At 35.1% G+C, this 72,089-nt stretch overlaps 1 protein-coding gene and 1 pseudogene across 1 annotated transcript; one reads left to right on the forward strand and one right to left on the reverse strand.

The window, feature by feature from the left end:
- The first annotated feature begins 695 nt into the window (after positions 1-695).
- LOC149536983 (cysteine-rich receptor-like protein kinase 2) lies at positions 696-55,947 on the forward strand (annotated as a pseudogene).
- Positions 21,870-25,136, reverse strand: LOC149536984 (cysteine-rich receptor-like protein kinase 2). Its single transcript, XM_089806659.1, has 7 exons — positions 24,260-25,136; positions 23,987-24,112; positions 23,747-23,874; positions 23,151-23,364; positions 22,825-23,056; positions 22,584-22,734; positions 21,870-22,493 (listed from the first exon to the last, which is right to left on the reverse strand). Exons 1-7 carry the CDS (start codon positions 25,056-25,058, stop codon positions 22,191-22,193), a joined length of 1,953 nt encoding a protein of 650 aa, XP_089662785.1. The 5' UTR covers positions 25,059-25,136; the 3' UTR covers positions 21,870-22,190.
- Positions 55,948-72,089: the final 16,142 nt, after the last annotated feature.

Below are 72,089 nucleotides of genomic sequence, written 5' to 3' on the forward strand. Positions count from 1 at the left end.
TCATTTTAATTACATATTATAGTGACATGAATTGTATGACTGATTTGAAATAAAAGGTTATGTCTAATCCTTGTTCTAATCGTAATTCAAAGTCTTATCATTTACAAGTATACAATGCTGGTAGGTTAAGTTTGAGCTCTAATGAATGCAGAGTAGTCAGGAAAAAAAAACTTAAATTAAAAACTATTTTGTAAAATAGCCTTATATCGTTTACCTTCAACTATTTTTAAAATGACCTAATATGCTATACCTTCTAGATAGTCCATCCATTAGTAAACGTTGTATACTATAATATGGTAGTCCAAATAGAAAAAGCTTCAAAATAATTTGCTCTGTTTGTTAGATAGCTTGTGGAATCAAGACTTTTTCAATTGTTGCGTGTATTGATCCAAAAATATTCTGAAAAAAATAAAAGTTGCCATCATTTGTGGGAGATTGATTTGTTTTATCTTTTGTTTCAATTGATCTCTAAAATACCAAAAAATGAAAGGAACTAATATTTGTGTGTAATAATGGGAATGTACTAGTTTATTGCCTTAGTTGTCTTTCTTTGACTTCGATAAACAATATATTGTAATGCTGGTGCGAATAAATAACTCGCCTGTAATACCGAAGTCTATATAATAAGCTCCTATTTTTTTTGCCATCATAACAATTCAAGAGCTTTGGCACGTGTGAGTATTTCTCCAATATCAATGAGAATATCCAAAGCCTTCTTGCAATTAGAGAATAGTGCAAGGCTAATTATTTTATTCTCCATATTACTAATATCTCCCATTAAAGCAGACATAGAGACCAGGCTTCTAGCCTTTGGATGCAGCACAACCCCCTACAACAATGTTACGGTCTTTGAGAAAATTTTCAACACCATTCTGGCTGTCGTGGTCAAAGACATCATTCCATCTGGGTTTTCAACAATAAGTGCGGTGGAAGGATCAGATTTGGCTGATTCAGTCTATGTTCTTGCCCAGTGCAGAAAAGATAAATCCTCTGCCAATTGTGTTGCCTGCATTAAAGCAGCACTAAATCAAGTTGCAGCAATTTCAATCAAACATATTGCGGCGGCAGGGAAACCTACGATGGCTGTTATGTGCGCTTCAAGAACTCCAACTTTTACAATGAATACACTCATATGGGAAATAAATAGGTCTGCGGTGATGCCACCATGCCAACCACCAATTCGGTGGCACAAATTGGTAAAAGTTTGATAAGCGATCTCTGCACTGCGACTTCGGATACAAAAGATTATTTTGTTGCGCAGAAGAGACAAGGGCCGTCCAATACGACTTTCTATGGACTTTTCGCCTGCATTCCTTCCCTTCAGAAGGATTTCTGTAAAAATTGCCTGAGTATTGCTCAGACAAATATAAATAAGTGTTTTCCTACCTCCGACGGATGGGCTACAGATGCTGGCTGCTACTTGCAATAGGATATCAAACCCTTCTTCCCAAGCAATGCCACTATCAAGATCGCGAATTTCTTACCCATGGGTTAGAGATTATTTATATTCATTGAACAGTTTCCAATTTTGTTGAACCTTCTGACATCTTTCCTTAGAAGCAAGTTTGGATTTCATAAAATCAGTTGAATTGTTCTTGTTTAGAATTTCTGTCAGACATTTAGTATAATTTACAATGATTTTTTAATTCTCCATTTTTTATTTCAAGGAAGAAGAAGGAGACATGTTCGACAGTGGGGATAATAATTGGTGCTGTGGGAGGGGTATTCATACTTGGCCTTTTCACTTGTCTCCTTGTCTTTGGGAAGAAGATAGTGCGGTCAAAGCATGGGAAAGGTAAATATTGTTTTATGCTAAATTTTTTGCGAGTTGATTCGATCTTATTTAATACTAATATCACAAAATAAAAATGTGTAGAAAAATGGATATTGAAGGAGCCACGGAACTCCATGGACCAGAAGATTTTGACAAGGAGGGTTTGGTGAAGCACTCAAGGTAAATTATCACTTATTTTTTTCCCATATTAGATTTGTGTGCTACTATAAAATAATTGGTTGGTTTGGGATTTCCAGGGCACGTTAATAAATGGAAAAGTTGTGGCAGTAACGAAACTGACATTAGGTTGATCTTCCGTGCAATTCTGAAATTCGATAGTGAAGTGAAACTCATTTCTAATGTTCATTCTAGAAATCTTGTGCGATTACTCGGATGCTGTAGACAAGGCCAAGAGAGGCTCTTGATTTAAGAGTGCCCAACAACAGCCTTGAAAAAATCTTATTCAGTTTGCTATTCCCTATATTTCATCTTTTTTATTCTTTTATTCATTACACCAAACATGATGGGTTGCAAGAGTGTAGTGATTTGCCCTGAATGTAGGTAAAAATAAAAGACTTTTGAGTTGGAAGGAAAGGTTTGAGATTATTGTGGGCATTGCTCGTGGTCTGGTGTATCTCCATGAGGAATTCCATGTCTATATCATCCTCTTGGAATATTAATTCCAGATGGTCGTTTCTCCCTAGAGCCAAATGCCCACCTACCACCTGATGACCAGCAGAACAGATAGAAACATAAATGCGGTGGGTGAGTTTTTTCAAATTCAGAAATGAGAGGGAAAATAATTTTGCTGAAGAAAAAAGGAATGTTTTATCATTCATTCGATAGTAGAAGGAGAAGAAGTTGAGGAGCTCAGAAGTTGCAGAGCAGAGAAAGTGATCAGTAGATCTAGTTTGTTGCAAGGACAGAGGAAGTTCATTTCATGCCTATAGTTGCACGTCTTTCTTCTTTGATCAATCTGTATGTTGAATAGATTATTGTTTTCATTCATCCTATTGAAGTAGTGATTGCTCCAGGCATTATTGTATGCAGCCATTAGAGCTACAAGTTTGAAGTTTTATCAGTTTAAAGTTTTAGGGTTATTTTAGGGTTTTTTTGTTGAAGCCGAATGCTCCCAGATTTGTAATAGTTTGAATCAAAGTTGAATAGAAAGCAACCAAGCATACTTGAATCCATTGGTGTCCTTCTTCTATTCATTGCATTTTGGAAAGTTTATTTGAAAGTTTGAACCTTTGAGTCTCTAGTTTTAATGGTGGAAATATTCATGTTATAAGTTTGCACTTGGTATTGTCTTTGGTAGAAGTCATTCTCTGTAGTGGCTACCGAGTACACTCGATGCCTTCTTCTACCGAGTTCACTCAGTAATCACTTTGCCTACCGAGTTCACTCGGTAATCATTCTTCTACCGAGTTCACTTGGTAATCACTTTGGTTACTGAGTTGTGTGTTCTTTCATTTACCGAGCTAACTCGGTAAACTCTCCTGCCGCCTATTCTCTTTGGTTACTGAGAAAAATTTATCACTCGGTAATAGTTGTTCCCGAGAAGATTTTAGGGTTAGGTTGTGATTTTTTTTTTTTTTGTTTTAATGTTTCTCACATGGTATCAGAGCTTTGAGGCCCCACATCCATAGTGAGTTAGGGCATTTGTTTTCTGAGATATTTATCATGGCAGGAGATGTAGGAAATATATGGCAGCAGCCACCACCATTCAATGGACAAAATTATGATACATGGGCAAAGAAAATGAAAACTATTATGGTTGAAAATGATTTGTGGGAGTTTGTGGTCAATGGATTCAATGATGTGATAGACCCAGCTCAATATGTTGCACTCACAAATGCACAGAAGACTCATTTGAAAGAGTCAAGGAGGAAAGATGCAAAGGCATTAAGTCTTATTGAAGTAGTAATGACAGAAACAGTATTCCCAAAGATTGCAGCAGAAAATTATGCAAAGGAAGCTTGGGATATCCTTGAGATGAACTTTAAGGGGACTGATAAAGCTTGTACAGTAAAGCTACAGAATATAAGGACGGAGTTTGAGAACTTCCAAATGAAGGAAAATGAATTAGTTGTTGAGTTCAGTTCAAGGACCTCCAATGTGATTAATTAGCTGAAGTCAAATGGAGAAGACTATCAAGAGTAGAGGATAGTGGAGAAGATATTGAGGATTTTACCTCATAAATATGACAACTTGGTCATGACCATAGAAGAGGCAAAAGACCTCATTGTTTTGACAATGGATGAGTTGATGGGTTCTCTTCAAACCCATGAGCATAGGATCAACAGATCTACTTCTTCATCTTCCCAAGAACAAGCATTTAAGGCTCAGTCAAATCCAAGAGGAAGGGGGAGACGAAGAAATGGCTCAGGCAGAAACTCCAGAGGCAAAGGCCGAGGTAATGGAGCACAAATAAATGCTACAGTAGAAAGCTCAAGAAGAGCAGATGGAGCAAGTAGCTCACAAAATATTTCAAGAGGAGGTAAGAAAAAATAAAACTCATATAAGAGTAATGTAGAATGCCACTACTATCATAAATATGGGCATTATGCAAGTGAATGATGGAAGAAGCAGAATGATCAGTCAGGACAAGCAAATGTGGCTGATGTGAACATGGGAAGTGGACCCAATGCTGCTGCCTTCATCATGTGTAATGTTGGTGAAGAAGGAAGCCCTGAGGTTTGGTACCTCGAAAGTGGATTTAGCATCCAAATGAGTGGTAATGAAACCTTATTTTCATTCATTGACAAGAGTTTAAAATCTGAAATTAAAATGGGTAACGATGGAACCCTACTAGTTGTGGGCAAAGGATCTATTATAGTCCGCACCAAGAAAGAAGAGAAAAGGTAAATACAAAATGTGTATTTCTCCCTTGGTATGAAGCACAATTTGATGAGCATTGGTCAGCTCATTCAAAATGGATACAAAGTGCTGATGGAGAATGACATGTGTGTCATTCAAGAAAAGGATGGGAGTAAGAACCTACTTGCAACAGTTCAAATGATAAAGAATAGAATGTTTCTCTTGAGGATTGAGACATGTTTCTCATCTCAAGTTGGTGCTTCACCTCCTACATAATCAGCTCTAAAGAGTGTGATTGAAGACCTCTCATGACTATGGCACCTCAGGTATGGTCATCTTGGCTATGCTAGTTTAAATTTGTTGTCAAATAAAAGAATGGTAGAAGGTTTGCCACATATAGGAAATTCATATGACAAGTATGAGGCTTGTATTATGGGTAAGCAACATAGGCTTCCCTTTAATTCTAAAAATTTTAAGAGAGCTAGATATCCATTAGAGTTAGTGCATATTGACCTAGTCGGTCCTATGCAAGTTACTTCCATTGGGAGGAGTGCTTATATCATGACATTTATTGATGACTTCAGTCGTAGGACATGGGTGTATTTCTTAAAGAATAAATCTAAAGCATTTGATAAATTTGTAGAATTTAAAGCCCAGGCTGAAAGAGAATGTGGACACTATATCAAAGTCCTAAGATCAGATAGAGGAGGGAAGTATACCTCCAATTATTTTGTAAATTTTTGTAGGAAACATGGTATAATGAAAGAGCTCATAGCCAGCTATACACCATACTAGAATGGAGTGGTTGAAAGAAAGAATAGGACCATTGTTGAAATGGCAAGGAGCATGATGAAAGAGAAAGGTCTCCTAACTAAATTTTGGGGAGAAGTTGTGGCAACAGCAGTTTACCTCATTAATAGGTGTCCTACAAAGGCAGTCTGTGATAGAATTCCAATGGAAGCATGGTCACGAAGAAGATGGATAGTTGAACACCTAAGAGTGTTTGGATGTGTTGCATTTTCACATGTGCCTAAAGAGCAAAGGAAGAAATTTGATGACAAAGGTGTGAAATGCATTTTCACAGGGTACAGCCCAGAATCAAAGGCATACGAATTGTACGACCCATTGAACAACAAGATGATGCTTTCAAGAGATGTGGAATTTCTTGAAAAGCAGTCTTGGTATGGTTCAATTGATGAGTCACCAAGCACTTCAAGTAAAGTGTCATTTATGAATGAAGAGGATGCTGATGAATAGCAAGAAGAAGGAGCAGATAGAAGAAAAGGCAAGCAACCATAGTTATTACCGAGCTCCTCTAGGCATGACCGAGAGTCAGTGCCAAGCAGCAACAGTGAAGATTCTAATCCCACACTCTCCTCCCTGTTAGCAACAAAGACCAAGAGTCTTAGGGAGATAAACCAAGATGAAAGGTATGAAGATTATGATGAGAGTGTTAATTTTGCATTATTTTCTCATAGTGATCCAACATATTTTGAAAAAGCTATTAAAGAGAAGAAATGGTGTAAGGTCATGGATGAGGAAATAGATGATATAGAAAGGAATGAGAAATGGGAGCTAACTGATTTGCCTCCCAAGAAGCAAGTGATTGGAGTGAAATGGTTCTACAAGACCAAATGCAATGCTAAAGGTAATATTGATAGGCATAAGGCAAGGCTGGTAGTCAAGGGCTACAAATAGCAGTATGGAAGAGATTATGATGAGATCTATGCCCCAGTCACAAGAATGGAAACCGTGCATGTTGTCATAGCAATTGCAGCTCAGCACAAGTGGAAGATATTAAAAATGGATGTGAAGTCCGCCTTCCTAAATGGTGTATTGAAAGAAGAAATCTATGTGGAGCAGCCACCTAGTTATGAAGTTGCAGGTGAAGAACACAAAGTATATATATTGAAGAGAGCTCTTTATGGGCTCAAGCAAGCTCCACGGGCATCGTATAGTACGATTGACTCATATTTGATGAGCAATGGCTTTTGCAAAAGAAATGGTGAGCCTACTCTCTACATCAAGGTAGCAAATGGAAATAAATTGATTGATGTCTTGTATGTAGATGATTTGATTTTTACTGGAAATGACAAGGCTCTAATTGGTGAATTCAAAGAGGCCATAAAAAGTGAATTTGAAATGATAGACCTAGGTCTCTTAAAGTACTTTCTATTCATAGAAGTAAAACAAATGCATGATAGCATCTTCATCTCTCAAGAAAAGTATGTAGGGCAGATCTTGGAGAGATTTAAAATACAAAATAGTAAGGTAGCCCCAACAACAACAGTAGTAGGTCTGAAATTGAGCAAGGAAGACTCTAGCAAGAGAGTGGATCTAACACTATACTAGAGTATGGTTGGAAGTCTGATGTATTTGATTGCAACTCGGCCAGATCTAATGCATGCAGTAAGTCTGATTTCTAGATTTATGGAAACACCAAAGGATTCCCATTGGCAAGCGGGAAAAAGGATCCTAAGGTATGTGAAAGGTACCAAGGGATTTGGAATTTTGTATACCGCAGTAAATGATTTTGAGCTGGTTGGTTTTACAGATAGTGATTGGGCTGGAAGTTTAGATGATAGGAAGAGCACTTCCAGGTATATATGTTTCATATGGGTTCAAGTGCAATTTCATGGGCATCCAAGAAGCAACCTATTGTTGCTCAATCTACAATAGAGGCTGAATACATAGCCGCAAATGCAGTAGCATGTCAAGCTATTTGATTAAGGAGGATCTTGATAGATTTAAATGAAAGGCAAGGAGATGGAACCACAATTTATTGTGACAACATTTCATGTATTGCATTGTCTAAAAATCCAATCTTCCATGAGAGAAGCAAACACATAGAGATCAGATATCACTTCATCAAAAAGTTGGTGGAGAATGGGGATATCAAGATTGAATATTGCAAGTCTGAGTAGCAACTAGTAGACATTTTTACCAAGCCATTAGGCATTGGGACTTTTGTACACCTAAGAGAGTGTCTTGGTGTAGTTGATTTGGATCAATAGTGATCCTTGTTTGTTTGGCTCGGGATAAAGGGGGAGTGTTGGAATATTAATTGCAGATGGTCATTTCTCTCTGGAGCCAAATGCCCACCTACCACCTGACGACCAGTAGAATAGATAGAAAAATAAATGCAGTGGGTGAGTTTTTTCAAATTTAGAAATGAGAGGGAAAATAATTTTGCTGAAGACAAAAGGAATGTTTGTTGCAGCAACAGAGGAAGTTCATTTTGTGCCTGTAGTTGCACATGTTTCTTCTTTGATCATTCTGTAAGTTGAATAGTTTATTGTTTTCATTCGTCCTATTGAATCGGTGATTGCTCCAGGCATTATTGTATGTAGCCATTAGAGCTGCAAGTTTGAAGTTTTATCAGTTTAAACTTTTAGGGTTATTTTAGGGTTTTTTGGTTGAAGCCGAATGCTCCCAGATTTGTAATAGTTTGAATTAGAGTTGAATAGAAAGCAAGCAAGAATACTTGAATCCATTGTTGTCCTTCTTCTATTCATTTCATTTTGGAAGGTTTATTTCAAAGTTTGAATCTTTGAGTCTCTGGTTTTAATGGTGGAAATATTCATGTTATAAGTTTGCACTCGGTATTGTCTTTGGTAGAAGTCATTCTCTATAGTGGCTACTAAGTACAATCGATGCCTTCTTCTGCCGATTTCACTTGGTAATCACTTTGCCTACCAAGTTCACTCGATAATCATTCTTCTACCAAGTTCACTCGGTAATCACTTTGGTTACCAAGTTGTGTGTTCTTTCATTTACCGAGCTAACTTGGTAAACTCTCTTGCCACCTATTCTCTTTGGTTACTGAGCAAAATTTATCACTCAGTAATAGTTGTTCCTGAGTAGATTTTAGGGTTAGGTTGTGAGTTTTTTTTTTGTTTTAATATTTCTCACACATCCACCGTGACATTAAGTCAAGTAATATATTGCTTGATGAAAACTTTCAAGCAAAAATAGTAGATTTTGGGCTGGCGAGACTTCTTCCAAATGATAAAATTCACGTCACCACTAGGTTTGCAGGAACACTGTGAGAAAAATAGTAATTTATGTACTTATCTTTTCTAGTCATCAAATTTTCAATACTGATAGTAACACCATTATTTTTGGGGATTTTGTAGAGGATACACAGCTCCTGAATACGCTCACCGTCGGTAATTAATAGAGAAAGCTGACACCTATGGCTTTGGTGTTGTGGTTCTCAAAATTCTTAGTGGTACAAAAAGCATTGACTTGAAGCAACCACCAGATATGCAATATCTTCTTCAATGGGTATTTCATAATTCTGATAACACACTTTGAATCCTTTAATCAATTCTTTCCCCTCCCTAAAAATCTTAATCATTTTTCTTAAAATAATAATGACAGCTTTGGAGCCTATACTAAGATAATGAATGCAAAGATAGAAAAATAAATAGAAATTAAATTAAATTTATTGCCTTTCTCCTTCTTGACCTACATTAGACTAATTATTGAGTTCATATAAAAAGAAATCTATCTACCGAGATACATTGGTACCTAGCTGTTGTACTGGCTAGTTCTATAGGAATTATTTTTAGATACATGGTTCATCAATACATTAAACACAAAATTTTTGAGTGTCAGGCACAACCGATAATGCACCCCATAATTCACATAGCCCATTAACAATTATCATTAATTCAATTTTCATCACTTAATTGGGGAATATAAATGCAACTGACTTCTATTACATGACCACTACCAAGAACATCATATCCTTCACAATTAGACAAAAAAATTCTCACTTCCAATCCCAAAACTTTTATCCAATAAAAACACACACAGACCTTTGGATCACGACAACCAACTCACCACCAATACAACCTACTTTCTCTTACTGCAACCATAACTAACTTCAATAACTATTCAGTAACATCAAACATACATACTTCAAACACATACATAATAAAAATTTCCATGATCAATATCTTCCATGCCATGTGTATGCATTCTCTGGAACTCTCGCTTGCACAAAGATGCTCCACATGCTTCTAATCTATGAATTATAGTGTCACACAACACTAACTCAAACACACTTCAACTTTGGCTTTCTTCTTTTCATGGCTTCTCTATTTCTCATAGTAGTCTCCTGATTTGTTCTTCTCTTTATTCTTGCAGAAGATAACATAAAATGTCATTGCTTGTTGGGCTACGATGCCACAACACTCCTCACCATTTATAAACTTTTTGACCTCTCTAAAATCTCAAGGATCATCTCCCATTAGCTCTAATACCACTTGAAGGAGTTGAATAGAGTGGATCAAAGATAAACACCAACTAAAAGATAAGCATTCACTTCAATATATAAAATACAAAGACTACCACAATGTGCTACAACACTTCATGCTCATTAACATAACTAAAATCTATTACAAGTCTTTAGAATGCTACGACATTCTATCCACTCATGATCCACAATGAGAAACCCAAAATGGGCTCTGCTAATCACAGGCCCAACTTATTCTATTTATAAGAAAATGCATATTAAATGTTGTAGCAAAGAGTTGACAATATAATTAATGCTGGATGGTGAGGCTGGTGTGTTGGTTAGTGTTTGGATGGCTAAGGACTGCTAATGATGGCTACATGTCTGCTGCTTTTGGTTGTTTGTTTGTGGTTGTGGAAAATAGGTAGGTGGGAGAAATTACTCCACCAATAGATAACAAGGTTTTATAGTTGGTGGAAAGTAAGAAGGAGATGGAAGGGTATAGTGAAAAAGAGGTTTTGAGGGTGATAAATCTTGCGCTTGTGTGCATACAAGCTTCTCACAGACAAAGACCATCAATGTTTGAGGTTGTGATAGTACTATTAAATAGGGATGAGATTGATTTTCAAAAACCTCTGCAACCATCATTCATAGATGTGGGGCACAATGAACATGGAGGAAGTTCCAATTCTGGTACACCTGCCTCTTAATCACACACGATAGTTACGAAGTCCCTTAATGCTCGTTAACAGTGGCTATTTCCCTTGTTGATGGACACAAGGATAGCAGCAAGGAAGAATGAATTTTTTACATAGTCCCTATATTATATGATCCCTCATCCCTATTTGTAAATAATATTTTAAAATATTAGATTTTTTTCCCTTTCTATCTTGATATGCAACCACAAAATCTTTGAGATGTGTAACAAATTGAATGATCCTATGATGCTGATAAATTTATTTTGAATATAGAAACTAAAATGAATTGTGCAAATAGAAATTTGTTTAACTAATTCTCTGAAGACTTAGGCTAAACAATAGTAAGCTTCTCAACAAACTTGTATAGGAATTTGATTTATTTATTTTATATAGAAAGTAATATTGAGAAAATGTATTAAATTTAAGTAGTAATTGTAGAAATACTAAGACGGAGATGATGAATAAGTAAGTAGAATTTATTTTGACTATCAAGTTGGAAATAAAATATAGGATAATGAAAAAGACAAGAACTATGAAAGAGAGAATAAAGAAAAGAAGAAGAGAATGGTAATAGAGTGATTAAAGATGAATATCATGCAAAAAAATCAATTGGATAATAAGTATAAAGAAAAAAGAACAAAAATAGCTTGAAAGGATATGAATATCTCTAAGAAGGGAAGGTACAGAAAATCAGCAAGAAAAAAGCTCACCTAGTACAAAACAAAATAAATGTGAAGAAGCATTAGCATATCATTACAAAACTAAATAATGTACGAACACGCCTATAATTTCATGTGCTCAAATTTCATGACTATAATTTACTTTACTGTAATCTGATTCATTTTGTCAATATAGCTCACAATTGTTTGTGTAATTGGTTATTACATTGTCTAAATGTTTCAATGTATATTGTAACCAACCATATGTTTGATAGTTCCTACAACTATTATTATTACCATTTCTCCAATTGCGTGAGATATATTCTTATTTATGTCTCTACATACTTCAAAAAAAAAATAATCAAGTTTTTCCTATCAAATGTCTCATGCCAATCATTTGTCTCCTTCATATTATATTAGAGCATGCAAATTCTATTAGAAGGCTTATGTGTTGAATGTCTAATGACTAATGACGATGAAAAATGAAGTAGCATATAATAAAGAGGGTCCATCTCTAGAAAATATATTCTTGATTGTTTCTCCATCAAATAGAGTTGAAGGTTTCTCTGCAACAATTACATACTATGATGATAGATGCCCAATTAGGAGAGGTTTTTGAGTTAGGTAGTTTGCATTGTCAACTAGGGCAATAGAAGTGCATAAGGTATGAAGAAAATCAGATATTGTGATGGTAGTAGTGGTGGCCACCAAGTCCTACTACATAGATAATTGATTATCATCAATTGTCAAATTTAGGGATGAGACTAAGAGGGGAATCAAATTTGGCATCCCTTGCATGTCACCTCTCACAACTATGCATAAAGTTATTTTTTGTTGATAAAATTTTTTACTTTCACTTACATAAAAAATGTTGATAGTACGTTGCAATGCACCTCAACAAATAGATCTTTACACACAGGATAGTTGATGATGTATGACAAATGTTTAGAAATGTAAATTTTTACTATTGTATTTTTTTATAATTCTTATGGACATTTGAGTTTCTATTTGTTTCACTCCCAAAATTATTTTTACCATCTTCTTCTAATTTGGGTATATATAGTTAAAAGAAGAGTTTTGTATACTTGTCCAAAGGATTCTTTGTTGGGAAGAAGAGGTGTTGACTAGTGTCAAAAATGTTCAAAAAATATATGGTTGGGATGATTTAAGGATCGTAAGAATTTATTTATCTTAATATCTCTTTTCTCTTTTCCTTTATATGAATTCCCTAGCTAGATGAAGATATTGACATAGACATGGAGATGTGAAAATGTGTCAACGTATCACTTTGAGTGTTAGATCGTAAATAATTGTTAAAGAGGTTACCTTGTAGGATGGATAACAATGAGAAGCATAAAGAAATTATATATCCCACTTATGGTTTTGAAGAAGCTTCTCCTTGTAGAAAAAGTGATTTTATCTTACGAATTTAATGTGAAAAAAGAGACGATGGAGGTGATCAAATAAATTACATAAAACGAATATGTGAAAAACCTATTGATTTGAATTTCTTCCTTTGAAAAATGAAAACATAGACTTGAAAACGATGGTAAATTATATGAGTTGTAAATATATAAAGAATGAAATAGAAGTTTGGAAATAATTAAATGGTTAGAATATATTAAAGAGGAGATAAAAATTGGATGATTTATGGAAAAATTTATAAAATTGATTTAAGCTTACTCTCTTTAGGCTTTTATTTTTGCAAAGTAACAAGCAAAACAATTCCAAATGTTGAGAGGCAATTTCCCACTTCAAACTATTTTTCCAGTTGTTGATTTAACAGAACACTAATCCTTTATTCATCAAAAGGTGATTAATATAAAACTAATTTTTAGAATATATTGCTAGAATATAGTACACCTATCTTCACATCATGAATAGTTAGATTTGGATGTTATTCAAGGCACATTTGATGCATGTGTCATCAAGAAATAATTTATCATATTTTATATAAGTGATTATAAGAAGGATGATATTCATTATGTAGAATAATTCTTGAAGAAGATTTTTACAAACTTGAAATAAAGGGGTATAAAAATTTGGTATACATTGTGTTTTATTTAGATTTATGTAACTCCACAATTTAAATCATCAAGATCATTTTATCCACTATGTAGATATCATCATATTGAAAATATGTCACATGTCTAGAGTTTTTTCAAAGTGGACATGTAAAAAATGGTGAAGATGGTGGTGATGAATCATGTATAAAATTTGTGCTACAAAATTATCAAATGAGTAATATAGGAGCTTGTATAAAGATGCAATTAATGCTTTTGAATGCTAGACACATTTCACATCAAATAAGGTTAATGCATCATCAAGAATGAGTCAAATAGTACCACATACATAATTTTTGGTGATAACATTATGCACATGTTTTTAAATTATGCATGTTTAATATATGCAATCTTGCTTAAATTCTACACATTCTTAATTAAAATTTTAAAAATGAAATTCATATTTGCTCCCTTTATATATGTGCACATTCAAGTGTGTTTGTGTTTGTAGATTTACAAGAAAAATGTATGATTGCAAGAGGATAGAAAATAAATGTTTATTCCATTAAGTTATGAGTAAAAAATATTGTAATTGGACACTGAAGACTAGGGACTACTTGTTAGAAAGTAAAATCCACCAAGATAACTAAGAGTGGGGAGTGGGGTGAATCAGTTATCAAATCAATATAACTTTTATCAACCTTATTAAACCTTAAGCATCTCAACAATATAATTAGATATCATAAAAAGAGTATCACATACACAATAACACTAGATTTGTTAACTAGCAAAACCCTTAATCAAATGAAAAACCCTAGTGGGAATGGTACCCACAAAATTATGTACTAATATAAAAGTTCCTTGTAAGAGGATACACTTTGTGAGGAGCCAATAAAATAGATTCAGTAGATATCAGTCCCTATTAGGATACTTTGAATCCTTGTTAGGAGATTCCAACCCTATTAGGAGTTGTGTTAACCAGGAATTAGGAGTTGTAGAAGGAAAATGGGCCCACTCTCCAAATACCTTTAGGGGCAAGACAACTCACTGTCCAACTGGATTTTTTATTATTCCTTTCAAAATAATATCAATGAAATTGATCTTCATAACTCAAAATCTTTCTCTTTCCTCTTATTGTGTCAATACCATAACAAATACCTTCATAGACCAAAATATCAAATCTTTAACTTTGTATCAAACTAATCTCTTTGATCGCTTACTTTCATTTACAAACTTCACATATCACTTGAATGATTCTTACTTGCACACATTTATAGGCTACATTACAAGGAAAATAACCTTTGTTTTATACAATATTCTTAAAATAATTCCTTGAGTTGGCCTTGACATTTTCCCAATCAATTACAATAGGACCTCATTAAGATATTATTACAAGTACAAAATATTCTCAGCTCATAGTAATTACAATTTTTTACACATGAAACCTCAAACCTCAAACACTCACTATCATCATCATTATGTTATCTACTATCATTGTCTAACTATACTCATCCATATTCTATCATGGTTAGGAGATATAATCCGAACACCAGATTGTACTTCTCAAGTACTTTGTTTCCACAATGTCTTTTATAAATTACAAATAACTTTCACATGTCTTTGATTTTTGTCATGTGCACTTGTACACTTCATCAAGACATAATTTATAATATATACTCAACTACACTTGACCTCATCATCAATACACAATTTGTACGACCTCATTCTCTTTCTTCTACTTTGCCAGACTTTATAGAAATAATACTATGTTGACATAAATGAAAAATATAGTCATAAATGTAACTTTTCAATCTCCCAAAGTGTGATATTAATGCTTGGGATACCCCTCCAAAGGAATACCATCAACATTCATGCTAAAAATCTCCCACCTTGGAATTGATGGAAGCATAGATGAAAAACATCTAAGTTTCAGGACTACCAAATCTGACTTTGTTGTTTTTCTCATACTTTCATATCCTTTTCACTAGTCAAGTATAAAACTCTTAGGAACAACTCTTTATCAATGCTTCCTCATTCTTACATGGATGTCATCAATTATTTATACTTCTCCTCAATTGATATTACTCAATGTGATAATCTCCCTTTGCTACATCTCTCCTACATATACATCTCCTATATACTACTAGAAGATGTTTTCCATTTAATTTCTCCCCCATTGACATCAATAAAAAAGGCATCATCATGTCAATCAAGTTCTTGATGTCTTCAACCAACTCAAGTTTCCAAAGGCATTATTTCATACCAGCTACCAAGAGTCCTAGATGACTCTGCTCAACCACATATACTCCCCCATACAAGAAGCATCAACATTACTTCCAAAAAAGTATGACAAGCATGTGTCCTTGAAATTTATGAATTCTTTGGCAAACAAAAAGGTGATCATTAATGGGGCAGCCTTTGAAATGATGGAGGATCTCATTACTAGGGTGGGTACCTTGTGTCTCAAAGCCAAGAGATGGCATAAGTAGCTCAAAGTTTCAGATTGAATAAATCTACATAAGTAGACTTTGTGAGGAGCCAATAAAATAGGTTTAGTAGATATCAGTCCCTATTAGGATACTTTGAATCCTTGTTAGGAGATTCCAACCCTATTAGGAGTTGTGTTAACTAGGAATTAGGAGCTGTAGAAGGAAAATGGGCCCACTCTCCAAATACCTTTAGGGGCAAGACAACTCACTATCCAATTGGATTTTGTATTATTCCTTTCAAAATAATATCAATGAAATTGATCTTCATAACTCAAAATCTTTCTCTTTCCTCTTGTTGTGTCAATACCATAACAAATACCTTCATAGACCAAAATATCAAATCTTTAACTTTGTATCAAACTAATCTCTTTGATCGCTTACTTGCATTTACAAACTTCACATATCACTTGAATAATTCTTACTTGCACACATTTACACAATACATTACAAGGAAAATAACCTTTATTTTATACAATATTCTTAAAATAATTCCTTGAGTTGGCCTTGACATTTTCCCAATCAATTACAATAGGACCTCATTAAGATATTATTACAATTACAAAACACTCTCAGCTCACAGTAATTACAATTTTTTACACATGAAACCTCAAACCTCAAACACTCGTTATCATCATCAATATGTTATCTACTATCATTGTCTAACTAAACTCATCCATATTCTATCATGGTTAGGAGATATAATCTGAACACCAGATTGCACTTCTCAAGTACTTTGTTTGCACAATTTCTTTTATAAATTACAAATAACTTTCACATGTCTTTGATTTTTTTCATGTGCACTTGTCCACTTCATGAACACATAATGTATAATATATCCTCAACTACGCTTGACCTCATCATCAATACACAATTTTTATGACCTCATTCTCTTTCTTCTACTCTGCCAGACTTTATAGAAATAATACTATGTTGACATAAATGAAAAATATAGTCATAAATGTAACCTGTCAATCTCCCAAAGTGTGATATTAATGATTGGGATACCCCTGCAAAGGAATACCATCAGCATTCATGCTAAAAATCTCCCACCTTGGAATTGATGGAAGCATAGATGAAAAACATCTAAGTTTCAGGAATACCAAATCTGACTCTATTGTTTCTCTCATATTTTCATATCCTTTTCATCAGTCAAATCTAAAACTCTTAGGAACAACTCTTTATCAATGCTTCCTCATTCTTACATGGATGGCATCAATTATTTATACTTCTCCTCAATTGATATAACTCAATGTGATAATCTCCCTTTGCTACATCTCTCCTACATATACATCTCCTATATACTACTAGAAGATGTTTTCCGTTTAATGTCTCCCCCATTGACATCAATAACAAAGGCATCATCATGTCAATCAAGTTCTTGATGTCTTCAACCAACTCAAGTTTCCAGAGGCATTATTTCATACCAGCTACCAAGAGTCCTAGATGACTCTGCTCAACCACATATACTCCCCCATACAAGAAGCATCAAGATTACTTCCAAAAACGTATGACAAGCATGTTTCCTTGAAATTTATGAATTCTTTGGCAAATAGAAAGGTGACCATTAATGGGGAAAACTTTGAAATGATGGAGGATCTCATTACTAGGGTGGGTACCTTGTGTCTCAAAGGAAAGAGATGGCATAAGTAGCTCAGAGTTTCAGATTGAATAAATCTGCATAAATTTTTCTACCCTAAGGAGGAATCTGCATACATGCATAGTGACTTCTCTCATGAGAAATTTTCTAAGCCATGGGACATTGTATGTTATGCCATCATGTGCTACATTATGATTGAGGACTAGCTGTAGGTGTTGTATTATTACCACTCCCCCATCTCAAATCACTTTAGAAACCTGGACTTAATCTCTTTCCCACACCTTATTTTTCATTTGATGGAGTATAGTGTTTTTAATGTCTGGAAAGAGAGGGGAGAAGGGAAACCCTTTTATATCCTACATTAGGCCTTCATGTTGAAACTCTATAGATTCCAACTTTCCCTCAAGCCACCTCTTTTGGTTAATCCCCTAGCCAATGTGACTCCCAAATCCTCCACTAACCTGAGCCCTAGGTTGGCCTCAAAGGACACTATAAAAAATTCCATTGCTACCAAAACAAAAATTAGCTTTATTGACTTAGATATTAATACTGGGTGGAGCAACAAAGTTGCTAGGAGATCCAACAAGAGGCTCAAAATGGAGAAATTGAGGACCCCCCCAAAAAGAAGGAAGGTTAGAATCTAGGGAGAATGAAACAAAACCTACTAGTAAGAGGAAGATAAAAGTGATCCACTCTAGCTCTAGGATCAAAGATATCCCTAGCCCATCCCATTTTTTGCATACTATGGAAGGAAACTTATTCCTGGACAAGAACTTGGGTGAGGATATCACCTCCCTAATGAAGCAGGCTAGAATGGGTGGTGGGAAGATGGGGAGTCACCAACATGAAGAGGATAACTTAAAAAAATAGGATGGATAGGCTGGAGAAGTCTATATATGATTTGATTTATAATCAGGAGGCATTGTACCATAAATTTGGGGCCCTTGCTGAGTTTTCTATGAAGGTAATGCATTGGACAGTCACCACTTTGTATTTTATATAGATGAACAAAGAGAAGAAGGAAGTGGGAAAAGAAAGTGAAACCACTGGCTTCCACCTTCGCTTTTTGGCAAATAACTTGATCAAAACCCTATTGGACAAGCTTGTCAAGGAGGAGGAAAAACCAACTACGGAGAACTCAGATGATAAAGAGGAGAGTTGGCCCATGTTCTCTTTTTTCTTTTATTTTTTATTATGATATGGTGTACCAGACACAGATAATGTTTCCTTTCCTATTTAAATTTTTTAATGTAAAATATATGTTATTCAATTATCTTATTTACTTTTTATTTTTCAATAGTGTTCAATATTTTATAATTTTTTAATGTAGTCAAAATTAGAAAAAATTGTAGCTATAAAATATTAGAAACCCTTAGTTAGAAAAATAAATTATTATAAAATATTAGAAATCTATTATTAGTGAATAATAGAAAATATTTTCAAGTCTTTGAAAATATTGCTTAATCAAATGTATGTGAAAATGTACATAGATGTTGCTTTTCAAACTATAGACAATTTATTTGAAATATATAGTTAAATGTTTAAATTTATTTATTATATGTATAAATGTTATGGGTGTGTTCTATGTCTATCCATGTTATGTATTGAAATGGTATATGTGTATAGTTAGATGTTAAAATACAATCTTTTACATGCTTGTACCATTTAGAACATCTAAGGCCCCTTAGTAGGATCTTTTATGACATAAGGAAACTCCTATTATGATATAAAACTTGTTAGGAACCCCTAAAATGACCTTCTATTACATAATAGGACCTATTAAGACATGATAACTCTTAAGATGATCTTACAATATAAGACTCCCTAGACTCCCTATTATGACATAAATCCCCTTAAAACCCTTTTGTACATTTTCAAATCTTTTTAGAAATTAGATGATGCATTTATGGATTATAGGAGATATTTTGACCCTCTAAGAAATTGATGATCTTTTAACATTTTTGACTACATCCTTGGACCCATTTTGATCCTAATGAGCTACATAAATTTACATGTTATGTACACGTGTATAGATAGATGTTTAAATATTTAAATTTCTCTTTGATATGTTTAAATGTTAAACATATAACTATTTTTTTGAATCATTCTTTTCCTATATATGTGTCATACTATACTTATTGAGAGATTCATAGAGATTTTTATTATGGCTCTAACAAACTTAGATCAAACATGTGAATTTAGCTCTAGAGATATTGCTATAGATTCTCATGGTGTGTCCCCCAATTAAATTTCCTAGTAAATTTATGTTGAAAGTGTCTCATGAGGTATTTCTCCATTGATTTTGATGCAAGATAATTGTGAGTTTTGTCAGTGACTACTTTGGAGTTCTTGGAGGAATGCTCATTACTTTCTTTGTAGAATACTTGGAGTGTTATTTGGTCAAAGAAGAGGTGCTTGATGATCCTGGATGTGCTCAGTCATCAAAGGCACTCAACATGCACTGGAAGCTTGGTTGTAGTGTTGACCGAGTAGCTTAGTCAATGAAGCGACTTGATCACCAAAGGATTATAACTCAACATACACTAGGGAGGTCAACTTATAATGCATGGTTCAGTTGTTGTGTTGAGTGAGTAGCTTGGTCAATGAAGGGGTTCAATTATTCTTGGTGTAGTTGCTGATACTGAAAAGTGGTTTTGTGATGCTTAGTCATGTCCTATTTCCTACTTTTCCTTAGTTGTCTGTGTCCGATCTCTAGTGTGGGCTGACCTTGGCATTTAATTTGGATGTATTTAAGTTTTTTTCTAAGCCAACTTGTGGCTTAAATTTGCATTTAATGCAAGGGTTTATTTAATTTTTAATATCCTAGGCCAACATATGGCCTAGTTGGGTATAAGTAAGGGGGTCTTTTGGAGTCTTTACTCATTCATTTAGTGGAGTATGTCATTTATTGAGTGTGAGATGTAGCATGGAAAAGATGGAGTAGCCAAGTGAGTGAAGTTTTCCTAAGTGTGTGGACAGAGCACCAAATGTAAGGCATTTTACACCTGGACCTTGGGTAAAGTTTGAGAAGGGCTAGTAGCCAAGGCCCGTGAAACAAGGAGATTTCTTGCTCGGCTTGCAAACACAAGTTTAGATCTTCCTTGGAGGTTTCTATCAGAGTATGGATCTGGACTAGCTAATGCTTGGGTTGGATTTTCAGGGACCTTGCATAATTGTTATTGTAATTGCTATTGTATTTGGCCATAATTGGGAAGGCCTTACAACCTGACACATTGCATGTAATCAATTATTTTATGAATAAAGATTTGTATTTGATATTATATCTTGTATCTTGTATCTTGTATTGTGTTTCCACTGAGTGGTTATTTGCTGAGGGCTAGGACATCTCCTTCAAGGATTCTCCTTCCTTGCACTATGTTAGATGATATTAGAGAACAATTGTTCCTGAGCATGTAGACAAATCACTAAAGTTGAGGGAGTTTGCACTAGGAACTTGGGTTGGAGCAGTTGATCTACGAAGATCTTGATCTTGTGGTCGATTATTCTTTATGGAGTCCTAGATATATTGGACATGAGGTGGAAGATTGTGGTTCTAACTTACATTTCTAGAAGACTTATAGATGGATTGATGGATGCAAAGATGGAAGGTTGATCTTGTTGGAGCATGATCATAGAGATTTTGTGTGATGTCTATTGTAGATTAGTGTGCCTAGACTTTTGACTTTTTCCTAGTTGTTCATGCGAGGTGAAAGGTTGCGATTTGAATCACAAATAATTTGGGTTTGTCACAAGGTGTGAATGAAAGATTTGTTGTAGAGGGTTTGTGAAGATCTTGGAAGATGGCTTTGAGAATATTGGACCTTGGGATGATTGTGAATCTCCATGATGTGGTGAAGAAGAGGTTTTCAAAGATGTCACCTTGGTTGGAAGCTAGATTAACCGATCTAGTTAAGGAAGGGATGGTTGAATTTTGTAGATTCTTGTGGAGCTGAAGTCTACAAATCTGAAAGACATTTGTCTGGCATGTTGAAGACTTGTTCAAGAGGGAAAATTTCATAGCAAGGTCAAGGTCAAAGAGGTTGGGTTTTGTTGATTAGTTTGTGGAGTCTAATGCACAACCTGTAGAGAAACTTGAGGCTATTGTTGAGGATATTCCTAACCTTATTAATGTTGGGATGGAGCTTTATTTTCATGATCAGCTAGTTGGATCTGACATGCAAATTGCAGAGCAATTGGTCATGGATAATCAGTTGTTATGGATGATGAGTTATATATTCCAAAGCATCATGTTGTGAGCAATGAGATTCTGGTATTGAGAGTTTGGCATATGTTGTTGAGGGGTTACATATTGCTACTGATTTGTATTTGTTCTTGGATCTACATGTCATTGTGGATGTGTAGTTGGATGCACTTGTTGTTGATATGGATGGATGTGATAAGTTGCATTATAATCGGTTAGTGGTGATTCATATGCTTCTAATGTTTGAATGGCTGCAGTAGATTTGGATGATCTGCAGCTTGGTTTTCTTGTCCTTATTGGAGTGGGAGCTTTTGGTGAAGAAAAAATTGGATCAGATCTTTTACTGAACATCAAAGTGTGGGACACATTTTTCTATTTACACAACCAAAAAAAATTCTCCAATATTATTATGAATTATTCATACGTTACATGATCGTATGTTGAGAACACAATGAAGGCAAAAGCTTATATCTTTTATTTAAAAGATAGTGAATGATATCAGAACCCTCAACTATAACATATAATTAATATGCGACCATTTCTTGAACGTCTAAATTCAACTCTCTTCTAATCCTTTTCTTTTCACCTTAAAGATGGGAAGGGGAAACTATTTTATGCCCGTAACTATATAACCGGCTAGAACTAAACAATTCATCATTTCTTGCTACCCTCCATGTGTCCATTGGAAAAGAGAAATATAGGCAGTACTAACGAGCATCGAGGGATTCTGTAATCATAGCATTTGATTGAGATGGAGGGGAACTTTCTCCACGCACTTGGTACCCCACATCTACGAATGCCGGCTGCAGAAGTTTCTGAAGATCAATCTCAGCTCTACTTAACAGTATTGTCACAACCTCAGACATTGATGGCCTATGAGTCACAGATCCTTGTATGCACAGAAGCGCAAGGTTTATCACCCTCACCACCTCTTCTTCATTATACCCTTCCATCTTCTCTTCGCTTTCCACTATCTCTAATACCTTGTTTTGTTCATGTAGGCTCCAAACCTGCGATAAGGATTATTTTCTTTTCAATAACGAAGATCTTCAAGGGAGAGAATGAAGGGATAAAAGGATACAATTAGCATTGTAAATTACCCATTCAAGCAAATATTGCATATCAGGTGGCTGGTTCATGTCAATGCTTTTTCTGCCACTGACTATTTCAAGAACAACCACACCGAAGCTGTAGGTGTCAGCTTTCTCCGTCAATTGCCCATGGCCTGCATATTCAGGAGCTGTGTATCCTCTGCAAAGGGGAAACGAAAGGGGTGTTACGATATTTATGTAAGAAAAAGGGGTATCAGATAAACATTGGAGTGAGGATGGATTTTCTTACAAGGTTCCTGCAACTTTTGTGCTAACATGAGTTTTATCATGTGGAAGAAGTCTTGCAAGCCCAAAATCTGCTATTTTTGCCTGAAAGTTCTCGTCAAGCAATATGTTGCTTGACTTAATATCACGATGGATGATACAAACATGGAATTCCTCATGGAGATAAGCAAGACCACGAGCAGTGCCCACGACGATGTTGAACCTTTCCTTCCAAGTCAAATGTTTTTTATGTTCTCCTGCATACAGGGTAATTTACTAGAGTTAAAAAATCTATCATGTTAATTGAAATGGATGAAAGAAGCAAAAGTGGGAAGTTGAGGAGTAGCAAACCGAATAAGACTCTGTCGAGGCTGCTGTTGGGCATGTACTCATAAACCAAGAGCCTTTCTTGCCCCTGTCTGCAACATCCAAGCAAACGCACAAGATTTTTGTGATGAAAATTAGAAATGAGTTTCACTTCGCTCTCGAATTCAGAAATTGCGCGGGGAGAGCGGCCCAATGTCAGCTTCTTTATTGCCACGACGTTGCCATTTTTCAAGGTACCCTGCAAACATATTCATTTCAAGCTCAGATTATGTTAGAAAAATGTTTATTTGATAGTTCTGTAGATGAGCATTAATTATAAAATCTAGAACTCTCTATCTGTACAGTCCAAAATTCAAGAATGTTCCCCTTCTTATGCTCATCGTGGCTGTATAGAACTTTCCAGAAGTATGAGGAGAAGATTATAAATTGACAGCCTCTATGGTCTATGAATGTAACAAGAAGTACAATTGCTATAAAGATTATATTCTTCACAGCTGTTCTATTTTACTTTCGTCTGTTCTGCTCTTATATTTGCTCTGTTTTATTTGTTTGTACTGCTGTTATCGATATCTCGTCAGATTAACACACAAGCCTAATTCCAAGTGATGAACATATTTTACCTTGAATACTTCACCAAACCCTCCTTCTCCGAGTTTATTTGCTTGATCAAAATTGTTTGTTGCCTTTCTCAGTATCTTGAAGTCGAAATCTCCCGGCCCGCGAAGTTCTGTTGCTCCTTCAGTGTCCACTGTTCCATAAATTTCAATCTTTTATATTAGTCATAGCTAAAATCGAACTGACTTGCAAGACTTTTGCCTCCTTATCCATAATATAGTAGCTCTAGCCTTTAAAGAGTTTACCTTGCTTCTGGCTTGGCCGCATTATTTTCTTCCGGAAGAGGAGGAAACAAGTTAGAAGGCAAAGTATGAATGCCCCTCCCACAACCCCAATTATTATCCACGCTCGAGTACTCACCTTCTTCCTACCTGAAAAACAAATTAATAGACAATAACAAAACCAGTGTAATCAAATTTCTGAAAATATCAATTCATGGTTGCTAATTCTAACACAAGTGTCAAAAACGTCAACAAAACTGCAGCAAACTATTAAATCGAATAGAGTTAAATTCTAACCTCCGGGAAGGAAATTTCCCAAGTCGACAGTGGCATTGGTTGGGAAAAAGGGTTTGGAATCATATCGCAGGTTGCAGGCGGCGTCAACAGCCCGTCCCTCGGAGCGAGGAAGACACTTGTTAATGTTGTCCTTGGCAAGCGCGAGGCACTTTTGGCAGTTGTCCGTTGTGAGGGAGCGAATACAGGAGGCAAGGCCATAGATTGTGGTATTAGACGCCCCTAATTTCCTCGTCTGCGCAGCAAAATAATCTTTTACTCGCGGAGCTGCAGCGCACAGATCGGTCACCAAACTCTGAGCGGTTGATGAAAATGAAGTGGAGGAGCTAGCGTTGGCAACGCCGCACACCTGTTTATTGCCTTCATCGGTGAAACTAGTACTGTAAAAATTGTAGTTCTCGAAACGAATAAAACAGCCATCATAGTTTGCCCGGCCGCCGGTAACTTTGGTACAGTTGGCAACTTGTATTCTCGCAACTTTGATGCAGGCAGCGCAATCAGCAGCAGACTTATCCTTTCTACTCTGCGCCACCGCATATACCGAATCCACCAGATCTGATGCTCTCGCCTCATTTACCGTAGCAAAACCAGATGGAACAACTTTTTCCTCCAAAAATGCGAGAGCCTTCTTCAGATTTTGGGCGAAGAGTGTGACGTTGTTGTTGGGCACGGCGCTGCACCCATAGGCCAAAAGTCTGGTCTCTTGATCGGCTCTTATAATGGGGGCTATTGTTAATATGGCGAACCAAATAATCAGCCACCCTAATCTACCAGCCATGGCTCTGGATCTCTCCATTGGCATTAATGAGGAGGGAGCTTAGAGATTTTTGATGTGTTTTGATAGAAGAAATGAGCTCTATTATATAGATTTTCTGATTTTGGCTAGGCCATCCATTCTCATCAATATCACAACTAAATTATTGCATTCAAGTCAAGAAAATCCATTAAGACCATAGAAGTGAAGGTAAAAATAAGTCAGTCTCACACAAACGATGGTATACGACAGAGCCGGCGGAAATACGATTGGAATCAAAAGGATGGGACATTATTATAGTTTCAAATTTCACTGTAATCCAGTATCAAGACGCCACTGAAAACGCCACTGAAAAAGAGAGGCGATCAAAATTTCCGGATAGGAGTAAATCTATATTTTTTAACTTTTTATCTAAGAGACATTTAGAGAGGGACTTCGGCGTACGCGGAGCGATCACTTGAACTAGTGGTGGAAATAGAGTCAAAGTCTTTCGAGAGTCTTGCGATAGAATATAACATTGAGTTTCATGAAAGCCTGATAAGTGGATGAATTTGTTCCGAAAATTGACGTGGATGTAGACATTGAGTTTCATGAAAGCCTCAGACTTTCGGGAAAGCCCGGCCGTGTATGAATGAAGTTACGGCAAATAAAATATAGCATTCGAATTTTCAAATCAACAACCGAGTGAAGGTAAACCATTTATTGTATTTTAAGTTCTAAAAAGAAGTTCACCAAAGAGATGAAATATTTTATTATTACCTCAAAAAATAAAATTTTATTTTATTTTTTATATCTTGACATAGTCATCCAATTGTCTAGTTGAACGATTGTATTCGAAGCTCATTTTTATTTTTTTTATGTCATGAAATATTTTATTATTACAAAAAAAATTATATGTTCACGTAGTCATCCAATTGCCTAGTGGAACGATTGTATTCAAAGCTCTTTTTTTTTATATGTCATGAAATATTTTATTATTACAATTTTTTTTTAATATCTCGACGTAGTCATCCAATTGCCTAGTTGAACGATTGTATTCAAAGCTCATTTTTTTGATGTCATTATGCGATGTGTTTTAATGACTTAACTATCCTTGGATTTAAAAATATATCTCTTTGCCTTATAAAATATATGATATATCTCTTTGTCTTTCAGGATAAATGCAGGTACCATGCATGATAATGATATTTACATGGGTTAATGAGTTTGACTCAAAAATTACAAAGTTAAATCTTGATAGCAATATCACAACATTTATATGGTCAATGGTCTCTTTTGAACTAATCATTTACGCTAAGAATATTAACTATATAAAAATAATATATCTTTTGCAAAAAGATTTAAAATATATATATTTAATAATCTATTTTCTCTTATTTGATTTGGCAATCTTATATATAAGCAACTAATACTAGGCCATATCAATATTTGTCACTTTAGTTAGTTAATCTACCATTAGTAGTAATGAAGTTTGCAATGATTACAATCGCTAGATGTTTAGTCCTTTTAGTTAGTTTTATCTAGACTATAGTCAAGTTTGTAATGGTTACAATCATTAGATGTGTGTTTGTGTGTGTGTGCGTCGATCTTCCATGTTAACATAGAATTTATCCTTCATGCTTTCAATAAGTAAACTTACCATTTGATTGAGTGATATACATCTTAGGATAAAGAGGATCGTTATAGTATACAACATCCATCCCTAACAAAAGGTTTCATAAATACTTTCATCTCTTAGATTTAATCCTTGCAAGAAGATTCTAGTAGATTAATTGTGTAACTCTCTTTAAGTATGCAATAAATACAACAAGCAATCAATCTATCTTGCAATTAGAAACCTATATATAGTTATTTTTGGATGGTCATTTTTTAATTATTTAAATTTACATTCTTTTTAAGGGACTTGGGATATCTAATATTTTGATTGAGCTACACAGGTGTATAGTTCTAGAGTGATGTATATTAAATCAATTATTTAGTTTCACCTAACCTTCAAACTTCAATTTTGTGAAAATGAGATTTTTAATAAACATTTACCCAATAATGAAATCAATTTTGTCCAATTTGTACTTTTTTATCGATCGTATATTGCTTATCTCATGTTCATCATGAAACCAATTTTGACCAAGAACATGTACCCTTTCATAATAGTAGCACATCACAACTTATTATCTATTTTGAAGCTTTAAGTAATCTAGTACTCCCTTCTCACAAATCTGATAGACAGTGTTATTTCTTCATACACTTCTTTTTTATGCACTATTTGATCAAACAAACCTCAATGCACCATTCATGCACTGCAACTTTCTCATAGTTTGGATATTCATTCACCACAACTTTCTTATAGTTTGGATATTCATGCACCACTTTCACTATCAATTCTCAATCCATCGTCATCGCATGTTTGAACCTTTTTTAGTTAGAAATTAGGAAATTTAACAGTGCATTTACCTTTGCATGTAATGAGGAGATCTAAATTTATGAACTCTAATTTTAATGATAGTTATAATAAAGCGAAGACTTCCATTACTATTTTTAATCAGTCTTTGATTAGTTAGGATATCATACATTTATGAAAACATAGAGGGTTAGTGGTTTGAGAGATTCTTTAAAAGAAAACAATGTAATTCTTTTTGTGCAAGAATAATGAATAAAATTTCAAGTCTTTTATTTTTCATTCTGTTGTAGCAGTGTTCAAGAGTTTTCGTGTTTTCTATAGCAATTGTGTTATTATTATTTAGGAATTGATTAGTGTTGTAGCATGTTTATTTGGTAATTTTATTTATTTAGTTTGTATTGCTAATGACTATCAAATTGGTATTAGAGCCAACATTTGTTGTGGAGTTGAATTAGGTTAGTTGAATGAGGAAGCTGAAGGTGAAATTGGAGAATTATGTTTAAAGAGATGGCAATGATCAACAATTCATCAAAACCTCAAATTCTGATATTTAATAGTAAGAATTATGATATTTTGTTCATAAAGATGAAAACTTTATTTCATTCTCAAGATCTCTAGGATTTACTTGAGAAGGTTTTTGTAGAACCAAACAATCATGCAACATACCAGGCATTGTCACAACAAGAAAAAGATTCATTGAAGTGTAAGTAGAAGAAGGATTGAAAGGAATTATTTTCATTCAACAAACAATGGGTGAGTTTTTATTTTCAAGATTTTCTCAAGTTACCAAATCAAAACAAGCATGGGGTGCCTTAAAAATTGCTTATCAAGGTACAACAAATGTGAAGGTAGCAAGATTAAAAATATTAAGGAGAAAGTTAAAAAACCTTAATATGAATGTATCAGATAATGTAGATGATTTCTTTACTAAAGTGATGAATATTGTTAGCCAATTGAGAACCCAAGGGGAAGATATTACTGATCAAAAGGTGGTTGAAAAGGTTCTTAGAAGTGTATCTAGTAATTTTGATTCAATTGTAGCTTCTATTGAATAATCAAAAGATCCATCCCAATTATTTATCGATGAGCTAATGGGTTTCTTGTTATCTCATGCGTCAAGAGTTAATATAAATAAAAACTCATCTTTTGGGAATTATTTTAGAGATCAAAATTCATTAACAAGAAGAGGAGGACCAAATTTTTGAAGTGGAAGAGGCAGAGCTCAACAAGTGAATATAAATCAATGAGGAAGGAAAAATCATTCTAATTAAAGTTTCAATAACAAAGGATGTGGTAGAAACAAACAGTCATCAAGGTTTGATAAATCTAATATTCAGTGTTATTATTGTAAGAGGTATGGTCATTTGGATAATGAATGTAGGAAAAACTGAGTGGATCTAGATAGTCATAGGGAAACTTATTCAGATGTATCTAAGCAGATCTAGATAGTCATGGGCTAGTTTATTTATTGCATGCAATGTGGCACAAGAAATTTCTATGGATATATTATTTTTAGATAGTGGTTGTAGTAACCACATGACAAGAAATAGAGAATTATTTTCTAATTTAAATGATTTAGTCAAATCTGAAATAAAATTGGAAAATAAGAGCATAGTGCCTATAATTGGAAAAGGTATTACTAATGTATTAGCTAAAAATGGAGAAAAGATGTTTATTCTTGATGTTTATTATGTGTGCGCACTAACACATAATCTTATGAGTATTGGTCAATTAGGTGAAAAGAGGTATAAAGTTATTTTTAAGGATAATACATGCATAGTCTTGGATGGAAATTCTAGAGACAAGTTCATTGCTAAAGTTGAGATGAGCTAGAGTAGGACGTATCCTCTTTAGATCCATTATATTCAAGGACTGACAGAAGCTAACTTCAAGGTAGAAGCCCTAAACCAGACATGGTTGTGGCATTCAAGGTATGGACACCTTCATTTTGATGGCTTGAGTTTATTGCAAAAGAAGAATATGTTAAAAAGTTTGCCTTCTATTACAGTGCATGCTAATGCTTGTGAAAGTTGTATAATGGAAAAATAACATAGACTAAGTTTTCCTATAAGAAGTTCTATAAAAGAAGAGATCTTTTGGATTTGACTCATACTGACATATGTGCTCCTATGCAAACTCTATCTTTGGGAGGAAGCTTATATTTTTCAACATTTATTGGTAATTTCAGCAAAAATATATGGATCTATTTCTTGAAGGAAAATTTTGAGGCTTTTAATAAGTTTAAGGAGTTCAAATCACTGTTGGAAAACAAAAGCATAGTTTTCATCAAGGTACTCATATCCGATAGAGGTGATGAATAAAGTTCTAATGAATTCTTGGATTTTTGCAGATATCATAGGATCAAGAAATACTTTATAACTAGATACATGCCACAATAGAATGGTGTAGTAGAGAGGAAAAATAGAACCATAATGGAAATGGGGAGGAGTATCTCAAAGGAAAAAAAAAAATTATCTAATGAATTTTGGGCTAAAGTTGTTTCTTGTGGGGTATATATCTTGAATATAAGTCCTACAAAGAATGTGAAAGATAGAGTCCCACAAGCAGCATGGAGTGGTATGAAACATTTTGTATCTCATTTTAGAATTTTTGGTGGTGTTGAGTATGTTTTGGTTCTAGTTGAATTATGAAGTAAATTGGATGATAAGAGTAAAAAATGTATTTTCATTCGTTGTAATGAGGACTCAAAAGCTTATAGATTATCTAACCCTATTTCAAAGAATATGATTACAAGTAGGGATGTCATATTTAAGGAGGAAGAAATATGTGATGGAAATATTGATAAGGTAATCACAATTGGAGCACAGTCAATATCTGATGGAGAATAACATGAGGAGCAAGTAGGTCAGCCAAATCAAGTAGGAACAAGCACTCCACAAAGAAATCATAGACAACATCAGCCATCAAATCATGAAAATATGCACACACCAAGAGTAAGTAATACACCTTCTGGAAGAAAAGGTAAAAGGATGAGATGTTTGAAAGAGAAATTTATGATCAAGAGGAAGAGAGGTTGGATTTTGATTCAAATTTTTCATTTTTCTCTTCTTATCCATTGTGTTTTGAAGATGCAATTAAGGAGGAAGATTGGATCAAAGCTATGGATGAAGAAATTGAATCCATTGTAAGAAATGATAGATGGGACCTTGAAGATGTACCTGAAGGTAAGGATTGTATTGGAGTTAAATGGATTTTTAAAACCCAATTTAATGCACAAGATGAAGTTGAAAGGTATAAAGATAAATTGGAACAAAAGCATTTTTCACAACAATATGTTGTAGATTATAATGAAACATTTTGTCTAGTTGCTAGACTTAATACATTTAGAATGGTTTTAGGTAGAGCTGCACAGAATGGTTGGACAGTTTTTCAAATGGATGTGAAATAAATAGTTTTGAATGATTTTCTTGAGGAAGAATTTTATATTCAATAGTCACTAGATTATGAGGTATATGGGGACAAAGCTAAAGTATGCAAATTGAAGAAGGCTCTTTATGGTTTGAGGAAAGCCCCTAGGGCTTGGTATAGTAGAATTGATTCATACATGACAAGTAATGGTTTTTGTAGGAATCTTAATGAGCCCACTTTATACACAAAGATCAACAAAGAATGTTAGATTTTGATTGTATGCTTATATGTTGATGATTTAATTTTCATTGGAAATTTTTTTGTAGACATGTTTAAGAAATCAATAATGGAAGAATTTGAAATGACTAATTTGGGTCTGATGAGATTTTTTTTCTAGGTATTGAAGTTATTCAATCTAATAAAGGGATTTTCATTTGTCAAACTAAGTATGCCAAAGATGTATTGAGAAGATTCAATATGTTGAATTGTAATCCAACACCAACACCTATTTTAATAGGAAAAAAGCTTAGCAAAAATGATTTTGGGTCATATGTTAATTCAACCCTATTCAAGAAACTTGTTGGTAGTTTGTTGTATCTCACAACTGCAAGGCTTGACATTGTGTATGGTGTTAGTTTGATGTCAAGATTCATAGAGTCAGCAAAAGACTCGCATTGGCAACTTGGAAAAAGGATACTCAGATATGTTGTAGGGACAAAAGAATATAGAATTTTGTATTCCAAAATGAATAATTTTACTTTGATTGGTTATTCTAATAGTGATTTGGTAGGTAATATTGATGATAGAAGGAGAACTTATGGAAATATCTTTCATTGTGGCACAGGTGCAATTTCATGGGCATCAAAGAAGTAACTGACAGTAACAATTTCATCAGCTGAAGTGGAATATGTAGTAGTCACATCAGTAGCATACCAAGAAACTTGGATGAGAAGAATTTTAAAGGATCTACTACAAGAACAAGAGGAGTTAATACAAATTTTCTATGATAATAAATTGACTATTGCACTTTCAAAGAATCATGGTTTTAACAAAAGGAGAAAGCACATTGATGTGAGATTTCATTTCATTAGAGAGTTGGTAAACAATGGAGAAGGTCATCTTGATTACTATAGATTTGAAGAGCAGATAGATGATATCTTCACTAAGGCATTATCAAAAGAAACTTTTGTGTATATAAGAGAAAATTTGGGAGTAATTGGAATCAAAGAAATTAAGGAGGAATTATAGATGGTGTAATTTCTTCACACCGCTTTTGCATGCACTATTCGATCAAACAATCCTCCATGCACCGTTCATGTACTACAACTTTCTTATAGTTCAAATCTTCATTCACCACTTTCACTATCAATTCTGCATCCACTGTCATCACATGTTTGGATATGTTTTAGTTAGAAATTAGGAAATTTAATAATGCTTTTACCTTTGCATGTAATGTGAAGATCTAAATTTATGTTCTCTAGTTTTAATGATAGTTATAATAAAGCAAAGACTTCTACAACTAATTTTAGTTAGTCTTGGATTAGTTAGGATACCATGCATTTATGAAAAGATCGAGGGTTAGTGGTTTAAGAGATTATTTAAAAGGAGACAATTTAATTATTTTTGTGCAATACGAATGAACAAAACTCTGAGTCTCTTATTTTAAATTCTTCTATAGCAGTGTAAAGATTTTTTGTGTTTTCTATAGCAATTGTTTTATGGATATTTATGAATTGATTAGAGTTGTAGTAAATGTTTATTTGGTGATTTTCTTTGTTCGGTTTATGTTGATTACTAACTGTTGCCCCACTTTTCACCATGTACCAATTTTGCAAAGTGGAGATTAACTTGTATTGTGTTTAGTTTAGTCAAGTAAGTTGATCCTTTCTTCCTCAAGTGATAAGTACCTCCATCGAGTTTTCATCTTTTCCCTTCTCTCGAATTGTATGGCCGAGTGGGTTTTATTTATCATCATGAGTCTTTGGGGTAGTTTAGGACCTTTCTCGATGGAGATTCTTAAATTGTGTTACTTTAGATGAACTTACTTGCAGCTCATTTTGTTCCAAACATATAGAAAGTTGAACTAGCAAAAAATCTAGTTTCATCTTCTCCTTGGTAGGTTTTTGCACCTTGACGGTGAAACTCCACCAAGATTCACAAATGTGATTTGTGAGTTTAAATGAAGAGAAGCCAATTATGTTATGGATATATCATTCAATTATTGTCATGTTTTCACTGCGGGAACCCTTCGAAACTCACTAAGATGATGAAAAAGGGCAGCAACGAAAAACATAGAAATAGCTTCTCCTCGGTGGGCTTCGAACCAAGAAGTCAATTTTTTGGAAAGGTATTTGTGGAAAGGTAAAGTGGGTCAGTGGGCCCCATATTTCACTTGCGAAGCCAGTTTTATATTTTTTGAAGGCTTAAAGTAAAGTGGTTAGGGTAGAGAAGGTAAAACAAAGGCAAAAGCAGAAAAGTGGAAACCATCTTCTCCTCTGTGGGATTTCTACGCTTGAAGGCAATTTTTTGCATCCAGCGGAAAATCACTCTTGCAAGCATGGTTATTTGACAAATCGATTACAGGAGGCTTAAAAAGATAAGGGAAGCACATTGATCACATTGAGGAAGGTATTCTATTCAAAATTTGGCTGAGCAAATTTTTACTCACAAACTACTCTGTTCTTAATTCTCTGCAGCTTGTTGAAAAATGAGAAAGTAAAACTATAATAAAGGAAAGTAACCGTTGGGCCAACAAAAATAGTGAAAAGAAAAGAAAGAATCCGTTGTTACCTCCACATTTACTAACCTAACAGATTTATCATTTAATTTATTTGTGTTGCGCAGATCTTAAAGATTAACAGGTGGATTGGAGTTTCTATATAGAAATGAACATAATGAATTTTCAAAGTATTGCTTACTTATTTGAACTATTATGCTATTGAGTTGACTATTCATTCCAAAATTCCTATAGTTACGAAGTTCTACACTCTATCCTATTTTGAGTTTTAAGATTTCAAATTTATCTCTACCTCAGTCAAGATGGCAACAAGATTTGCTAGATTTGATGGATTGGGTGGAATCAAGTCTACATGGCAGAATATCATAGACACTTCACTCCATTTCTTTGACATGCAAGATTTTGAAACAAGGTTGAAGACAAAACCAATCCATCCCATAACGAAGAAACTTCAAAGAAGTGGGCTGCTAGAACCAGTAGGATTTCCCGTAGCAGTACAAGCCTTGGAGCTAATTATTGAATGTATCAATCACTATAACCTAGATATGAAGAAAATCTTACTACTTTATCAAAATGTGTTAATCTCAATTGATAGGCAAGCATGAGTCAATTGTCTGCATATTCTAGAAAGAGAGCAGTTCTCTGAATTAACAATTGGAGGAGCTATGTCTGAATTCTCTCTGAAGAAGATGGTGTGGCGAAAAGAGATCATGAGTTCTTGGTTTCGAAAGCCAAGGGGAGCTAAAAGTAAAGTTCCTAAAACCCTTTTTGGCACTGATCTCAAGCCCAAGATTGTGGACATTCTAGTTCTTTTGCATCAATTGAAAGGTGAGGTTGAAGCCCTTAATTGTGTAGAACAATATTTCCTTTTGGTACAATTCATTTTCTTAGATACACAATATGTTGACTAGGCATATGAGGTAAGTGAATGTCTGTCTAGGGCTCTCAATGCAGCTAAGTTCTACAATTTATTTAATATGTCTTCTTTCTTGATATATCTGTTGGCTTCCCTACAATTATGGCCAGACCTTCCTAGAATAGAGAGTTTTCTAGATGATGTAAAGAGTTATTAGTTTTACCCATGCTTGCAATTACAAAATAGTTATGTAGAGTATATCAAATTTAATGAGGCTTTGTAGGGAACTCCAAGGGTGTTCAGAGAGGAGATTCAACCCATAAGAAATGGCAACCATCAATTAATTTGGTAGTTATTTCATCCAATTCTCATCCTTTTCATATTTACGCCTTGTAGTTTTTGATGAATTTCTCTTGAAGCTACCCAGATATTCAGACGACATGATTGTGCTCATTGAGATCATGAGACAAGCAATCCAGGTGAATGTGTTGAGCGATAGTTCAAGGAAAAAGGGATACGAATTTCCCATAAAAGTTGGGGCCTATAGTTGTGAGTCCCTACTAGATGCCAAAAACATGCTCAAGGCATTCAAGAACAAGTTCAAATTAGAAGAATATGAAGTGGTGAGGCCTATGTTTGACACAAATAGGTATGCCAGAGATGTACTTCAAATTGGAAGCATGATCAAGCATGTTACTATTGTGGAAGATTATTGCGCGGATTGTAAAGATAAGTTGGAAAGCTGAGATCTGGATTTTGCTAGATTGACAGTAGATCAAATAAAGACATATGGCATTAACTTAGATGTGGAAGGGCTAGAAGATGATGGGAAAAATATGTATAGTAATACATACTTGACCAAATTGAGAAATACTCCAATCAGTTCTGAGCCATATGTTGATATGGAAGAAGACCTTGATGTTATGATGCCCCAGATTGTCAAAAGAACTAGAAAATGGGTCAAGTGGACAGCAAAAAAGGGCTAGAGTAGAAGCAAAACTACTCAAGCTTCTCCAACCGCTGCTACTCCCACCTCTTCTCAAAGTGGCACACCTAGTGTTTGAACTATGGCTCCTCAAGGACTTGCTCAATCTATAGGAGGAGGTGACCAACCCCCGGAGAAGAACATTTCAATAGCTCCAACTTGCCAAGGCAGTCCTCTACCAATTATTGGAGTCCTAGCTAGCACCGAAGAAAAGCGGACTGAAGAGCCGAAAGATGGTGTTACTGCTCCAGTTTCACCTCCTCATGTCACTGCTCCAATTTCACCTCCTCATGTTACTACTCTAGTTTCACCTCCTCATGTTACTGCTCCAATTTCACCTCCTCATGTCACTACTCTAGTCTCATCTCCTCACATTACTCCAACTCCATCTCCTCATCATAGCCCTGGTCCATCTGCAAGTGCTCCCCTTTTGAAGCTAACCGGTTCCCCCATTCAGATAGTAGAGATCAAGGATGAATAGAGTAGTAGCAGTGAGTCCACTGAATTTGACGAAGCTACAAGGAAAACTCAAGAGGAAGAGAAAGCCCCGAGTTCTTCTAGGCTTCTATTTCAAGATCCTAAAAATCATTTTTTACAACTACAGTGGCACTGACTCCAATGAAGAAGAAGATTTTAATTATAGAGTCACTTGGGGCTACTTCTAAAGTGATTAGTACAGAGTCCTGGCTAGAAGATACCTTAGAAAGGAACAGATAGAGGAAAGAAGAGAGCATCCATGCAAAGGATACTATGTATCAAGCAGTTCGCTTTGGGTCTATAATAGTGAAAGCTAAGAAGTAGAAGATTTTATCAATACTTGGGCAAGATCCAGAAACAAGACACTTAACAATGGAGGTAGCAAAGACAAACAAAGTAGAGAGAATTAAGGACATGACACCCGATGATTTCACTCTACATTTGATTGATCTTGGAGAGGCTAGACATGATAACAAGGTGGGCCTATCGAGATCAAGTAATTAGATGATAGAAGAATAATTGGATAGCCTCAAATTGTCAAAAATCAAGATGAAGGCCAAGATTGAAGAATTGAAAAGATTTATTGGGCAGTTAGTTGTCCCATTGGCAACCATTACTAGTGTGCCTACTACTAAGAACCCCACAGTAGAGGAGGTGCAAGCTTTCATCTCATAGTTTTTGAAAGATAGGCATTTTGGTCAGTTCAGAAGAGAATGGATTGAGAAACTCAATACAGATGGAATTGCTTTGATCCATCAAATTGGAAATGTTATCCTTCGATTGGAAACTGAGAAGGATAATATCATATCTAATCAAAATACTTTGGCGGCAGAGAAGGCAAGATGTGATGCATGTATTTCTCTCCTGAAAATGATCATCCAAATGAAGGCAAAAGAGGTTTTTGAAGCAAAGATTTTGAAAAAAGGGATTAAGCCTCTGTTCGAATGGCTTCAAAGTATGCAATTTATGTTGGAAATGATTCAAGAGGTTGAAGATAGACTCAAGGAAATAGGGGAAAAAGTGAGGAAGACTCAAGATAGAGCATTCAAACTCATGTGAGGATTACACATTGGCCCACAAACCAGTGGGCAAGGGAAATCTCTCATTGGGGTAGAAGTAATGAAAAACAACTTCTCCACATACTTGAGTAATCTATTTGGAATGACTTCAAGCAACAAAAATAGAGTGGTAGAGTTGTAGACACTTGTGGATATGTACACGTGACTACTAGAGAATTGACAAGTCAGCTAAATGTAGTGAAGGAGTTGGCTCGAGAGCACTCTAAGTGGCTCTTAAGATTCACTAATTTACATGTGCCTAAACCACAAAGAGATGATTCCAATTATAGTTGCTGCTAAAGCATATAGAGAAAAAAACTAAAAATAGAAATAAACTCAAGTGATTTAGTTGACACTCCCTTTTCATTTTCTGATGTAAATTTTGCAAATTTTGTAATGCGAAAAACTGCCATCTTGCCATTACTCATCCTGAGAAGATGAAATGATTAAAATTCCTATTGTAACGGTCATCTCTCAATTCTATATGTATGAAGTTGAATGATTAAGGAAAGGTTGGCAAATTTAGGTGTAGGATACTTGATGTTGCAGAGTCAATTGAAGAGTATTTTCTAACCATTATTTCCTGTTCTAGTAAGTTGATAGTTGCTAATTAGTTGATTCTTTCTCATAAACTAAGTTATAGTAGGAAGGAAAGGATTGTTTCATTCCCTTGTTTCGAGGTTGTGAATAAACCCAGTAGGATGTGTTGTGAAATATTGAGAGAAGGACTCATTAGACCTTTTTTTTATTATTCCGTTTACATCTCTATTAATAGTTCTTGTAGATTAGTTGAATGCTGAGTGTATGAATTCATAAGATGTTTGAGTTCTATCATTTGGTTCATAGACTAAAATTTTACCCTACCTAGATTAAGTTATGCTTAGGCTTAATCCAGTTTGCCTCTTTTGCTCTCAAGTTAAGAGCGCACCCTGTGTTAGTTTTAGGATCAAAACATAATTCATTGCATATTATTCCATAAGGGAGCTGTACCTACCAATTCAAAGATAAGCCAATAATCAGAGAATGGCTTTTCAACTTTTGTAACCAGATATTGTTCATGATTTGGGTACTAAAAGTCATATTCTTAAGAAAAAAGGAAGGACAAATCTATTTACCAACACTAACAAAATCAAACTTTTTTAATTTATCTTACTTCTATTCTTTTGAGGTGTCAAATCGCTAGTATACAACTTGAAACATTCTTCTTCGAAATTAATAACCTGATCAAAATACATGTATTATAAGCCATGTAGTTCCTTATTTAGATGACCTATTAATCATAGGTAGCTGTCCAACATCTATTTCTGCAATTAAAGTTTCTTTGCATGACATATTTTTCATGATAGACATGGATCAACTACACTTTTTTCTCAAACTTGAACTTAACCAAAATGAATCAAGCATCAATATTTCTCAATTCAAGTGTTCAAGAGATCTCCTAGCTTAGTTTCACATGAGAGATTGTAATCCATCATGTAAACCTTTCCTATCAGGCACAAATCTTAGGAATATAAATGGGGCAAATGCACCAAGTTGTTGTCCCAAAAAGATGACACACAACTCAAATTTCTAAATTTATAAAAGCATGCACGTGCTTTCGCTTGGGCTTTACAAGCCTAGAAGATTGTGGAGCACAAAGCAAAGAATGTGCACCCTTTTTAAAAAATCTATAAATGAGTTGCAAACCCATAGCCCATTGCATTTTCCCTTATTTCTTTGTACCAGTTTCTTCTTTCCCCTCAACATCATGCACACGGTTTGTGGAATTTGAAGAATTTCCTCATTCTCCTCCTCAAGATGCCTCCTCATTGCCAAAGATCAAGATCAGGATCGTCAAGTATGTTTTCTACTCTTCTTTTTACATTGTTCTATAAGTTTTGGTATTGTTTTGTATGTTTTTTAGTTTTACTTCAAATTTTTTTATTTATTTAAAATGAAATTGTTTTCTTATCAAGAAATGTGAAAACCTCACCCTAATCAAAAAAATCAAAATGAAAACCCTCCACAAGAAGAGCAAGAAATTCCACAACCTCCACCAATTGAAAGATCTCCTCCTGGGACCCAAGACAATATAATGAATGAAATAGAAAAAGTGAAAAATTAATTAGAAACAATAATTTTTAAGTTGAAAGCTTGCAGGAAAATTAATCCTATGAGAGCACAATTGACATACTCAATTGCGTTCATTATGAGCCATGTAGCTTATGTTAGTGGTCAATTGGATATTTGGCATGTTAATAGAGAAGAACAAAGAAGATATTCTGCAACCAAATTATCTTACAAAGATGCAAGAAAGAAGTACATAGTAAAAGGTAGGATATGTGCATTGTTTAAAAAGCCTAGATAACAAGACACTATTTAACATACAAATAAAAGGTTCCCAATTCATTGGTGCATACATGATGATATTAGAAATAACTTTTGGGATAGATGGTGAATGATTTGTGATGCCCCACTGTGTAATAATCATGAGGTTCCAATGTATTTCAAAAAGAAATTGTGTTGTCAATTTATCCTTGGGGATATCCCCAATTATTTTGATATGTTAAATTCTTAGGGTAGAGGTGGGGAGGAGAAGAATGTCGTGACCCTAAGGTAGTTAGGGAAGCTCTTGTCAAGCCACATGATGAGCATGTGATTATTTCTTAAGTTGTGAAGGAACATGTAAAGACCAGTACTCTAGGGACTATCAATTCTTTGAGATAGACCCTCATTCATTACACTAGTCCATTACTTGAGGAGAAGTCTCCTTTGCATTGCAATCACATATGCACATCATGTAGATCCTTATACATGTTTTGCAGTCATATTGGAGATAATATGGATGATGGGCTAGTCAATGATGAGTTTTTGGGTGACACATTTGGCATTGAAAAATATGTAAATTATAATTATAATAAACTAATTTGATCACATTTCATATGTACAGGGAATGACTAATTAATTAGCATATCTTCACATTGTTCAAAATTCAAGGTAAAAGTGTTGATAGACCTAGTATAAATTTCTTGGCCCCATTTTGTGTCGTATTGACAAGTTGAGATGTATGTATCTATATAATTATTTAAATAATACATATACTTGTTAAATGATCATATGAAGAATTGAATTTTTTTTTAATCCATGTGGATTAGTTCTGTACTAGATCATTGACATTCACAAGGGACTCGAGGCCTAGGACTGATACGAGCTTCTTAGAGGTACATTTGTTTCATGTTAATTTAATTCATTTGATTATATTTGTTTCATGTGTCATGTTACATGTAAATTTTATTATATAATTTGTAGTTACTGACATCTAAGACTCCTAATCTTTGCTAGTCCATCAAATGTGGAGTTGCTACCATGAGTACTAGTTCAAAGCCATTGATTGAGGTATGAAAGAGTTTTCATAGTTTTAGTTTTTACTTGTAATAGTCAGTATTGAAATTTCAAATGGTACTTATAAGTATAATCAAGTGATTATATTGAGTGAATTTTTGTAGGGCCTTGTTACTCTTGATTGTCTGGGAGCCTTTAAGGTGGATGTATAGAGTAAATGTTTTATGATGGTAAGTAAATAATTAATTTTATGTGTACATATATTTGATTTTAATGTATAATAATTATTGATTAATATATACTTTATTTGTATCAGCTCTAGTTAGAGACGAGCCTAAACAAGAGGGCGAGTAAGCACGTAAGGAAGACTCCATCATCCCCATCATCTCCCTCCATGCAATGACCAAAGACCTATAGGGATTTTTTTCCTTCCCCTCATGGATAGGAGAAGATAGAGGGATAGACACACATGTATAGGAATTAGTGGACATATATCTTGGATTTTATGTAAGTGGATGTATTTGACATACATTTGATGTATATATGACATTTTATATTTGATGTATGACATATATTTGATGCATGACATTATTAGACTTATGAAATTATTGGTTATCATAATTTATTATATCTTTGTTCATGTACGACATTATTGGTTATTATAATATATTGTATCTTATTTCATGTATGACATTATTGGTTATCATAATGTATGTTTTTTATGTTTTAAGTATTTCATGTACTTCATTTTAATGAAATTTGCATCCAAAATTATGCAAATTGCTCACACCAAAAGCTGGTGGATTCCCAATAAGAAAACTTTTAAGGAAAACTACATTTCCCACCTTGCTAAGTATCTTCAAAGACTCTTTCCAACTTGGTTAAAACACTGAGAAAACTTTTACCCAACTTCACAAAACTACTTGATCACATTTCCCATTCAAGACTTAGGAAGCAATAAGGGAAAAATGAGAAAATTTGAGAAATGGATTCTAATAAATTTCTTGCTTCAATCTAACCACTTAGAAACTTCAAGGAACACCTAATCATGATGTTTCTACCACTGGTTTACTCTCCTAACATGTATTTTGCAAAATTTCTCTTAATAGGTCTGATTGCCCTTATAGCCCTTTATGTGGTTTTGGGAAAGAAAATTTGTGTTTCTTTGTTGAAATTGGAAAACAAAATAGTTATTTGGATACCCTTTTTGAAGTTACAAAAACCCTCCAAAGCTTCAACTCCCCAACATACTCTTGAACCTATGCAAGCTTCACAAGCCTAATTAGCCAAATCAAGTATGGAACACTGGGAATGTGAACCTTGAAGAAGAAATGACAAAATGGAGGATGATAATATAGTGGCAAGATCAAATACAATGTTGACAACCAATTGGATAATGAGTATCAAGAAATAGATATATGAGAGACAAGAAAAAATAAAAATACCATTGAGAGTTAGGCACTTGAATTACAAGAACATGAGGGAAAATTCAAGAAGGAAAACATAGAAATTTAGTATCTAATTTGCAACCATTAGTTGATTCATCAGACCCATTTGTTGGATACAATTGTTCAAATTGTGTGTTGTCTTTGATGTCACATAAATGTCATATCAGTCATTAGACAATTCTTACCGAGCTTTCAAGGTAATCAAAGAAATTTAGTTCTTACCGAGCTCACTCGATCATCAAAGGGAATTTGGTAAAAGAAGTTCTTACCTAGTAAACTTGGCAGGCAAAGGATTTTAAGGATATTGCAATGTTAACCAAGTCAACAAGGTTAACTCAATAAATTTTTGGAAGTAGTATTTACCGAGCAGGGTCGACCAGTAAAGGATTTCATTGTTTTATGAAATAACATTTATTTGTTTAGAGTAATATTTGTAGCCGACTGATGTATGATTTATTGGTAAATATAACATGTAAATGGACTGACTTGAGAATCTAAATGGTATAAGTAAGAGGTCAAGTTGCGAATTCTAAGAAGTATGAAGAGGAAGTATGAGAAGTTAATGTGATATGAAGACTGATTTTTGTGAAAGTTAATTTGAAGGATGATCAGAGATCATTGAGGAGCAGTAGAGCCATATTTGATCAAGGAGGATCTAATGATGTTGAATAGAGACACGTAGCCAGCAAATTCAATTGCATCTTATTCAAGTCAATTCATTGTTGCTTTCTAACCATTGTAGCAGTGATTTCAAATCTCTTAACAAAGTTAGTTTAATAGCCATTTTGTAAATCCTCTAACAAGGTGACAGTTCAGTTGAATTATTCTAAAGACCTCTACCAAGGTCACTCCTAATAGGGTGACAAAAATCCTCTAATAGGGTCACACCTAATAGTGTGTATTGTAACCTTTAATAGGGTTGGCTCTTAACAGGACTCACTTCAGAACAATGAAAAATTGGTGGCTAGTTACTTGGTGGTTTCTCTCATATTGGGTTTCCATGTTAAATCTGGTGTCTCTTGTGTTCATTTTATTTAACTTTTACATACATATTAATAACTATGAATGCTAAATGATCAGTAACTAGTTAACCTACTGAGTTATAGTATTCCTGCATTATTTATTGAGTATCAGTAGTAAGTAAGCATTATAGACATCTAAGGGATTTCTGAATTATTTTGGGATAACTGATTCACCCCACCCCACTCCCCCTCTCAGTTACTCCTTCTATAATTCCAACAATTGGTATCAGAGCCCTTAGTGCTTGTAGGAAAAGATTTCAAGGATCTAAGCCAAAGGTGAGGATGTCTTATAAGAGGGAAATTCTACGACTTAATAGGGACAGCTTCTTAGCATGGCAAGGGTTGATGAGACTTCATCTAGCTTCTATTGGAGATACAGGACTGAAGTACCTTGATGAAAAATATGCAAAACCTACTGGTGCATTATCCGTCAATGATATTGCTAAAAAGAAGACCCACAATTATATGATGATAGATATAGTATCTGCTCTGAGTTATGAAGAATTTGTTGACATCAAGAACTGCAAATCCACCTTTGAAATGTGGAACAAGATGAAAGAAATCTGTGGGGGAGAGGATAATGTAAGAAGAGCCAAAGCAGAAAGCCTAAGCAGACAATTTAATCAAATGAGGATGAGAGAGGATGAAAAGATTGCAAAATATGTTGAAAGAGTTAAAGCATGTGTTAGTGCAATCAAAGCATCTAGATGAGATATCAAGGAGGAGATAGTTATAAGTAAAGTTCTTAGAACTCTACTTCCCATTTATGCAATCAAAGTCTATGCAATTCAAGAAAGAAGATGTGAAGAAAATCATAAGATAAATCTAGAAGCCATAATTGGAAGATTGACTACATTTGAGCTAGACAACTATGAGAATTATGTTCTACCTACCAAAAGCATTGAATCAGCATTTGAAGCCAAGCTTTCACTGAAAGAAAATGGAAAAAAGCTAAAGGATCCTAAATCAAATAGTGATGACGAATCATAATAGAGTTCAGATAGTGATCTTGAAGTGGTTGAAGCTTTGGTAGCTAGGAAATATTAAAGAGGCAAAGGAAAATACAAAGGTAAGGTTTCTCTAATCTATTTTTTTTGTAAAGAAATTGGACATATTGCTGCTAGGTGCCCAAATAAGCAACACAAGGATGAGAACAAAGGTCACAAGTACAATGGAAAGAGAGACTTCAAATCATTCAAGGATAAAGGTAAGAAAACATGTTTTATAACTAAAGATTCTAATGATTTTGATGATGAAGAAGAAGATGAAATTGTCTACATTGCTGTGAAAGATGAGTCTGATAATGATGAGGAAATGATACTTATTTCTCATATGAGCATAAAGGATACATGGATCATAGATAGTGGCTGTTCTCATCACATGACTGGTGATAAAACTAAGTTTGAACACTTTGAAGACTATGATGGTGGCAGTGTAAGATTTGGTAACAATGAACCTTGTTGTATAAAAGGAAAAGGAAGAATCTCACTAACCAAGGAACTTGTATGTGATAATGAATATTGGGTAGAAGGACTAAAGCATAATTTGTTAAGTGTGGCACAGCTACTCAATAATGGATTCAAAGTAGAATTTATGCATGGAAAAGCAAGATTGTTGGATGGCAAAGGAAAACTGATTGGATCATGCACTCAAACAAAAGGTAGCTTATTTTATCTTGAACTTGGTGAATGTTCATGTTTTATTGCTCAAATTGAAGAAAATTGGTTATGGCATAGAAGGTTGTGTCATGTAAACTTTGAAAAATTGGTAAAGATAAGTAAATTCAAGAATGTAAGAGGCATTCCTAACATCAAGAAACCTGAGATTGGTCTATGTAAAAATTGTCAAATTGGAAAAATACGAAAAACTAGTTTCAAGAGCAAGAACTATCAGTCTGAAGAAGTTCTAGAAATTGTGCATATTGATCTCTGTGGACCCATTGGCATTGAAATTTATATTGGTGAGAAATTTTTATTTCTTTTTGTTGATGATTATTCAAGAATGATGACTATCATGTACTTAAGACAGAAATTAGAGGCATTCAAAAAATTCAAATGGTATTTAGCCAGAGTTGAAAAGGAAAGAGGCAAAAGACTGAAATGTTTAAGATCTGACAAAGGTGGTGAATTTGTTTCACATGAGTTCAATAAATTTTGCATTGAAAGAGAAATCAAAAGATAGGTTTCAACACCAGGAACACCTAAAAAAATGGTATAGCTGAAAGAAGGAACAGATCTATCATGGACTGTGCAAGAACCCTAATGATTGAAAAGAGCATTGCTATCAAATACTGGAAGGAAGCTATCAGCACTGTAGTTCATACCTTAAACCGAGTACAACTGAAAAAGGACTCATTCAAAACACCTTATAAGTTGTGGTATGGCTACAAATCCAATGTAAGTTATCTAAAAGTATTTGGAAGCAAATGTTACATTTTGAAAGAATCTAGAAAAGGTAAATTTGATGTAAAGGGTGATGAAGGAATATTTTTGAGATATTTTTGCAAAAGTAAAGCATATAGATGTTTGAATCTGTCTACTCACAAAATGATAGAAAGTGCACATGTGAAAGTTGATGAGTTCATAGAAAAATTTGAAGAAGAAAGCAAAAGGGTACTTGAAGACTATAAGAGATTTGTTTACATTGAACCAGATACAGTACCAAGTATACCAGTTAATCAGGAATCCTCAACTCTAGAGTCTTCAGTTACCAAGTCACAGGAAGTTCAAACTAAGCTAATGCCTCCTGAGTTGCAAGAACCTGAGTTGCAAACAGAGGCTACCAAATGAACATCTACCAAGCCCAAGCAACCGGATCTAGGACAGGAAGTTAAGATGCAGAAGGATAACAATGGAAGTCACTCAAAAGGCAAGGAGCCTGTGTTAGCCAAGTATGTCAGAAAGCATCATACACCTGATCAGATCATTAGAGACAAATCAGAAGGAACAATGACAAGATGTAAGTTGAAAGGCACTTGTTTACTTGCTGATTTTGAACTTAGAAATGTCAAAGATGCACTAGACAATGAAAGTTGGATTGAAGCTATGAATGAAGAGATAGAATAGATAGAGGAAAACAAAACATGGACTCTAGTACCTAGACCCAAAGACAAGAACATGATTGGAACAAAGTGGGTATTCAAAAACAAACTAATGAAGATGGTAAGGTATCAAGGAACAAAGCTAGACTAGTATGCAAAGGATACTCTCAAGAAGAAGGTGTAGACTATGGAGAAACTTTTTCTCTTGTTGCAAGATTGGAAGATTTCAGAACCTTACTTGCATATGTTGCATTCAAAGGATACAAAGTCTATCAGATGGATATCAAGTCAGCATTTCTCAATGGCATATTGGATGAAGAGGTTTATATTGAACAACCTAAAGGTTTTATTGATCTAGACAAGAAAAGCATGGTCTGAAAACTGCATAAAGAATTATATGGTCTAAAACAAGCCCCTAGAGCATGGTATGAAAGATTGCATAACTACCTTATTCAGATTAGTTTTCGAAGGACTAATGATAATAGTAGTTTGTACATAAAGAAAGGACTAGATAATAAGATTGTTTTAGCAGAAATATTTGTAGATGATACTTTGTTTAGTGGAAATTATGATCTTTGAAAAGAATTTTCAGAACAAATGAACAAGGAATTTGAAATGTCAATGTTTGGTGAGATCAAATTCTTTGTTGGTCTTCAAATTCAACAAAGTAAGAATGACATCTACATCACTCAATCTAAATACATCAAGGAGATACTAAAAAAGTTTGGTATGGAAGACTACAAACCAGTTGGGACTCCTATGTGTACTGGATTGAAACTTACCAAAGATGATGAATCTGAGGAAGTAGATCAGACATTGTATAGATCTATGATTGGAAAGTCACAATATTTAGTGCACACAAGACCAGACATTGCCCTTGCAGTAGGGATTGTAGCAAGATTCTCAATAAAACCGAAAGAAAATCACATGATGGCAATCAAAAGGATCATGAGATACTTAAAAGGAACTGAAGATTATGGATTATGGTATAAACTTGGAGGTAAACTAGATTTAAAGGTGTTCATTGATGTAGATTGGGCAGAAAATATTGATGACAAAAAGAGCACAAGTGGAGGAGATTTTTTTCTTGGAAAAAGGTTGGTTTCTTGGACAAGAAAAAAGCAGAATTGTACATCTCAATCCACAGCAGAGGCTAAATATGTTGCAGCAGCAGTAAATTGTTCAAACATTGTGTGGTTTAAACAATTATTGGAAGGTATGAAGCAAGAAATCAAAGAACCAGTTGTTATGTTTTGTGATAACACAAGCGCAATTAACATCTCCAAGAATCCAATGATGCATTCAAAAACCAAGCTTATTGCCATAAAATATCACTTTGTTTGAGAATTGGTGCAAGAAAAGGAAATAAGATTGGAATATATGCATATAAAGGGACAAATTGCTAACATATTCACAAAGCCTTTACCTAAGGATGCATTCTTATATCTAAGAGGTAAGTTAGGGGTCATTCCCCTATCTGAAGCTCACTAAAATACAATTTTAGTAATGCATCAACAGAAATAGAATTGAAGATCTATCAGTTGATGCAGCAAACCAATGAAGACATTGCATATGAATCAGTACATCAGGTACAATATTATTCTTTTTTTTTCAGCTGTCTTTGGCATGTGTTGTCAGAGAGGGAGAATATACTGTCGTATCTTTCTAAAATTTGCAAAATAAATAAGATTTTATGCAAGAGGGAGAAATTATTATGAAAGAGGGAGCTTTGCTATATTTTAAGAAGTGAAGTATTTTGTCATTAAAAGACTTGTTTTTCAAAATTCATCCCTCTATGACATGTTGTGTTGCCAACAATGCCAAAGAGGGAGATTGTTGGATACAATTGTTCAAATTGTGTGTTGTCTTTGATGTCACACAAATGTCATATTAGTCATTAGATAGTGTCTACCGAGCTCAGAAGGTCAGCAAGGCAAAGGACAGTGTCTACTAAACTCAGAAGGTCATCAAGGCAAAGGACAATGTCTACCAAGCTCAGAAGGTCAGCTAGGTAAAAGACAGAGCCTACCGAGCTTAGAAGATCAGTCAAGCAAAGATGGAGTTCTTACCGAGTTCACTCGGTCATCAAAGGAAATTTGGAAGATACACTTCTTACCGAGTTTTCAAGGTAATCAAAAAAATTTAGTTATGATCGAGCTCACTTGGTCATGAAAGGGAATTGGCAGAAGTAGTTCTTACCAAGTAAATTCAGTTGGCAAAGGATTTTAAGGATATTGCAATGTTAACCGAGTCAAGAAAGTTAACTCAAGAAATTTTTGGAAGTAGTATTTACCGAGCAGGGTCGGCCACTAAAAATTTCATTGTTTTATGAAATAACGTTTATTTGTTTAGAGTAATATTTGTAGCCGACTGATGTATGGTTTATTGGTAAATATAACATGTAAATGGGCCGACTTGACAATCTGAAAGGTATTAGTTAGAGGTCAAGCTGTGAATTCTAAGAAGTATGAGAAGTTGATGTGATATGAAGACTGATTTTTGTGAAAGCAAAATTGAAGGATGATCAGAGATCATTGCAGAGCAGTAGAGCCATATTTGATCAAGGAGGATCTAATGATGCTGAACAGAGACTTGTAGCTAGCAAATTTAGTTGCATCCTGTTCAGGTCAATTCATTGTTGCTTTCTAACCATTGTAGCAGTGATTTCAAATCTCTTAACAGAGTTGGTTTAAGAACCATTTTGTAAATCCTCTAACAAGGTGTCAGTTCAGTTGAATTGTTCTAAAGACCTCTAGCAAGGCCACTCCTAACATGGTGATTAAATTCCTCTAACAGGGTCACACATAACAGTGTGTATTGTAACCTTTAATAGGGTTGGCTCCTAACAGGGCTCACTTTAGAAGAGTGAAAAATTGGTGACTAGTTACTTGGTGGTTTTTCCTATATTGGGTTTCCACGTTAAATCTAGTGTCTCTTGTGTTCATTTTATTTAACTTTTGCATACATATTAATAACTATGAATGCTAAATGATTAGTAACTAGTTAACCTACCAAGTTATAGTATTCCTGCATTATTTATAGAGTATTAGTAGTAAGTAAGCATTATAGATATCTAAGGGATTTGTGAATTGTTTTGGGATAACTAATTCACCCCCTCTCCCCCCATCAGTTACTCTTTCTATAATTCCAACAACAGAATGGTTGGAGACTTTTTCAAATGAATGTGAAATAAATAGTTTTGAATGATCTTCTTCAGGAAGAATTTTATATTCAATAGTCACTAGATTATGAGGTATATGGGGACAAAGCTAAAGTATTCAAATTGAAGAAGGCTCTTTATGGTTTGAAGAAAACCCCTAGGGCTTGGTATAGTAGAATTGATTCAAACATGACAAGTAATGGTTTTTGTAGGAATCTTAATGAGCCCACTTTATACACAAAGATCAATAAAGAATGTTAGATTTTGATTGTATGCTTGTATGTTGATGATTTAATTTTCACTGGAAATTTGTCTATAGACATGTTTAAGAAATCAATAATGGAAGAATTTGAAATGACTAATTTGGGTTTGATGAGATTTTTTTTGGGTGTTAAAGTTATTCAATCTAATAAAGGGATTTTCATTTGTCAAACTAAGTATTCCAAAGATGTATTGAGAAGATTCAATATGTTGAATTGTAATCCAGCACCAACACCTATTTTAATAGGAACAAAGCTTAGCAGAAATGTTTTTGGGTCATATGTTAATCCAACCGTATTCAAGAAACTTTTTGGTAGTTTGATGTATCTCATAGCTACAAGGCTTGACATTGTGTATGGTGTTAGTTTGATCTCAAGATTCATGGAGTCAGCAAAAGAATCACATTGGCAACTTGGAAAAAGGATACTCAGATATGTTGTAGGGACAAAAGAATATGGAATTTTGTATTCCAAAATGAATAATTTTACTTTGATTGGTTATTTAATAGTGATTTGGTAGGTAATATTGATGATAGAAGGAGCACTTCTGGAAATATATTTCACTCCCGCACAGGTGCAATTTCATGGGCATCAAAGAAGTAACTGATAGTAACAATTTCATCAGCTGAAGTAGAATATGTAGTAGTCACATTAGCAGCATGCCAAGAAACTTGGATGAGAAGAATTTTAAAGGATCTACTACAAGAACAAGAGGAGTTATACAAATCTTCTATGATAATAAATTGACAATTGTACTTTCAAAGAATCATGGTTTTAACAAAAGGAGAAAGCACATTGATGTGAGATTTCATTTCATTAGAGAGTTGGTAAACAATGGAGAAGTTTGTCTTGATTGCTGATGATTTGAAGAGCAGATAGTTGATATCTTCACTAAGGCATTACCAAAAGAAACTTTTGTATATATAAGAGAAAATTTGGGAGTAATTGGAATCAAAAAAATTAAGGAGTTATAGATGGTGTAATTTCTTCACACCGCTTTTGCATGCACTATTCGATCAAACAATCCTCCATGCACCGTTCATGCACCACAACTTTCTTATAGTTCAGATCTTCATGCACTGCTTTCAATATCAATTTTCCATCCACCGTCATCACATGTTTGGACATGTTTTAGTTAGAAATTAGGAAATTTAATAATACATTTACCTTTTCATGTAATGTGGAGATCTAAATTTACGATCTGTAATTTTAATGATAGTTATAATAAAGCAAAGACATCCACTATTACTTTTAGTTAGTCTTGGATTAGTTAGGATACTATGCATTTATGAAAAGACTGAGGGTTAGTGGTTTGAGAGATTATTTAAAAGGAGAAAATTTAATTATTTTTGTGCAAAACAAATGAACAAAATTTTGAGTCTTTTATTTTACTTTCTTCTATAGTAGTGTAAAGAGTTTTCTTGTTTGTTGTAGCAATTGTATTATTGATATTTATGAATTGATTAGTGTTGTAGTGCATGTTTATTTGGTGATTTTCTTTGTTCCGTTTGTGTTGATTACTAACAAAAACTAACTTTTTTGTTTATCTTGGTTCTATTCTTTTGAGGAGTCAAATCGCTAGTATACAACTTGAAACATTTTTCTTCCAAATTAATAACCTTATCAAAATATATGTATGTAATTGTGATCATTATTTTATTCTTCTTACTCTTCACCTAACTTTATAAAAAATCATATCCTTGTAAAGAAGCTAAATTCTAAATTCATTACTTTTGAATAGTACATATTGGCCTTGACATTGTCTGAAATATTGCAATTGAATGAGGATATTCTCTATGGAAAATAGGGTACGTTTTTTTTTTTTTTTTTGAAAAAAGAGGGTTAAAAATTTATTAAGACAGAAAGGAATACAAAAAGGAGAGCTCAACAAGGAGCTCGATCTTGAGCAACAAGATCATCAAATTCTTGCACCATCTCAAAGGACAATTGCCTCCTATCCCTAATATTCCAACCCGGATCATGACTAGATGCTCATTTGGCTAAACAATCAGCAGTTCTATTCCATTCATGAGGAATATACATGAACCTAATGAATTGAAAAGAGGAAGAGAAGAAAAGAATTTTTTTAACAACAGTGGCCAGCTGCCAACTAACATCCTTAAGCTCTTGTGAAGAAAGCATGTTCACGACCACCTGGGAATCAGACTCACAAATAATCTTACTCCATCCCCACAAGCAACACTGTTCCACAGCATATAAAATAGCCTGAGCTTCCATGAGATTGTTAGTATAATCACCCTTATGAATTGAGAAGAAAAATTTAACATCCCCAGAACTACAACGAGTCACTCCGCCAATACCAGTTGGACCAGGATTCCCACAGGAAGAACCATCAATGTTAATTTTCAGAACTCCACAGGGAGGAGGAGTCCAGTGCCCATACTGGTTAACCTGACCCTTCCTCTGATGGTGAAGCTACCTGGACATAGAAAGAAACCTATGAGCTGCAGCCCCATCCTGCAGATGAAAATTGAGGTGATTACAAATAGCAAGATCAACCAGATCCATACCCCCATCAAGCTCACACTTCACAAGAATAGTTTCCTGAAGAGAATGTGATATTTTCCACCAAAGATGCAAAATACCAAGCCGAACATCTTGGAATATGCGACGATTCCTCTTCAACCAGATATGCCAAAGCATAAAAGATGGGCCAGCAATCCAAGTAGCATGGAGAAAAGAAGACTTGGAGGGAGCAGTACCCAAGCGGGCCCAGAACTTAGGCAAAGAGGAAGCATGTCGACAAGAGCAACCCCAAGTGCTCCACCAAAGGTGCCATATCTGAGTAGAATAGGAGCAATGGAAGAATAGATCGGAGACAGACTCCTCTCCATTACCACACAAAACACAATAACAGGGGCCCTGAAATCCACGTTTACAAAGATTATCCCAGGTAAGACAACGGTTGTGAGCCACTAGCCACATGAAAAAATTGCACTTGGACCAAGAAAATTTATTCCAAACTTGCTTCCACCAAGGGACCTCAGCATCCCCAAATAATTGTCTAGTTATCTCTTGATACCCAGCAGAGACATGATATTTACCAGACAAGGTAACACCCCAAGCCAAAACATCTGGACCAAGCAAAGAAGAACACTCTCTAGAGGCCAAAATTTGAGAAAGCTCCTGACGATTCATGTCTGTACCTCCAGGAGGCCAATAAGAAGAATGCTTCCATCTGTAACCAACAACAGGTCCCAATTGATAAGGAGTCTTGTAATGAGCCACTTTATCCCATCTAGCGCCAAGAAAAGAGTCACAAAAAGGCTGAAGATGAGGGTATATGGATAAAATGGAAGGGAATCCATCCCAAGCATCAGACCAAAACAAAGCCTGAGAACCTCCTTTACATATCCAAAACAGACCCCTCTTTACTAACATCGCACCTGTCTTCAAAGTATGCCAAACCATTGAGCCACGACCTTCAAGAGGAAGTGCAAAAACAGAGCGAGGATCAGCACCATGAAAATATTTATGAGTGATAATACGAGCCCAAAGTTGATGTTGTCTAGATCACCATCGCCAATAAAGTTTAGCAGCCAAAGCTTGACTACTCAATAGAGCAGATCGAAGACCAAGACCACCCTCCTTTTTAGGCCTACAAACAGTTGCCCAATTAACCAAGCTCCATTTAGTACTACGCAAATTACCACTCCAAAGGAATTGCCGAGAAAGAGAATCAAACTCCTTGAGAAAGTAAATAGGTGCAGCGTGAACCATGCTTCGATAAGTAGGAAGAGCTTGGATAACAGCTTGAAGAAGAGTAACCCGGGCAGCAGTAGAAAGCCATCTATGAGTCCAATGATTTACCTTATCCTGAAGCTTGGTAATCAAATTTTGCCAGAAGAGACATGGCTGCCTGAAAACAGCAATAGGTATGCCAAGATAAGTCAAAGGAAGTGATCCTATCTGAAACCGTAGGATACCAACAATCCTGTGCTGAATAGAATCAGGAGTGTTAAAAAAGTAAATGGAAGATTTGTGCTCATTAACTTTTTGGCTTGAAGCTGCCAAATAAACGTCCAAAGCATGTCGAAAGGCTTCAGCTTCCTTGATCCTAGCAAGACCAACAAGAGCAGAATCATCAACAAATTGAAGATGGGAAAGAGAAAGTAAGCCATTACCCCACCGCCAGCCTTGAATAGAATTTTGGGACACCTGATGCTTAATGAATCTGCCCAAGCCTTCAACCATGATGATGAATAGATATGGGGAGAGAGGGTCACCCTGGTGGAGGCCTCTAGAAGCACCAAATAGTTGAGAAGGTTGACCATTAATAAGAAAAGAAAAAGAGGCAGAAGTAACACAAATCATAATCCAACTCACCTAGTCAGAGCTAAATCCAAAAGAAAGTAGAATACTCCTTAGGAAGCTCCATTTAACTCTATCGTAAGCCTTAGCCATATCCAGCTTAACAAACATGACTCTCTCCCTTGAAGTAGCCATAGAGTGAATAGCCTCAGTAACAATAACCACCCCATCCAAAATTTGTCTGCCAGCAACAAAACCACCTTGTTCTTCTGAGATAATAATGGGAAGCCACCTTTTCAATCTCTCAGCAATCAACTTAGTAATAACTTTGTAAACCACATTACATAAGGCAATTGGTCTAAAAAACTCCAATTGATTAGCACCCTCTCTCTTAGGAATAAGAGTCAAGAATGTAGAGTTCAAAGCTCGAAGCATCTGCTTGCTAGCATAGGATTCTTTAACCACCTCCAACAAATCATGATTAATGATGTCCCAAAATTTTTGAAAGAATTCAACTGGAAAACCATCGGGACCAAGAGCCTTCCCCTTAGGCATGCCAAAGACCACCTCCTCCAGCTCTTCCAAAGAAATAGGACACATGAGATAATCATTCATTTCCTGAGTGATAAGGGAAGGAATAGAGGACAAAATAAGATTTTCTTCATTATCAGCAGGAGGAGAGTCCTCAGAGAAGAGGGTAGAGAAGTACCAAATAGCCTCCTGGAACAAAGGTGGCAAGGAATTCAGTTGGATACCTTGAGAATTAACCAAAGAAGAGATAGTGCTCTGATTCCGGCAAGATTGCACTGTTTTATGGAAAAAGGCAGTGTTAATCTCATGGAAAAATCCTTATAATCATCCTACTTAGTTATTCACGGTACACTCCACATTCACACTACTTCAATGCAAACTTATTGCATCTGCCATGGTTGTCAAATAGAGGGCCCAATCACACCACATATCTAGGAATGAAGTTACATAAATACAAAAGAAATCAGACACTCGATAGTGAATAAATACAATGAAAAACTTACGTATTATTAATAAAATATATGAATAACTATTATTTAAATTTTATTTAAATTAAATACATTAAAAAGTTAATAAATGATAATAAATAATCATAATAGTTTCATTATAAAAATAATAATATTATTAACATATAATTATTTAGCCTAATAACTTGTCTCCTTCTCTTTGGGAAGCAAATAATGCTGTCAAAACAGAGAAAGATAAATTCCTTTAGGCTTAATTTAATATTTTATAGATACTGAAGCATAAGTCTTCGAGTCACGAGTTCGATCTTAGTCAATACTAATATCACAAAATGAAAATAAATGGAACAGCGGATATTGAAGGAGCAACAGAACTCCGTGCGCCAGAAGATTTAGCTGTCCATATTGGCCTTCTGTTTTGATGCATTGACATTTGCAGGGTACGTTGACAAACGGCAAAGTTGTGGCGGTAAAGAAGCTCACATTAGGACACTCTCCCCGTTCAATTTCAGAATTTGAAAGCGAAGTGAAACTTGTTTCAAATGTTCATCACATAAATCTTGTGCGTTTACTTAGATGTTGCAGACAAGGCCAAGAGAGGCTCCTGATTTATGAGTTTCGGTTTGCTATTCCCTATCTTTCCTCTTTTTGATTCCTTCATCCTTTACAAAGTACATGATCATGGGTTGTGAAATTGTTGTGAATTGCCCTTTATGAAGGTAAAAATAAAAGACTTTTGAGTTGGAAGCTGGAAAGGTTCGAAATTATCGTGGGCACTGCTCGTGGACTGGCATATCTCCATGAGAAATTCCATGTCTGTATCATCCACCGTGACATTAAATCAAGCAATATATTGCTTGACGACAACTTTCAGGGGAAAATAGCAGATTTTGGGCTAGCAAGACTTCTTCCAAACGATAAAACTCATGTCAGCACAAGATTTGCAGGAATTTATCTACTTATCTTTCTAATAATCAAGTTTCCAATATAGATAGTAACACCATTACTTTTGGGGGGATTTTGCAGAGGATACACAGCTCCTGAATACGCTCAACGTGGGCAACTAACAGAGAAAGCTGACATCTACAGCTTCGGTGTCATGGTTCTCAAAATTCTCAGTTGTCAAAAAAGCATTGACTTGAAGCAACCACCGGATATGCAATATCTTCTTCAATGGGTATTTTAATTTTAAGAATAGTCTTTGAATCTTTTAATCTCATCTCTCCCCTCCGAAAAAATCCTAATCATTTTTCTTAAAAATAATTATGGCAGGTTTGGAGCCTATTCGAAGATAACACGGTTTTAGAGTTGATGGAAAGTGAGAAAGAGATGGAAGGGTATAGCGAAAGAGAGGTTTTGAGGGTGATAAATCTTGCGCTTGTGTGCATACAAGCTTCTCCTAGACAAAGGCCATCAATGTCTGAGGTTGTGACAATACTATTAAGTAAGGATGAGATTGATTTTCAGAATCCTTTGCGACCATCATTTGTAGACGTGAGGAACAATGAACGTGGAGGAGGTCTTGATTCATTTCAGTAACCCTTAATTCTCGTTAACAGTGTGTATTTCTCTTGTTGATGGATACATGGCATTTAGCAAGGAAGGATCTATTGTTAATTTCTAATCAATTATATAATCCCTCCTTCCTAGTTTCAAATAGGACATTTTAGTATTGCAATAATATATTTCCCTTTTCATATATATAATCATAACTTTTTTTTACAAAGAGTTGCATAAAAAATTGAAAGCTCACACTAGAAGCTAGAATTAATTGTGTAAATAGAAATTTGTAATTATATTCAAAGAGAAATTAGTTAAGCTGAATTTTTTTCACGTATCAAGATAGAATGTTTATGAAAACTCCATTTCTTATTGATTAAAATTTGTTTATCTATAAACTGTGAAGAACCTCCTTATAGCAATATCGTGAGAATGCTCGAAATAACAGAATACAAAGTGATAGCAGAACTCAGAATGAATCGACTGATCGCAGGCCACTTCGAGGGGGTAACCTCCTTTGAGCAAGCTCAATACAATAAATTCGTCCGTGCCCATCAAGGGCCTCAACCTATTCTTATATACTGGGTACGATCTAGAAAAGTAATACTACCTATGCATGTGGGATAATAAAATATACTCACGGGACGACTTACAAAGCATATGCGTCCAACAACACTACTCTAACAAAATAAACAGAAGGAACACACAGGTTCCTAACATCCCCTCTCCCTTAGAAAAAAGCTTTGTCCTCAAAGCTTAAGGTGTGGAAATTGTTGTTGAATCTGAAGAAGGGGTTCCCAGGTAGCATCCTCTGGTTGCATGCCATGCCACTGAATCAAGACCTCAGAGATGGAGCGAGAGCGAAGCTGGCGAGTGCGCTGGTCAATGATTGCCACCGGCTCCAGGATAATGGATCCTTCCGTATCCATTTCAGGGAGAGTAGTTTGTGCTCTGACAGTGGTACCTAGAACTTTCTTTAGATAAGAAACATGAAAGACTGGATGAATGCGGGAAGAAGGAGGAAGTTCCAGTTTATAAGCAACTGAACCAATCTTCTGCAGAACCTTATAAGGCCCATAAAATTTTGGGGCCAGCTTATGACGCCCTTTCAGCTTTAGGGAGGATTGTTTGTATGGCTGTAGACGAAGAAAAACCATATCCCCAACTTGAAATGAGTGCTCAGAACGGTGTTGATCTGCTTGCTGTTTCATCCGATTATGGGCCATGTGAAGATTATCCTGTAAGGTACGAAGAATCTGATCCCTGCTGCGGAGAACTATGTCAACTGCCTGGACTGGTGAGCTGTTGGGAGTGTAGGGAAGGAGCACTGGAGGTGCCTGACCATAGACTGCTTCATATGGAGTCATTTTAGAGGCAGTGTGGTAAGAGGTATTGTACCACCATTCAGCTAAAGGGAGCCACTTGGCCCACTGATGTTGCTGTTCGGAAGTGAAGCAACGAAGATAAGTTTCCAAGCATTTATTGACAATTTCAGTTTGACCATCAGTTTGTGGGTGATAGCCCGAACTCATCTTCAGTTTGGTGCCAGTTTTCTGAAACAGTTCAGTCCAAAAATGACTGGTAAAAGTTGCATCACGATCAGAGACAATGGAAGAAGGGAGTCCATGAAGACGAAATATCTGGTCCATGAAGATTTGTGCAACAGAGGAGGCAGTATAGGGGTGGCTGAGGGCACAAAAATGACTATATTTCGAGAGACGATCAACCACAACCAAGATCACTGTCTTGCCACCGGATTTAGGAAGCCCTTCAATGAAATCCATAGAAATATCAGTCCAAATCTGTGTAGGGATGGGCAATGGTTCGAGCAAGCCAGGAAGGAGGGTCGTTTCACCCTTGTGGCGTTGGCAAGTATCACATTCAGCCACCATCTGTTGAATCGTCTGTTTCATCCCTTTCCAAAAGAAGTTTCTCCTTGCTCGCTCATAAGTTTTGAGGAAGCCTGAGTGCCCTGCTGAAGGAGAAGCATGGAGTTCATAAAAAATAGCCTGATGTAGAGCTGGGTTCTGAGGAAGCACTAGCCGACCCTTGTATCGAAGAGAAGCACCATCCCAAGAGTAATGTGGTATAGCAGAAGGATTATTGGCTAGCTGGTGAATGATTTGAGATAAAGAAGAGTCACTGTCATAGCACTGCTGAACAGACGCTAACCAATTGGGAATGGGCATAGAAATAGCGGAAAGGGAAGCTTGATTATCAAATGTGCGAGAAAGAGCATCTGCCACAATATTCTCCTTACCCTTCTTGTAGGTGATCTCATAATCATACCCCATGAGTTTGCTGACCCATTTCTGTTGTGTAGGAGAGGATACCCGTTGTTCCAGGAAGTATTTCAGACTTTGGTGATCGGTTCTGATGCAAAAATGACTCCCTAAGAGGTATGGCCGCCACTTCTGTACAGCATGCAAAATAGCCATCATTTCTTTTTCATAAGTAGAGAGGGCTAGATTCTTACCAGAGAGGGCTTTGCTAGTGAACGCAATAGGATGGTCATCTTGCAGGAGAACAGCACCCAATCCATTGCCGCAAGCATCACTCTCAATAGTGAAGGGTTTGGAAAAATCTGGCATCGCGAGAACAGGTGTACTGCACATAGCCTATTTCAGTTGTTCAAATGCAGTCTCAGCAACAGGGGTCCAGGAGAAGGCATCCTTTTTTAACAGAGCTGTCAATGGTGCTGCAATTTTCCCGTAATCTTTGACAAACTTGCGGTAGTAGCCAGTCAACCCCAAAAAACCCCGAAGGCTCTTGAGAGTTTTAGGATGCGGCCAAGTTTTCATGGCATCTATTTTTGTAGGATCCACCCGCACTCCATGGTGTGCAACAATATGCCCGAGATACTCCACTTCCTCCTGGCCAAACACACATTTAGATAGTTTTGCACAGAGTTGATGATCAGAGAGAAGTTGCAAGACAAGCTCCAGATGATGGAGATGCTCAGCCCAAGTTTTGCTATATATGAGGATATCATCAAAGAAGACCAGAATGAATTTTCGGAGGTATGGTCGAAATATGTTATTCATCACTGCCTGAAATGTTGAAGGAACATTCGTGAGGCCAAAGGGCATGACTAAAAATTCATAGTGACCATCATGTGTGCGGAAGGCAGTTTTAGGTATATCCTCCTCATTAACCCGAATTTGATGATACCCAGAACGAAGATCTAACTTGGAGAAAAAATGAGCCCCATGAAGTTCATAAAGAAGTTCATCAACAACTGGAATGGGAAACTTGTCCTTTATAGTGAGATGATTAAGTGCTCGGAAATCAATGCAGAGTCGCCATGACCCATCTTTTTTGCGAACAAGCAGAACTGGAGAAGAAAAGGAACTGGTACTAGGGCGAATAATACCTTGCTTCAGTAAGTCACGGACAAGTATCTCGATTTCGGTCTTCTGATGAAATGGGTAGCGGTAGGGCCTGATGTTGGGCGGAACACTGCCAGGAAGGAGCTGAATATGGTGGTCCTCTGGACGAGAAGGAGGTAATCCCACAGGTTCAGCAAATATACCAGAATACTTGTCCAAAATGTGTTGGAGATCGGCAGGAGTGCTAGAGACTGCTGATGGCTGCATCTGAATGGAATGGAGCTAAGCGATGACACCATGTGAATTCTTCTTAAGAAGTTTTTCCATACGGTGTGAACTGATGATGCTGAGAGACCCTGGTTGTAAGCCTTTCAAAGTGTGTTGGTGCCCCTCGGCTGAAAACTGCATCCAAAGTTTAGCAAAATCCCAGAGAATGGGGCCAAGAGTGCGTAACCATTGGGCACCCAAAACCACATCACAGCCACCTAAGGGTAAGGCAAACATGTCAGAGCGCATGTTATAATCTCCAATAGAGAGACGCACATTGTGACATTTCCCTTTACAAGGTAAAGTGCCCCCATTGGCAATCATGACTTCAAAGCTAGAGCAGGGATGGATAAAGCAATCAGCCTGTTTGGCTGTTCGTGGATCAATGAAGTTATGAGTGCTACCAGAATCAATGAGTATAGTAAGAGGGATCTTCTTGAAGAAACCCTGGACCTGCATGGTTTGTGGAGTAGTGACTCCTGCCAACGCATGGACAGATATCTCTGGTGGAGCTTCTGGTGAAGGAGGTTCAGGCTGGTGAGGCTCAACCTCATCATCCACTGTTTCCTGAGCATCTACATATTCTTCCAGTTCCGGTGGAGAATCCACATCCAAGAGATAGAGCTTTTTCTGAACACATCTATGGCCCCGAGACCATTTCTCATCACAATTATAACAAAGCCCTTTGTCTCGCCTGACTCGCATCTCTGCTTCAGACAAGTGCTTGATCGGAGTAGTTCTAGGAGCGGGTATGACTGGAGGGTTGTGAGAACCTGTATTTCTGAATGGAACAAAATTAGATCTGGAGCGTTGTAGAGCACTAATCTTGTCTTCCGCTAACTTAGCCAACCTAAGGGCTTCCATCATTGTAGTAGGTCGAAACATTTTGACTTCTGAGCGAAGTGCATCCTTCAGACCACTGACAAAACAACTACGAAAGAATTCATCAGACAAGCCCTCTGTGTAATTAGCTAATTTTTCAAACTCTGTCTGGTATTCTCTTACAGTGCCTGTTTGACGCAGTTTAGTGAGTGCTCCTGTGAAATCATCAAAGGAACTAGGGCCAAAGCGCTCCAAAATGAGGGTGCACAATTCTCTCCACGTTGGGCCTACATTAGCCTTGATGTACCAACGGAACCATTGAAGAGCTTCATGTTCCAAATGAAAAGATGCAAGGGAGACTTTGTGGTTATCCAAAGTATTATGCAAGCTGAAATACTGCTCTGCCCTATAGATCCATCCAGTCGGATCAGAACCATCGAAGCGTGGAAAATCAAGCTTTGGTCCACGGAAATTGCCAGAAGAGGACCCAGTATCTCCTGAATGGTTTCGGCTCATGGCTGACTGCTGAAAGTTAAGACCCAGAATTTTGTCATCCAGATCTTGAAGTTTGGTTTTGAGGGATGCAATTTCCTCTTCCATGATTTTTGCTCCTGTACGCGTAACAACCATAAAACAAGGTTTTTTTTTTTTTTTTTTTTTGAAATGGGTAGAAGATGAGAAACAAAAACTTTTTTAGTTACGGAAAACTTGGATTTGGGTAAAACTCATATAGGAAATGGGTGTTCGACGGGTGGTGGGAGACTATCTGGGGACAAGGGAAAAAGAAAAATGAGGGTTTCAAGGGTAGGGAGGCGAAATGAGGCGAACAGTCCAAGAGGGATAAGGGAGCAAAATGAGGAATTGAATCTTGTGGCTCAGTTTGGTGGCGATTGGATGAGAGGTGAAAAAGATAGGGCAAACCCTAAAATTAGATAAATGAGGGATTTAGGGCTTTGATATGTAAAATTTGGGGTTGGGTCGCCAAGGAAGGAAGTATGCGAAATGATATTGCAGACGTTCTGCGGAAGTATGAGCAGAAACAGAAAGCAAACAAGGAAGCTACAACTAAAATTCACTCACAGACAGAACAATTGAAAAGAGTTATTGCAATAACAAGAGATATTAGAAGTGAGAGGAACCTGAAGGCCACGACAGAAAAAAAAAATTTGATGTAATTTCCACCCAGCGAGCCCAAGAGAGTGCTCTAATACCAGATGTGAAGAACCTCCTTATAGCAATATCGTGAGAATGCTCGAAATAACAGAATACAAAGTGATAGCAGAACTCAGAATGAATCGACTGATCGCAGGCCACTTTGAGGGGGTAACCTCCTTTGAGCAAGCTCAATACAATAAATTCGTCCGTGCCCATCAAGGGCCTCAACCTATTCTTATATACTGGGTACGATCTAGAAAAGTAATACTACCTATGCATGTGGGATAATAAAATATACTCACGGGACGACTTACAAAGCATATGCGTCCAACAACACTACTCTAACAAAATAAACAGAAGGAACACACAGGTTCTTAACATAAACTAAACTTCATGTAAAATGTAACATTGACAAAATGTGTCAATTTGAACAAAAAGTTGAGGATGCTAAGGAGAGAGGAGGAAGAATAAATTGGAAGGATTTGATGATCATGTCAGAAACGAAAAACATGATGATGAAACACATGACATATACAAAAAGACGATGAAGAAGATATGACAAAAAGGAGGATGATAAGATAATGGCAGAATCAAATATGATGTAGAGAACCAATTGGATAATGAGTATCAAGAAATAGGAATATGAGAGACAAGAAATAATATAAATACCATTAAGAGTTAGGCACTTGAATTACAAGAACTTGAGGGAAAATTCAAGAAGGAAGAATAAGAAAAAAATTTAAAAGATAGAACATGTTCTAAAATGAATAATTGTGATAATATGCATATATAAATTTTAATGTGTATAGTTTCAAGCAGTTCAAAGATAAGGAAACACATCAAGGAATTCAAAGAAAAGAGATCATTTCAAGAAGCAACACAAGGACATTAGACCCAAAAAGGAAGTGAAGAAAAATAAAAAGATGAGAAATTTATGGATTCTTGGGAGGAACCTCTAAAATATCCAATTGATAATTAGAACCTATTAAAATGACTTCTTTGTTTGCAACCAATGTTAGTTATTGTTTCATTTATTTTGAGTTATATGATATTTCTATCCATGATAGCTTTGTGATGCATGCCAATTTTGAAGATTATGGTCTACATAACTCTAAGATACTTCATAATTAGATATTTTTGATTGGCTATGTGTCATTTGGATCCTTATTTTGAACATTAGAGTAAAACATGTTTCAAAGGGGCCCTAAGACCTTTAAATTTTTTTGATGGGGATCAATAACCCACAATAAATATGACAACTATAAGAAAGATATCACATCAAAACATCAACTTTAAACATAAAATAAATAAGAACTTAAAACGAAATAAACATTCAAAGCTCAAGTTGTATAAACAACAAAGTAAGCCTCTCAACTTAACTCATATGATTATTACAGGCTCCCTGTGAAAATTCATATTGTATTCATTAATTATCAATCTCTGACCTTAAACAATTATTTGACTGCCAAAAATTAATTCATAGCTAATGTTGAAAAAATATACAACTATGACTTCACCAAAAAAAATATTGAAAGAAATATGCATTAGAATGAACACAATATTTTTGGATAAATCGTCCCTTGAAAAATGCATAAGGGAAAATCAGTTCTATAGATGAGAAATTATATTGAAGTTCAACAAATAAAGAGATACAGAATTCCTTGCTTCTTACTAGAAAACTCTGACAATCTTTCAATTTTTCGCATTGATATTCCTCTACTGCTATCCCTAACTTTATCATTGCACCCTTACTAATACTACAAGACTATTTTCTATTACTACAAATTACTTCTCAAACTTGTTTTCTCCAAATGTCCCCTAACCCAATTTAAGGGATCTATCAAGCTTGGAAAGAAGTATGAATAGATTAGTTATCTTGTAAGGAAACCTAACCATTTTTCTACAATGTTTTCTGAATCCTTTAACAAGGTAGTTTCTAACAAGATTGTTAAGTTGAATGTAAGAACTTTATTAAACCCTATACAAGTTGATTGATGCATAGGTAGGAAATAATCTCTTTATAGAGTAGTCTTAATATAGGTTGTCGATACAACTCACATTATATCAGTCACTCATGTTATTGAGAGAGTGACTCGGAAGGTGACATCTTGTAAGCCCTAACATGAAACATTTTCTTACTAAAGTAAAGAAGTTGTGAGTAATCCCCACCCTATTTTTTCCCTTTGATCAAGGGTTTCTAATAGACCTTAAATCCATATCTTATGATTGTGTGAATCTTTGTGTACTACTATTATTTACTTAATGCATTTTCATTTCAACATATTGATAACACCAAAATCTCTATTAGTGCACATCACAATGTAACGCCCCACCAAGGGATCCAAAAGAATTAACTTAAAGTTTCACTAAGTTTGCTAAACATTTTTTTTTTTTTTTTTTAAATAATTTATAAAAATTTTAATCAATTTACTTTATTTAAATAAAATACGGCGTTTTTAAAAGCCCGCCGGCCTGCTGTCCACTTGCGGCCGCAGGTGTTACTGCTGCCCAGCAGTACCACCTGCTGCGGCAGCGTGGGAAAGCGTGTGGGGCATGGGAAGTGGTGGCCCCGCCCCACCCAAAAATATTTAATTAATTATTATTATTATTATTATTATTTTTTAATATTTAAATCTCTAACTTTGTTTTTTGTAATAAATGTATAAATTAAGTTTATTTTAAATTAGATTTATTTAACAATATACATAAAATAATTAATGTTTATTTTAAAATTAATTTTATTTAATTTTTATCAAGACAATATCCTCCAAGGAATATATATATATATATATATATATATATATATATATATTATAAAATTAGAACTTTCAATTTTACATTCAAAACCCTTACTCAAATCTTAATTTCTTAATCTAGAAAACAAGGGTTCTAATAACTCTTCCAGTCTCCATGAATACAGAAATTATTGATGAACAATTAATGAATTCACAATATTGAAAGGTTAAAACTTTCATCACAGAGAAATCCGATTTACAAACCCCAGACACGAAGAAGACAGGAAAGGATAATTGCATAATAAATCGATAATCAATAACACAAGACCCTACCTGATCCTGATGCTATTATGCAATCTCCAGGAACGGTAAGAGAATTCGCTCCTCTCAATAACCTTCCTCTGGAAAACTTTCTTGATATCAACCTTCTGAAGTTCGCTTCCAAAAGTTGTCTCCCCAAAATTCCAGTCCAAATTCGTCTCCCAAATTGTGTCCCAAATCCTCCTCCCAGGAATGAACCCCCAAAGTTGTGATAAGCAATTTTCTCCTCAAATCGGGGCACTAATTGTGCGTTCACCCGAGAAGACTCTTTGCACAACTGAGTTAACTCCAAATTAACCTTTCTTATCTTTTCTTTTAATTTGCATTCATCTTTTATGCACATTAAGTTGATTTATTAAATAACTTTATTTAATGTTCTACTTGACTTCTATTTTAGATTAATTTATTACTTTAATCTCATGTGCACTTCATGAAATTAAAATAACATTATTAATTTCTATTATTTAATCTTTTAATTTATTTCTCATATTTAAACTCATGCTTAGATCATGCGATCTCGAATTCTTAATAATTTAATATCTTTCAACTTTTAATTTATTTTAGAACTTAATTGATAACATATTTAATTAATTTAAATAACAATAATATTTAGCATTTATTTAAAAATGAACTCCAAATATATTATTATTAAATTAGATAAATATTATCCTGTTCTAAATTTATCTTTGAACTTTAATCTCCAAATTTAGTTCTTTTATTTAATTAATTTCTCAATTAATTAAATATTAAAGATATCATAATAATTCTCTATTAAATTAAATCATTAATTAATCTTTTTAATTAGACTTAATTAGTAGAAAACACATCAAGGACTCATATAACAACATACGAAAATCCTACATAGAAAAGCATATACTAAATCAAAACAAAAAGGGTTATAATCACGAAATTACATCTTTTGATGCATTCGGAGGGTAATTAACTCAGATACTTGTCCTAATTATCAATTAGGACAATTGGCTAAAGGGTTTAGGAATTGGACTTAAGAGTTTATCTCCCCTCTCTTACCATTGAGACAATGCGATAGGGTACGCTCATCCTGGCAATTCAGGGAAGTCGATACCTAGTACTTGCAACCTACATAAAATCCACGCATGTACAAACACAATATTCTAAGCTAAACAGTCAATGGCAGGAAGTGGTGCATCGTGTAGATCCCGACTAGCAGGTGACTACGACTCGCTTCCTTAACCACATCAAAAACACCATACATAAATAAAAACAAACACACACACCATACACATGCAGTATGGGGTAAGTATTCATAAGAAAGCATGTGTGATAATAAACCATCTAACTAATCATCATCGATAACTGAAAACATTGAATAATCATCATACATGCATGAAATATAGAGTACCAAGTAATCTCATCATATAATAAACTGAGTGTAAAACAACATCTGATAATCTCTAAAATAATAATACTAATCATCAAACATAAATTGGCCTAAAAGAGTTTGGCAAGGATGACAGAAATGCGACTTAGGGGCAGGCACTACATCCACCCCCCCTAGACTTAGGCTTACTCCTAGAAGCCTACAACAAAGAAAAGCTAAGGACTCACTGTGTGGGTCCCATTGGACCCTTTCCCCCCGTAGGACGATAAGACACCACTGAGTACACTCTCTGGGTTCTATCCATGCCACCAACTATAGGTTCTGAAGCTGCGGGTCTCTGGCCTGAAAACTATGGTTTCCCTTGAGGGCAACGAGACGACTTGTGTCTGCGTTGTCCACATGAGAAACACTCTCCATTGAAGCTCCTCTGAACTCTAGGTGCACTAGACTGCTAGAAACTACCCCCACCAGGATAAGACTGAACACTCTGAGATGGTTGGTCATACTGGATGTGCTTGTTGCGCTGAGCGTTATGATAGTTCCTAGTATTGGAATCACTGCCACCACTCTGTGCTGGAGGATAAGTACCTTCCTGCCGCTGATTACCCCCAGAAGGAGGTTTCCTATTGCCACTTGCTCCCTGACCACCCTTCGATCCTGATGCTGAAGGTGCTCCTACAAAACCCCCATGTCCTAGGTTCACACTCTGCTCTAGAAGGACGGCTCGATGTACCGCATCCTTGAGGGTTTTAGGTTCAAACACCTTAACACCCCCAATTAAACGGTTGTTCAAACCTCTAATGAAATGTTGTGCCAACTGTGCTGGGTTGTCACTAAATCTTGAAAAGGGCATGAGTTCAAAGAACTTGCCCTCATACTCTATAACAGTCATAGTGTACTGTCTCAGGTTATGGAACTCATCTGCTCTATGCTGGTTCCATTCCTCTGGTAGGAATCGCTCACGGAAGCTCTCTAAGAATAACTCCCATGTGACACTGTTCATGGTTAAGACCAGCTTCTTTTCCTCAATAGTCCACCAGGTGGCCCCAAAGAACTCTAGGTTGGTGATAGCAAACCTCGCTTTGACATTACTGTCAAAGTCCTGCATAGCAAAAATCCTGTCAAGGGCAATAAGCCACTGCTCAGCTACATATCCAGAACCTTGCCCATTAAAGGGCTTGACCTTGGACCTCTAAAGGTCCTTCATCTATGAAGATACAATGGATCTATGTCGATCCCTCAGAGGGCTCCTAGACCTAGGTCTATGCTCATGTCCTGCCCGATGTGCTCTATCCTGCTCAAGAACAGGAGGTAGGCGATCAATGATGGTTCACATCATTTGCCTCATGTCAACCTCCTCCGAGTCAGCATGCTCCTCCCTATGGTTCTCTTCCTGATGCTCACTGACATGCTCTTCCCTATTCTCTTCCTGAATGGGGCTCTCATGGATAGACTCATGAACACTAATACCTCTGCCTTGTCCACGGCCTCTACCACGGCCAAGGCTATGGCCTCTAATGGAAGATCTCATCCCAGATACCACCCTACAATAATATCCAAGACGCAAGATGCTATAATAACCATGAAACATACTACTGAAACACATAGATAAAAGAAACATGTTTTGCAAACAAGATATTTTCAACTTTCAGTTTACCTATAATTTCAGTTTTGAAGACTTAAGTGTTGAAGTATGAAAAATAGGTAACTAATAGTTTACATAATGTTTCAGTTCAACTAGTTTCAAGTTTCGGTTTAAGGTTTGCATTTTTGTTCAACTAGTTAACACTAGTGGCATTCCAATATACCCAGAGCTCCCAATGTAGAAACTAGGCTCTGATACCAGATGTAACGCCCCGCCAAGGGATCCAAAAGAATTAACTTAAAGTTTCACTAAGTTTTCTAAACAATTTTTTTTTTTTATAAATAATTTATAAAAATTTTAATCGATTTACTTTATTTAAATAAAATACGGCTTTTTTTAAGGCCCATCGGCCTGTCATCCACCTGCGGCCGCAGGTGTTACTGCTGCCCAGCAGTACCACCTGCTGCGGCAGCGTGGGAAAGCGTGTGGGGCATGGGAAGTGGTGGCCCCGCCCCACCCAAAAATATTTAATTAATTTTTATTATTTTTTAAATTTTTTTTTAATATTTAAATCTCTAACTTTGTTTTTTATAATAAATGTATAAATTAAGTTTATTTTAAATTAGATTTATTTAACAATATACATAAAATAATTAATGTTTATTTTAAAATTAATTTTATTTAATTTTTATTAAGACAATATCCTCCAAGTAATATATATATATATATATATATTTATAAAATTAGAACTTTCAATTTTACATTCAAAACCCTTACTCAAATCTTAATTTCTTAATCTAGAAAACAAGGGTTCTAATAACTCTTCCAGTCTCCATGAATACAGAAATTATTGACAAACAATTAATGAATTCACAATATTGAAAGGTTAAAACTTTCATCACAGAGAAATCCGATTTACAAACCCAGACACGAAGAAGACAGGAAAGGATAATTGCATAATAAATCGATAATCAATAACACAAGACCCTACCTGATCCTGATGCTATTATGCAATCTCCAGGAATGGTAAGAGAATTCGCTCCTCTCAATAACCTTCCTCTGGAAAAATTTCTTGATATCATCCTTCTGAAATTCACTTCCAAAAGTTGTCTCCCCAAAATTCCAGTCCAAATTCGTCTCCCAAATCGTGTCCCAAATCCTCCTCCCAGGAATGAACCCCCAAAGTTGTGATAAGCAATTTTCTCCTCAAATCGGGGCACTAATTGTGCGTTCACCCGAGAAGACTCTTTGCACAATTGAGTTAACTCCAAATTAACCTTTCTTATCTTTTCTTTTAATTTGCATTCATCTTTTATGCACATTAAGTTGATTTATTAAATAACTTTATTTAATATTCTACTTGACTTCTATTTTAGATTAATTTATTACTTTAATCTCATGTGCACTTCATGAAATTAAAATAACATTATTAATTTCTATTATTTAATCTTTTAATTTATTTCTCATATTTAAACTCATGCTTAGATCATGCGATCTAGAATTCTTAATAATTTAATATCTTTCAACTTTTAATTTATTTTAGAACTTAATTGATAACATATTTAATTAATTTAAATAACAATAATATTTAGCATTTATTTAAAAATGAATTCCAAATATATTATTATTAAATTAGATAAATATTATCCTGTTCTAAATTTATCTTTGAACTTTAATCTCCAAATTTAGTTCTTTTATTTAATTAATTTCTCAATTAATTAAATATTAAAGATATCATAATAATTCTCTATTAAATTAAATCATTAATTAATCTTTTTAATTAGACTTAATTAGTAGAAAACACATCAAGGACTCATATAACAACATACGAAAATCCTACATAGAAAAGCATATACTAAATCAAAACAAAAAGGGTTATAATCACGAAATTACATCTTTTGATGCATTCGGAGGGTAATTAACTCAGATACTTGTCCTAATTATCAATTAGGACAATTGGCTAAAGGGTTTAGGAATTGGACTTAAGAGTTTATCTCCCCTCTCTTACCATTGAGACAATGCGATAGGGTATGCTCATCCTGGCAATTCAGGGAAGTCGATACCCAGTACCTGCAACCTACATAAAATCCACACATGTACAAACACAATATTCTAAGCTAAACAGTCAATGGTAGGAAGTGGTGCATCGTGTAGATCCCGACTAGCAGGTGACTACGACTCCCTTCCTTAACCACATCAAAAACACCATACATAAATAAAAACAAACGCGCACGCCATACACATGCAGTATGGGGTAAGTATCCATAAGAAAGCATGTGTGATAATAAACCATCTAACTAATCATCATCGATAACTGAAAATATTGAATAATCATCATACATGCATGAAATATAGAGTACCAAGTAATCTCATCATATAATAAACTGAGTGTAAAACAACATCTGATAATCTCTAAAATAATAATACTAATCATCAAACATAAATTGGCCTAAAAGAGTTTGGCAAGGATGACAGAAATGCGACTTAGGGGCAGGCACTACACACAAAATGTTATAAGTTAAAAGTAAAATTTGGTAAAATTGATAAGAAATAATTCATCCCCAATACTTAACCTTTACAACTAACACAAAATTTTGTGGACTTGAAACTAATCCCCTTGCTTCCACTCTAATTAATGTCCATTAATGATATCAATTATATCAACTTATATATATATATATATATATATATATATATATATATATATATATATATATATATATATATATATATATATATATATATATATATATATATATATATTAGGTCTACTAATGGTAGATGTTTAAATATATTGGATATATGAATAGACTCATCATATTTTTGATTAAAATGATCCATGAATTCACTAAACTCATCACATTTTTTATGAAAATACAATAAAGTTCAATCAAAGAGTTTGTTATAATTCACCACAAAATATTTTACCTAAGAGGAATAATCAATCCTTGAAGGAGATAGCTAGTTGCATGTTGCATGCAAGATCTATTCCTTCCAAAATAGGGGATAAATAAATCAATTATTCTTTGTAAATATAAAATATATTTTCTTACAAACCTATTTTAGGGAAAGAGATTTTGAAGTATAGAATGGAATGTAACTAAAAGTCTCACATTTTTGGAATTTTAGAGTACGTGCATGGGCTCACGTTTCTACTTAGAAGGTAAAGTATTTGAAGTGTCAAAGAAAATTATACATTTTTTTGGATATCCAAATGATGTTAATAGGATATGGACTTCTATATCTCTCAGCAAAAATAATATTCATTAAGAGAAGTATATACTTTAATGAAATAAATTTGCATCCATCTCGAAAACAACACATTGCCATTCTTGTGTTTACTGATATGCTTTATGATCTACCTATGAATCTAATTTAGATGAATAGGGTCATGCATGTGTGTATCCACATATGATTCTTGATTTATTTTCAAATAAATATTTATATTCCCCTATGATACAATGACCATAAAAAGATCAATAAAATGGAAGTTCATGACAAAAGGTTAGTACCAAAGGATTTCAACAAGTTCATGACATTGACTATGATTTGAGTTTTTCTCTAGTGATAAAATTGGATTCTATTTAATTGTCTCATTTCATTGTAGTCACAAGGTGGTAGGTCCAGCACATGAATTTGAAGAATGCATTTCTTTACAATAATATTAATGATTAAATTAACATGGAGTAGCTACAAGGGTATGTAATGAATTCATCTATGGTATGCAAACTCAAGATGTCCCTCTATGGCATGAAGTAGGCACCTAGAGCATGGTATGCTATTTTGGACTCTTATCTTTTATCTCAAATTTTTATGTGAAGCAAATATGTTCTAAATAACTATATTATGGGAAAAAATGACACCTTATCAATCATAGTTCTTTATTTAGATTACCTATTAATCATAGGTAGTTGTCCAACATCTATTTCTGCAATTAAAGTTTCTTTGCATGACATATTTTTCATGATAGACATGGATCAGCTGCACTTTTTTCTCAACCTTGAACTTAACCAAAATGAATCAAGCATCAATATTTCTTAATTCAAGTTTTCAAGAGACCTAGCTTAGTTTCACATGAGAGATTGCAATCCATCATCTACACCTTTTCTATCAAGCACAAATCTTAGGAATATAAATGGGGCAAATGCACCAAGTTGTTGTTCCAAAAAGATGATACACAACTAAAATTTCTAAATTTATAAAAGTGTGCATGTGCTTTGGCTGCAAACCCACAACCCATTCCATTTTCCCTTATTTCTTTGTATAGGTTTCTTCTTTCCCCTCAACATCATGCACACGATTTGTGGAATTTGAAGAATATCATTATTCTTCTCCTTAAGATGCCTCCTCATTGCCAAAGATCAAGATCAGGATCAGGGACCCTGTATTTCATGTAGAGACATGAAATAAATTTGCATCCATCTCGAAAACAACACATTGCCATTCTTTTGCTTATTGATATGCTTTATGATCTACCTATGAATCTAATTTAGATGAACAGGGTCATGCATGTGTGTATCCACATCTGATTCTTGATTTATTGTCAAATAAATATTTATATTCCCCTATGATACAATGGGAAAGATGTAGCAGGACAAGGAAGTTGA

The sequence above is a fragment of the Cupressus sempervirens genome, chromosome 10 (genome assembly GCF_028749045.1).
Source record: "Cupressus sempervirens isolate cs-2001-9-10 chromosome 10, ASM2874904v1, whole genome shotgun sequence".
NCBI classification, from domain to species: Eukaryota; Viridiplantae; Streptophyta; class Pinopsida; order Cupressales; family Cupressaceae; genus Cupressus; species Cupressus sempervirens.

What these genes read in the sequence shown, in the direction of transcription:
- LOC149536984 (XM_089806659.1), bottom strand. Translation starts at nt 25,058, where the DNA reads ATGCCAATGGAGAGATCCAGAGCCATGGCTGGTAGATTAGGGTGGCTG. An exon ending in CCTCGACAGAGTCTTATTCG is followed by an intron (nt 23,057 to 23,150) that starts GTTTGCTACTCC and finishes CCCTGTATGCAG; the next exon opens with GAGAACATAAAAAACATTTG. An exon ending in TGCAATATTTGCTTGAATGG is followed by an intron (nt 22,494 to 22,583) that starts GTAATTTACAAT and finishes TCCTTATCGCAG; the next exon opens with GTTTGGAGCCTACATGAACA.